At 36.8% G+C, this 72,089-nt stretch overlaps 1 long non-coding RNA gene across 1 annotated transcript; it reads right to left on the bottom strand.

The window, feature by feature from the left end:
- Window positions 1-32,441: 32,441 nt before the first annotated feature.
- Window positions 32,442-52,096, bottom strand: LOC128651982 (uncharacterized). The gene is made up of 3 exons (XR_008401239.1): window positions 52,067-52,096; window positions 37,641-37,737; window positions 32,442-32,483 (listed from the first exon to the last, which is right to left on the bottom strand). It is a non-coding gene; the product is annotated as an uncharacterized LOC128651982 (long non-coding RNA).
- Window positions 52,097-72,089: the final 19,993 nt, after the last annotated feature.

The raw sequence follows: 72,089 nt of genomic DNA, 5'->3' as shown, positions 1-72,089 counted from the left end.
TAGTGTTAGGTTTTTTTAAGGGTGTATTGGGTGGGTTTATTTTTTAGATTAGGGTTTTGGGTTGCAAAAGAGCTAACTGCCCTTTTAAGGGCAATGCCCATCCAAATGCCCTTTTCAGGGCAATGGGGAGCTAAGTTTTTTTTAAATATTATTTTATTTGGGGGGTTGGTTGTGTGGGTGGGGGGTTTTACTGTTGGTGGGGTTGTTTGTATTTTTTTTACAGGTAAAAGAGCTGATTACTTTGTGGCAATGCCCCGCTAAAGGCCCTTTTAAGGGCTATTAGTAATTTAGTTTAGGCTAGGTTTTTTTTTATTTTGGGGTGACTTTTTTATTTTAATAGGGCTATTAGATTAGCTGTAATTAGTTTAAATTTCTGTAATTTGTTTATTATTTTCTGTAATTTAGTGGGGGGTTTTTGTACTTTAGCTAATTTAATTCAATTTAATTTAGGTAATTTTATTTAATTTAGTTAATTTATTTAATTGTAGTGTTAGGTGTTAGTGTAATTTAGGTTAGGTTTTATTTTACAGGTAAATTTGTCTTTATTTTAGCTAGGTAGTTATTAAATAGTTAATAACTATTTAATAACTATTCTACCTAGTTAAAATAAATACAAACTTGCCTGTAAAATAAAAATAAATCCAAAGATAGCTACAATGTAACTATTAGTTATATTGTAGCTAGCTTAGGGTTTATTTTACAGGTAAGTATTTAGTTTTAAATAGGAATAATTTAGTTAATGATAGTAATATTTATTTAGATTTATTTAAATTATATTTAAGTTAGGGGGTGTTAGGTTTAGGGTTAGACTTAGGTTTAGGGGTTAATAACTTTAATATAGTAGCTGCGACGTTAGGGTGGCAGATTAGGGTTTAATAAATGTAGGTAGGTGGTGGCGATGTTAGGGCCGGTAGTGTTGCGAGGCCGGAGAGCAGCAGTTTAGGGGTTAATATGTTTATTATAGTGGCGTCGACATTGGGGGAGGCAGATTAGGGGTTAATAAGTGTAGGTAGGTTGCGGCGACATTGGGGGTGGAACATTAGGGCTTAATAAATACAATGTAGGTGTTGGCGATGTTTGGGGCAGCAGATTAGGGGTTAATAATTATAATGTAGGTGTTGGCGATGTCGGGGGCAGAAGATTAGGGGTTAATAAGTGTAAGATTAGGTGTGTTTAAACTCGGGGTTCATGTTATGGTGTTAGGTGTAGACATAACTTTTTTTCCCCATAGAAATCAAAGGGGCTGCGTTACTGAGTTTTACGCTGCTTTTTTGCAGGTGCTAGACTTTTTTCTGCCGGCTCTCCCCATTGATTCCTATGGGGAAATCGTGCATGAGCACGTTACGCCAGCTCACTGCTGACTTAAGCAGCGCTGGTATTGGAGTGCACTAATGAGCAAAATTTTGCTCAATGCTCACTTCTTGGCTTTTAACGTCGGGTTTGTAAAAACTCTTAATACCAGCGCTGTAGCTCAGTGAGCTGTGAGGGAAAACTGCTCATTAGCACCGCACAGCCTCTAATGCAAAACTTGTAATCTAGGTTAAAGTCTCTTAGTAAATGGAGTTCATTCAGCAGAGGGGGCTGTTACTAATGGTGTTCCTCAGGGGTCAGTTCTGGGGCCTGTTTTGTTTAACATATTTATCTGTGATATCAGCAAAGGGCTACAGGTGAAAGTATGTCTGTTTGCAGATGATACAAAAATTTGTAACAGAGTGGATGTTCCAGGGTGGGTAAACAAAATGAGAAGTGATATACAACAATTGGAGGATTGGCAAACGACTTGGATCTAAAGTTTAACACAGCAAAGTGTAAAATAATGCATTTAGGGAAGAAAAATCCAAATGTTAATTACAGACTTAATGATACTTTACTGACTGTTACAGATGAGGAACAGGACTTTGGAATTATTATTTCAAATGATTTAAAACTTAGTAAACAATGTAGTAATGCAGCGAGTTAGGGTAGCAGAATGCTTGGATGTATTGGTAGAGGTATTTTCAGCAGAAATAGTAAGGTTCTTATGCCACTTTATAGATCATTAGTTAGGCCTCACCTTGAGTATTGTGTGCAGTTCTGGAGACCATATCTTCAGAAAAATATTAACAAACTTGAAACTGTACAACGGAGGGCTACCAAAATGGTACATGGTCTAAAAAATAAAACTTACCAGGATAGGCTCAATGACCTAAATATGTATAACTTAGAGGAGAGAAGGGACATAGGTGATATGATAGCAACTTTCAAGTATGTTAAAGGACTTAGTAAAACTGAGGCTGTTGGTATTTTACATAAAATAGAAAATTCAAGAACAAGGGGTCATGATCTCAAGCTAAATGGTAGTAGATTCAGGAGTAATTTGAGGAAGCACTTCTTTACAGAAAGAGTGATTGGTTTATGGAATAAACTTCCTCAAGAGGTAGTAATGACAAACACTGTGGGGGACTTTAAAAATACCTGGGACAAGCATAAGGCTATCCTACAAACTAGATAAGTTTATACTGTTAGGTAATAGCGGGCAGACTTGCTGGGCCTATGGCTTTTATCTGCCGTCAATACCTATGTTTCTATGTGATATGAGGGTGTGAGGGGTTAGGGGTTAATAGTGTAGTAGGGACTTTGCGGTGGGCTATGTGGTTAGTTAGGGGTTAATAGTGTAGAGTGGTCTTTTTTGGTGTGTTTCTTGGAGGGTTAGGGGTTAATTAAATAGGGTTCTTTTGTGATTCAGGTTAGCGTGCGAGTACGGTTGTTAGTTTTTTTTTCTCTCTCCTTTGAAATCTACTGTGAGTACGTTAATGTGGTCGCGATATTCTAATTTCTGCTCTTTGCATGTGTTTGGTTAGTGAGCGAGAGATAAACATTTACTTTCAACTTGTAATAGGTGTGCTACCTGACGTCCGCAAAGAACAGAAGTCGAGCGGAGTTAACCTGCTAGCGGGAGCAGTAATTACTACTCCACTCGTAATCTATGACAAAAATGACATCAGCACAGTAAATGGTTTAGCAGTTAAGGGGTTACTTACAAAAAAAAAAATGTAATGAGTTTTCTTTCTGAGATTTACATATGAGCTCTGAGAATTAGTTTTTACTATGCCTCCTAATCTATTCCATTAGAGTTTACTATATTAAAACTTGGTATTTCATTTGGATGGATCTTGGCTCAAATTACAAATAGTTCATGACAGTAGTTTTATTTTTATTTGAGGGGTTCACAGAGATTTTGCTCAATAATATGGAAACAAAATATGTATGCTTTAGGTAATATAATTAATTCAATTTTCATGGTGACCAAATAGCATGCACACATGTCATCTATTAACATTACTACATACTATTAAAGGGTATCAATCAACAAAAAGGCCTTTGACCTGGAATGTAGCCAATGAACCCCAAAATCATTATTTTGTTTGTACTTAATACTGCACATTAAGTTTTTGGTTTTAGAAGCTAATCATTTTGTGTCATTTTTGGGAGGTTACCATTCTGAGCTTATTAATGTCAAAATGATTTTAGGATTTTGAAAAACACACTGATAATAACAGGTGTTCAGAAATAATTATCCTACCAGAAACAACTGCATAATTGTGATCAGCTTAATAATGTTTTGATTAGGGCAGCATTAACTTCCAAGGTATAACTGCTTGTACAATTCTAACGGTATAGTAAGCATACAGCAAGTTTCCTAACCAACAGCCACCTGAAAAGGATACAGCTGGCAAGCCTCCCCTTCTCCTTATATCTAACATCCCACCTCCAGAATGACTCCACGCCTATCACATGCCTTGTGAGTTTATTAGGAGGCCAACCTCCACTTTAGTTGAATTCCTCTCTAGAGGCCTCTTAACCAACCAGCCGCTGCCAATTTCACCCTTCTCTTACAAACCTGCAAGGAGTTCCAAAAATGTTGCCCTTCATCCTGACTTATGCACCATGTTAACCATTCACACAAATAAAAACCCCACTTAGAGCCTCCTACAAATGGGGGAATCAAGAAAAAGAATGCACAAACCAACATACAAAAAAGGAACACCCTAAGGTGCATAATAGGGGTGCTAGCTATCACAGTGAATGTATATATGTATATATATATATATATATATATATATATATATATATATATATATATATATATATATATATATATATATATATATATATGAAAAAGGTATTAATAACCAACCTCAGTTTAGGTACTTAGATCCACTATCACAGTCAATACTGCAACAGTGTACACAAATTATATATGTACTACACCACATATAGAGTCCAATCAAATATGTGTGTATATTGTACAGGTAGGCTGCTCTCCTCGAGGTATAAGGCCATCCACTTCAAGGTTATTCTATAAAAGAGTAGAGAAGGTGCCACAAAGCATTTTTGTGTATGATATATCAGAGATAATAAAATAAATGTGATACACTCACATTTGGTGAAGCACTTAGATGTAGTGCAGGCTGGGCAGATTGGATCCTCAGAATTGTCCAGTAAAACTATCCTCTTGGCTCACAAAGCACATATAGCTGTGGTCTAACTCCCCTAGCAATGGGTTGATGCTTAGTCACCCTTGGGGATCTACATCTATTTGGTGAATGTCAGGGTGCCAAGAATCAGACTGAGACGAGAAGTGCAAAAATAATCACACCTTTATTAATAGCAAAAAATAATAAAAAGTCCACAAAACAAATAACAAGCCAGGAATCAAAACCAGATCTGGTAGTTAGACGAGCTGAGTCAGGAGCCAAAGCGAATAATCGGACAAGCCGAGTCAGGAGACAAAGCGAGTAGTCAGACAAGCCGGAATCAGGAACAAGGAGAACAAGCCAGGGATCAGGAACCAGGAGGGACATCAGACAGCCAGGTAATACACAGGATCTCTCACAAACAGGTCTGAGACAACGCAAGAGCAAAGCATACTGAACAGAGGAACAAAAGGATTTGAAAGCGCACATCATGATTCCACTAAGAAAGCTATACCTTATGGAGAATTTTTGAGCTTACAATGTAATTGTTCGGAAATATCTAAATTCAAAGAACAAGCAAAGGATCTGAAGTCAAGATTAAAAGAGCGAGGCTACCCAAACTCAATACTCAAGAGGGCTTATCACAGAGCACTACATATTGCAAGAACTGACCTTTTGGTGCCAAGAATGAAGGCTAAGAGGGACCAAAAGGTGAGATTTGTGAACACATTTAATGAGGTTCACAGAGAAATTTCCCAAATCCTTAACCAGCACATACACATACTACATACGGATGAGGATCTAACCAAGAGAATTGGGGAAAGAGTACAGGTCTCCTGGAGGAGAGCCCCAACTATCAGGGACAAAATTGTCAAAAGCCATTTTGTCAGAAGTCAGAGTAAAAGGAAAGACAATCTCAAAGGCACTTATCCATGTGGAAGTTCTGTCCATACATACGTACAGTGAGACAAATGGAAATTTTCCCAAGAGGGATTATATATATGAATGATTTCTACAATTGTAGAACTAAAAATATCATTTACTGTATTGATTGTATATGTGGAAAAACGTATGTAGGAATGTCCACTCGAGAACTGAGAACGAGACTCTGTGAGCTCCTGGGTAACATTCGCAATGCTAAAAATGATCTAGAAAGAGGAAATAAAATTACGTTGGTGGCAAGACACTTTTTGGAGAAACATGAAGGGAAACCTGTCCTTAAATGCTGGATCCTACAGAGGATAAGACCAGGCATTAGGGGAGGATATACTGAAACAGCCTTGCTTAAAGAAGAAACCAAATGGATCTTCAGGCTCCAAACTATGGCCCCAAAAGGTTTTAATGAACAATTGACTTTTAGTCCATTCTTATAATGACTCAACTTTCAACAAATGAGTGTCTTCTTTTATCTTCTTACTGAATTGTTCTTTTAACCCCTTAATGACCACAATGCACCCTGTATGTCACTGGTCGTTAAGGGTTTTTTCAGGACATAATAGCACAAGTCTAGCAAGAACACGCTATTAATTCCCTCCCTCCAGCAGGCTTTGTGGAATAGAGCAGTCTTAACGCTGGTGGCAAGACCGCGCTATAAAACAATCAAGTCCCAAAAAAAGGCCAGCGACATACAGGGTACGTCGCTGGTCCTTAAGGGGTTAATTAATCCCAAGTACATAATATCCAATATGTGTCTAACATTTGAGAACCCAAATCAAGTGTCAAATTATAAGAGAAACACTCATGCTGGAAACATTTTCTAAATCATATTTGTTATATCTTCATATATATGTACATATGGAAGAGCCCCCTGTTTTAATGGGTATTATTTTATGTATGTTTAAAATCTGGAATTTTTTGTTTCTTAAAGCATGGATGATTTATTCATAACATTAATATCTTAACTCTCCTCATAATTATTGAATATAAGGCATTAATAGATATTTACCTACTAACTGTAGGTCACTATTGTTTATAATATGCCTATGGTACAATCACTTGTTCTTTCCTTCCTTTAGAGAATGATCTTATACACTACTATTTATGATCATATAACCATGCCAATCTGTCTAATATATTATGTACAGAGGGATCTCCTTTTTTATCTAAAACTCATAGTGTATCTTTATGATAGCACTCAGCTACGAACGAATACATGAACAGGAAGCACCCTTTCATTAATAGTCTGTTTAAATCTATGCTTACATTTATGTTATGATTCCTTCCTTAGACACACATCTCTGTGTCCCTCTGTGTGTATGGTGATTGTATTCTGACCGAAGATCTGGCACGATCTCTCAGAATTTGATCTGACATTCACACCATATGAGATGTGTTTAATGTCCCCCCCCCCCCCCTTTTCATCTTAAACCTTACTAATTGTGACAGATTATATTTCCATTCACACAGATTATCTGATTATGAACTTTTTCACTAGTTACGGTATTACGATCAGATACAAGACACACCTCCCTTATTTCTTTGTGTCTATAGAAACCAAACAAACACACATAAGACTTGTGACGTCACTGATGCCTTGCGATTGGATGCATGCATCATGTCATCCTACACACCCCTCCCTTGGCTTCAATACAAATAGGCAGCACGGAGGATCACCAGCGCCTTTTACAAAGCAGTTGGCGAAACGCACGTCAGGTGTTCGCACTGCTTCTTTTGTCACACTTATATAATAGAAAACTTATGGGTAAAATTTAAAATCTGTTGGCCTTTAAAGGCTTTTTGCTTCATTGTTAAAATTGATAGAATAACCAGGGGTACTTAACTTTCGATGGCTAACATCTTTGTGGTTTGGCCGAAATTAGCAGCGTTACATGCTCTTGCACTGCTGCACTTGTAATTTGTTAGCTACAACTTTTGTGGTTTGGCTTAAGAATAGAATGTTATGTGCTTTACGCACCGCTATATTTAGCATATAATAGAAAGCAACTTTAGTGGTTTGGCAATAATAGCAGTATTACGTGCTCTATGCACTACTGTATATTACTTAAGGTATGGCTAAAAACCACATTATCTGAACCAATATATATCCTGTTCCACAAGTATATAAACCCGGTGGCACTATCATAGCATTACATACTAGTGTCTTGATAATAGAGTTGCCATTTTTCTGGCCAAAGCACTGTTAAAACAACAATTAGTGCTCAACATCACATTGACACTAGTATTCATATTATTCTGATACAATCCTGTTGCACACCAGGGATACCTTATATATAATTTTGACCAATACAATTTCTAATTGTGGGAAACACTACTACCATCCCCCAATTTTTTTTCTACACAAAAGAAGTCAGTCTAAAATCATTTCCACTACAGGGTAGTTCCCTCTGAAACTAACCCTCGTTTTTAACTGGATATACCACTCTGTATACATCGTATTTATTCTGTATTAAATGTTAAAGGCTCAATGGTGTCTTCTTAACAAGGTGTCAAAGTGCAATTACCCTAATAAAGATTTGTTATAAATGTACTAAGACACAAGGTGTTTCTACACTTTAATACTATGTTATGATTGTATAGGGAAAATACACTTATTATCAATGGTCATCCTTATATTTTTCTAGCTACATTTATGCTCTAATTTTAAGGATAATTCCCTTGTTTTTATTTTTTAGTTCTGTTAATAATAAAAGTTATATTTGAATCACTTATTACCCTTCGTGCTAACCTATGATATAGCAATTTACGCTCTCAAAATAAGTGTGCCATATGATACCTCTTTTTCCTAATTTAATATTATCGAACAAAAGGAAGTGCAGGAAATGAGTAGCATCACACAGTATGCACCAGAGTCAGCAAGAGAGATGAGTAAAATGGCTGCCAGCAGCACATGGCAAACAAAGCAGGAAAAAAAACCTTGACAGTGAAGCACTAAGATGTAGTGCAGGCTGGGTAGACCAGATCCTCAGAGTTGTCCTGTAAAACTCTCCTCTTGACTCACAAAGCACAGATAGCTGTGGTCTCACTCACTCACCCTCGCAATGGGTTGGTGCTTAGTTACCCTTGGGTATCCACCTCTCTGTTCAAAACCGTCAGGTGTTTGGGGTTTAATCACCAAAGGATTCAAAGTAGCAAGTTGTTCATTGTTGTAAATTGTTTGTGTTTCAATAAACTCTTGATTTTAAGCCACTTGCTACTTATGAATCCTTTGGCGATTAAACCCCAAACAGCTGATGGTTTGGAACAGAGATGTGGATCCCCAAGTGTAACTAAGCACCAACCCATTGCGAGGGGAGTGAGACCACAGCTATCTGTGCTTTGTGAGCCAAGATGTGAGTTAGCCAACTCTGAGAATCCGGTCTGCCCAGCCTGCATTACATTTTAGTGCTTCCCCAAATAGAGGTGGATCCCCAAGGGTTACTAAGCACCAACCAATTGCGAGGGGAGTGAGACCACAGCTATCTGTGCTTTGTAAACCAAGAGGAGAGTTTTATCAGACAACTCTGAGGATCTGGTCTGTCCAGCCTGCATTACATCTTAGTGCTTCACCAAATATGAGTGTATCGCATTTATTTTATTATCCCTGATATCTCACACCGAATTATGCTATTTGGCACCTTCTCAACTCTTTTATACAACAAACCAACATGTAAACCAATTGATTCATCAGCTCCTCACCATGGGGCTCCTAGTGCAATATGTCTTAACTCCTTATCGCATATAGGTGAAGGATGAAAACACATGTAATTTAACCTCAACCGTTATGAGGTATGTGTATAGACCAGGTAACAATATGGTCTCTACCGGCTCTTCTCCTACAAACTCTGGTGGGACAAGCGGTTCCTAGAGAAATATGTCTCTCTCCAGATGATCCCAAGAGGGCTAAAGTTGAGAAAATGTCCTTCCTTCATGGTCACAGATGAGAAATTTCACCTTGAATGGAATGATATCTTATTTGAGTGCACTTTGAGGTTAATGGCACGCATTATTAGACATAAGGAGGATTAATTAATTGAAGCAAGAACACACATTGAGAATATAATGAAGGATCTTAATGTGTTCATTAAACATCCTGATTACTCTAAGATGGATAAAATACTACAACAAACAGCGGATAAAGCTAAGAAAGAGCTTGATGTGATTAAATTCAGAAAATATTCTGAGACTCTGATGACTAATTATCTAATAAAGTGTATAACTGGCAACCAAGAAGGGGCTATAGACAAAGGAACCAGGGCAATTGATGCACCAATTTAATAATAACAGCAAAAATTAGGGGAAAAAGAGAGGGCGGAGCCATCGCTTCACGATGGCGGCTGCACTTTAAGTGAGCTCTCACTCCTGAGCCATGTAGTTTAACTTAAACTATTACTTTCACCTGACTCCAGCTCTTATCACTACAGCCTTTCACCCAGCAGGTCTGCATGCCACATCTAGCCTAGGTGAAAAGAACATACGGCAGCTGACTTCCTTCATCTTAGAGGGCTGTGAGCAGGCGGGAATCCAGTCTCGAAAAGACAAAGACACAACATCTATTCCTGCCTGAGAGCTCCTGACTTGTCTGGCTGGACCTGCAGCACTGTGAATCTGTACTTCTTCGCTGGAGTTAATGGATGTTTTGCCACCCGATAACAGAGGTACGCAATGCACCAAATGCAGGCAACACATTATAATTTCCAACAGGCTGGTAACAAACTATGGCCTCACTCAGAGTTGGAATGTTGCTAAATCTACTATAGGAGGAACTCCATTCCCACGCTATCCCCATATAAGCAGCAGATTCAATTACAATATCCCATAATACTGGAAGCTATAATATATAATTGAATAAGAGATAAAAAGAAACAAGGGCAAAATGTCACCTAAAAATGGAAATAAAAAGGACTCGCAGGGGAAAGCTACTCCCTCAAAAACACCCTTGTCAATAACTTTTTTAAAGCACTAGAACATGCAATCCCTTCCAATAAGCAGCAATTGGCAGCTACCCTGGAAGAAACAGCACCCTCCTCAGAGTCAGAGGAAGACATTGCTACAGAGGCAGTCACCATCCCAAAAGCCCTTCTTGACTCCCTACCATCTAAAAAGGATTTCTCATCCCTAGTTTAACAGGTGAAGCAATGTATAAGGGATGAGTTCATGGAAGTGAAAAAAGACATCACTGACATGGGGCACAGGATTTAAAAAAAATTGAAACTGACCAGGATGTGCACGCAACAAATATCTCCGAAGTACACTCACAAATGCTAAAACAAGATGAATACATACAGGATTTTGAAAACCGAATTGATGACATTGAAAACCGTAGTAGGAGACAAAATATTAGAGTAAGGTGGATCCTTGAAAGAATAGTGGCATCTGATCTCGAAAGATACCTTCAGGGCCTATTTAACTTCCTCAGGGAAGATGACTCTGTGGACATAGTTGAAATTGATAGGGTTCATAGAGCAGATTACAAAATATGTAGTCAAAGAAGAAATCATGAGACTGGCCAGGTTAAAACAACCGATCAGATATGACAATTCACATTTACAAATGTTTCCAGATCTCTCTGTGAGGATACTACAAAAAAAAGGAGCTATCCCCCTCACTACCATGCTCAATAAACAGAATATTGCATACAGGTGGGGATTTCCTATTCACATGTTAATTAACTGGAAAGGAAATGGGCTAATCTGCAAATCCATAGAGGACATCCCAGAAATCTGTAAGAAACTGGATCTGCCAACACCACAGCTCACCGACAACCAGCAACCAGTGGGCCGCAATCCACCACAGCGGTTCATAGAACCTCTCCCACAGAGACCAGAGTGGCACCAATCTCAAGCCTAACCCAGCTCCAGGAGTGGGAACATAAGTTTTATTTTAGTTTTAAATTTGTATATATTTTACTTTATTTTCCTTTCTAGGATTAGCTAAAGGTCACTTAAGATATGGTCCAGGTAACAACAACTCAAGTGGGCTTGACACCCATCTATACCACATAGGCATGAATGTTGTTACTCCTAGGTAGAAGTATAGAGGAATATATATGCTATCTTTAGGCACCTTACTGCTACTCCTATTGTCTTAGGTGTTTCTACATGGTAAGGAGGATGTTTATCCTTAACTACTTAATTTTTCTTTCTAATTATATTTCATACCAATTTGTTTTTTGGTAGTTCAATTCTGTTTAGTTATGATTTTTTGTTATATTGTTTAGGTTGCAGTCTCAATTTTCTCCTAATTATGCAGGTCACACACTTCCAATTCTGTATGTTCTCAAGTTCATGACACGCAATGAAAAACAATAACCATAATATCACAAAACGTGAAGGGCTTTAACTGTCCGAATAAAAGAAGAGTGGCTTTAAGAGTTCTACAAAAGAGAGGGGGTAACATAGTAATGTTACAAGAGACCCATTTTAAATTAGGAAAACTCCCTAAATACTTCACACTACACCCAACATTTCCACAGCCCCAACACATTTAAAAAGACCAACGGAGTTAGTGTGTTGATTAGTAAGTCCCTCCCTTTTCTCTATTGCATTCAGACAAAGGAAAAGAAGGCAGATACCTTTGCCTTGTGGGCCTTCTTTTCGGTAAGCCAGTCACTCTGGTGAATCTATATGTGCCTAATAAAAATCAAGACTCTTTTATACAAAGAATTACCTTCAAACTAATTCCACTAATAAAAGGCCGTCTAATGATGGCAGGGGACCTCAATGTCACACTAAACCCGCACATAGATTGCTCCACTTCTGTTTCCAGGGTTCCCCAGAACACACTAACTTCCATTTGGCACAACCGTAAATTTCTAACATTACATGATACGTAGCGATATCTACACCCGCAAAGGAGAGATTTCACATTTTTCTCTCACCCCCAGAAAACCTACTCTAGGCTGGATTGCATACTAGTTGATCACCTAGCTCTCTCGTTAGTGACTGATGCAAGCATCAAGCACACTACTTGGTCTGACATTCCATGTTCACTTGTGGCATACATTGGCCATCCATGCCCCTAAAAGCCTTCAACTGGAGACTGGATGAATCCATCCTGCTTGACACCGATTCTAAAGACCTGCTATCTCAGCACCTTGACATTTTTATCACAATTAATGATAACCAGCAGATGGATTTTGGAACTGTTTGGGAGGCCCACAAGAGTTACATGAGGGTGGAATTTATTAAACTGAAAGCACAAAAAAATGGGACAGGCTTGAATATACCTCTATAGCCCGAAAAGTAGTAGATTTAGATTATCTTCATAAAACACAACCATATTCTAGCACAACTCAAAGAACATAGAACCAGGTACCACCATCTATATAATTTATTCCCTGATAGGGATTAAACAGCCCATGAGAAGGTGTGTGTAGAATATTTGCGAGATGTCCCTGTTTCCCAGATACCGACTGATCTGATAAACTCCCTTTCCCACCCAATTTTGGAATTAGAGGTTAGAGAGGCCATTAAAAACTTGAAAATTAATAATTCCCCAGGCCCGGATGGATTCTTGGGTCTATATTATAAGGTTTTCACTGATCTCCTCTACCCATAACCGTTCATGTTTGTTTAATCAAATCCTGGAACAATTACCTTTCCCAGATTCGATGTTGCAGGCTCATGTCTCAGTATTGCCCAAGCCGGGCAAAGTCCCCAACACCCCTGCAAACTTTAGGCCGATATCTTTACTAAATGTCAACCTAAAGCTATATGCTAAGATACTGGCGACAAGGATGAACAGTAGTCTCCCCCTTATTATCCATCAGGACCAGGTAGGTTTTGTACCGCAGAGAGAGGCAAAGGACAACACCATAAAAGTGCTAGACCTACTAGAGCATATAAAGTCCAATAATATCCCAGCTATATATTTATCTACTGATGCCGAAAAGGCATTCGACCACTTAGACTGGACATTCCTACACTCTAACCTCCTTAATTTTGGTTTAATAGACAAATTCATAAGACTGGCCCTATACCAGTTCCCTTCGGCACAGATCAAGGTCAACGGATGCCTTTCGGACACATACAAAATACGAAATGGATCGAGGCAGGGTTGCCCTCTGTCCCCTCTATTGTTTATTTTAACCTTAGAACCCCTAGCCATTAAAACATGACTTAATACTAGTATAAGCGGTTTGTGCGTAAACAAAAGATCTTATAAATTAGCAATGTACACTGATGATGTCCTAATGACACTTACTAACCAACAGCCTCCCTCTCTGCGATACTAGAGGAACTAACCAGATTTGGCCGGGTGTCCAATTTTTTGATAAACCTCAAGAAATCAGAACTGCTCACTTTGAACTTATCCCCTAAAACAATAAAGGATATCTTACAAATTTGCCCATTCAAATACTTAGGGCTTCATCTATCTCCGGACCCTAACTCTTTACGTAAGCTAAACTATGGTAGGCTAGTAGAAGAATTCAAACAACTTACCTCTGAATGGATGCCTAAGCATCTGTCTTGGCAGGGGAGAATTCATGCAGTAAAAATGATGCTTCTACTAAAGGCACTATACCTATTGCAAACTCTACCTCTACCAGGTGCACTGCATGATATTCACACCCTACAAGCCATTATCAATAATTATATTTGGAGGCGTAGAAAACCCAGAATATCCAAACACTATACAAACTGACAACTGAAGGGAGCCATGGGGTGCCAGATTTGGTGACATATAAGCAAGCCATATCCCTACAAAAAGTGGTTGAATGGACCACTTCTAACACTGATGTCTGTAAAAGTTGGACACAACTTGGGACTGATATGACAAACACAAACAATTTAGGTACTCTTTTTTGGAATCCAGACATAGCACATAAATCCATAATTTCCCTATCCTCAACAGTAAACATGATTTGGCTAGACTGGACCCGCATGCGCAACCAATACCCTACATTATTAACCAAGTACTCCCCTTTGGCCACCCTGCTCAATCTCTGAGATTTCCCAGCAGGCAAAGAGTATCCGAGAGCAAGAAAGCCTGATTTCATTAATGCACTCCTTATTTAGCTCCTAACCCAAAATGGGAAACCCCTACCCAAAAGCCAGATAGACCATTTAGGAGACAGCTTTCTGAAACCCTGGATAAGATAAAATCAAATGTCTCATTTCATAATTATGCACAAACAAAAGTACAATATGACACACGACCTTACTGCGTTTGAAAAAATATGCTCTTGTAGCACAGCTTCCAAAAACTCATATATATATCTTATATAAATTACAGGTGGCCCTCGGTTTACGCCGGTTCAATTTGCACCGTTTCAGAATAACAACCTTTTTTCAGTCATTTGGAAAGCAATGCACTAATTAAAATGGCCAGTAGATGGAGCTGCACGCTTGTTTTGCAGCAAAGTTATGCAACTTAACAGCCTTAAATTGATCTGTGTACACAGAGCAGACATTAGCTATAGAGCAACAAGATTTAGCAGCCACTTTCCTATTATCTTCCTGTCCAGCAGCTTCATGTGAGGGTGCCTAACTGCTTATTAATCACTGCAGATTGAAATGCATAGAATAGGTGCAGACCCAATATTATCTAACATACTATAAATATAACAATGCAGAGAACTGTTTGCAGAAAAATGCAAGAAAAAAACGTTTTTGTTCATTAAACTTAGTTTGATGATGGTGCAGTGTTGTGTAATTATTTTATAAGGTGATGTTTAGCAAATGTTTTTGTTCATTAAACTTAGTTTGATGATGATACAATCTATATTATTAGGTTTATAATGCTGTTTAGCATTTAAAGTCTTCATTTCAAAGCTTTAAAAATAATGTATTAGGTGTTACTTATGACAATTTTGAGAGGGGCCTGGAACCTAACTCCCTCACTTCCCATTGACTTACATTATATACTGGGTTTCAATTTACAACAGTTTCAATTTACAACCATTCCTCCTGGAACCTAACCACGGCGTAAACTGAGGGCTACCTGTACATCTAAACTGTAAAATCTCCACACTGCCTAGCTATATTAGAGGGTGGGAAAGGGAGTTGGACACACAAACAACCAGCAAGAATCCAATATATGTTCACAAAAGCCAGTGATAAATGCTGGAGAGGGTGTGGACACAGAGGGACATTCTTACATATTTGGTGGCAGTATGGGGAGATAGAATCCTATTGGGAATGATATCAAACATCATTAACTCAATCCTCCACTTATAAATATTTCTCACTTACTCCAGATATAGCACTGCTTAATAAAAGACCAAAAGTTACCTGTAGAATCAGGAAACACCTTTTTCAAATCTTACTTAATTCAGCAAAACAATTGATTCCAATAAATTGAAAATCCCCCAATATTCCTTCTGAGCAAGAGTGGAGAGTGCTAGTAGACCACTCCCTGATGATGGAATGCTTTAATTATCTTAGGACAGGGAATATAAGTCTATACCATGATATGATGTTTTTGTGGGAATCCAGTACACAGAAGGCGAAACACCCTTGAAGACTCCACTCATACACAAGGTCTCCTTCACTCTCCTTCACTCTCACTAGAACACAGGTGGAATTTGTTGGGCCTTCATGATACCCAGGTGTGATTTGCATGAAACTCAGCCCAATTGACATGCACGCTTTAACCTGTATGTGACAACTGTACTTAGTTATGGAGAAATCATTATAACAACCTGTAATCTGAAACATTCAGATTGTGGTTCATTGACAAATACTAATGAAGACATGGACAAATTATAGGGACTCACAGCTAGAGGAATAATAAGACTGTAAGCTCTTGGACTGTCCCAAATAGCGTTAAGAATGTATACACAAAAGGGGGGGAAATGCATTGCTGTATGTTTATTTGATACCTGTTATACGTCTCTTTTCCAATATTGTCTCAACAAAAAAAAAAAAATACTGTGACCCAATCACAGTAAACTTACTCATGTGAAAATATAGTAGTAATACAGTTATTTGCTTATTGTAATTATATGCCCAGTCTTACATGATCTGATGAAACACATTGTGGCTTTAACTCTACTTTTCTATTCTCTGTAATTTATTTGCATTAAGAAATATACAAAAAGTATAAATATAAAAAGACTGTGCACATTTTGACGTACATTGGAAAGTTGTTTAAAATTGCTGCTTTATCTAAATCATTAAAGTTTAGTTTTGACTTGAACAAAAAAGGGGAAAAAAGCCAGATATTCGAAAAAGGACCCTGAGTCCAATGATGAAGACAAACTACCAGATTGTGTCTTGTTCATGTCAAGTGAACAATCATCAGAAGTGATTGATTCTGCTGCTTTAAATCTTACTACTCAGTCTGCTGCTTTACCTACTACTAGTGATACTAATATAGAAAGGGGGTCAGGAGTAGAGTCTTTTGAGTAAGGTCCAAGGATCTATAATCTCCCAGATGGGCAATAGATATAAGCAGACCCAGGGTATATCAGAAAACACTGTTAGTGTACAGGGTAATCAGGATTTTCACGAACCAAGGGGTCCAGAGGGATCAATATCCCCTGAGGAGGGACAAGGCACACAAACAAGTACAGGCAACAAATATTATACATTTGACTAAAGCATTACTAACAGAGATGGAATTGTCAGTTCTTGGTTTAGGACTCAATTTTGTGCCAGCGGCTAAATTTAACATCTTTGACACCATAATGGATGTCAATAGATTCATTAGAGGCTTAACCCTTAATAAGTATAATAAACTTAACCCTACATAAATTCAGGAATTTAATGCAGTTAAGGACACTAGCCCTCAACATAATTATTTTAGTATTACAGAAGCTAAGGATTTTTTGGCATTACACTCATAAGAGTTGGAAAGAACTGATAAAGATGTGTTACAGCATACACATAAGGGATTTTATCCCAAATCAATAGTTTGCCCTACACAGGTTAGGGGCCAAGTACTAGAATCCTTTCTAGGAGGATAGAAGATCTGATAAAACTTAATACTAAGATTACTAGACAGGAAGATAACCTCTCATATAAACAAAGGCAAGCTTTGAGATGCCTACAAAAGAGGGATGACATAATCATCAAGCAATCATATAAGTGGGGCTCTATTGTGGTGTTAGATAAAGCATATTATGTCTCATAGGCTGAGAGACAATTGCATGACAATGAGGTCTATAAGAAACTATCTGGTGACCCTACAAGTATATATGGAGCCCAACTTTATGATTTGCTTGATGACGGAAAAGCCCTTGGCACCTTTGATGACAATACATTTGAATACCTTTATGTAGATAAGCCAGTAGTCCCAATCTTTCACCACCTCCTGAAGGTCCACAAATCGCTTATAGAAGTAAAGGGTCCCCCAATAGTTTTGGGAATGTGTTCATTATTCAAGAATTTGTCAAACTGTCTGAAATACCTGCTTTAACCAATAGTATACAAGTTACCATCTTTCTTAAAGGGACAGTCTACACCAGAATTTGTATTGTTTTAAAAGAAAGATATTCCCTTTATTACACATTCCCTAGTTTTGCATAACCAACACAGTTATATTTATATACTTTTTACCTCTGTAATTATCTTGTATCTAAGCCTCTGCAAACTGCCCCTTTATTTCAGTTATTTTGACAGACTTGCAGTTTAGCCAATCAGTGCTGGCTCCGAGATAACTTCACGTGCAGGAGAACAGTGTTATCTATATGAAACACATGAACTAACACCCTCTAGTGGTGAAAAACTGTTAAAATGCATTCTGAAAAGAGGCGGCCTTCAAGGTCTAAGAAATTAGCATATGAACCTCCTAGGTTAAGCTTTCAACTAAGAATACCAAGAGAACAAAGCAAAATTGGTGATAAAAGTAAATTGAAAAACTGTTTAAAATGACATGCCCTATCTGAATCATGAAAGTTTATTTTGGGCTAGACTGTCCCTTTAAGGGATGCTAAGCATTTATTAAAATTATTAGCAGATATTACAATGGAACATAACATGGGGTGGTTGAGCGTGGATGTAGTTGGTCTTTATTCAGCCATCCTTCATGACAAAGGCTTAGAAGCAGTTAATTATATGTTAAACAAACTGACCAACTATTCTCCAAAGTTGATTGGATATATGCTGAATATACCAGAATTTCTGCTTACCCATTATTATTTTGCCTGCAACTGCGAGGAACAGCCATATATAAATATATCTTCATGGGCTGGTGGGAGCTTACCCATGTTTATGCAGACTGAAACCCATTTTCAAACTCAATTATTGGATATAAAAGATATATAGATGATTTATTATGTATCCGGGTAGGCTCTGAGTCAAGTAGTAAAGAATTTGTAGATTACTTTAATAATAACACGGTAGGTTTAGAGTTCACCACCACCTTTGAAAAAGAAAGGATACCATATTTGAATGTGACATTAATAGGAAGACCAAATGAAAAAAGAGTTGACACAACTATTTATAGGAAACCAATATCCTCTAACACATTTTTACATGCAGGGAGTTGTCATCCCAGACATATGAGCTATAGAATAGCCAAAGGCCAGTTTTTGCACCTAAGAAGGAATTGCTCTGATGATGAAAACTTTCTGCAAGAAAGCAACTCTCTGACGTCTAGATTTATTGAAAGAGGTTATGATCCAAATACGGTATCAAGAGCATTGAATTATTTTACGTTTAAGGATAGGGCTGCTCTACTTCAAGACTCACATAAAAGGAGTGACTCAAGGGATAAACCTACCTTTCACCTAGATTACGAGTCTTGCATTAGGCTTAAAAAGCAGCGTTGAGAGGTCCCAACGTTGCTTTTTCAACGCCCGCTGGTATTACGAGTCTTGAAATGACAGGCTCACCGCTCCGCTCACTTTTTTGGCCAGACTCGGAAATACCGCAAATCCACTTACTTTAATTGCGTATCCTATATTTTCAATGGGACTTGCATAGCGCCGGTATTACGAGTCTAACCAAAAGTGAGCGGTAGACCCTCTCCTGTCAAGCCTGGTACCGCATTTTAAAGTCAGTAGTTAAGAGTTTTACACTACAACGCCGTAGCATAAAACTCTTAACTAAAGTGCTAAAAAGTACACTAACACCCATAAACTACCTATTAACCCCTAAACCGAGGCCCCCCACATCGCAAACACTAAAAAAAATATTTTAATCCCTAATCTGCCCAACCGGACATCGCAGCCACTATAATAAATATATTAACCCCTAAACTGCCGCACTCCCGCATCTCAAACACTAGTTAAATATTATTAACCCCTAATCCGCCGCCCCCAACGTCGCCACCACTATATTAAATGTATTAACCCCTAAACTTAAGTCTAACCCTAACCCCCCTAACTTAAATATAATTACAATAAATCTAAATAAAACTACTACAATTAACTAAATAATTACTATTTAAAACTAAATACTTAACTATAAAATAAACCCAAAGCTAGCTACAATATAACTAATAGTTACATTGTATCCAGCTTAGGGTTTTCAATTTTATTTTACAGGCAACATTGTATTTATTTTAACTAGGTAGAATAGTTATCAAATAGTTATTAACTATTTAATAACTACCTAGTTAAAAAAATACACATTTACATGTAAAATAAAACCTAACCTAAGTTATACTAACACCTAACACTAACACTATAATTAAATAAATTAACTAAACTAAATACAATTAATTACAATTAAATAAAATTATCTAAAGTACGGAACCCCCCCCCACACACTAAATTACAGAAAATAACAAAATAATTACAAGATTTTTAAGCCTGTGCACCCTTCCCTTGTTCCCAGTTTGTTTGGATTTGAGAGCTTGCATTGTGTGGCTGTTTTAGGGTCCCAGGTATTGGAAAGGACCTTGACATGGTACCTGGGCTTGTCCCATTTGGCCAGATGTTGTAACTAACCTTTCCATTTTTGCTTTTAAATCTTAGCTGGGAGCTTGTTAGTGAGTGTAGGGTTTTCTCTGTGTGTTGTATTAATTTGTTTTGTAATTTCCCCTATGGTTCTTGCACCCAGACCTATCTGAGGTTAACTGCCTGTGACTCTGGTGACAGCACAGCTTCTTGTCAGTGCCACTGAGCACCTAGGGCTGAGCATGTTGCAGGGTCATGGGATGCATACCCGGTCCGGTCTAGGAGTGCAGTCCCCTTCCATGTTTTGTATATTACTGGGGTGATTACATAAGCCTGTGCACCCTTCCCTTGCTCCCAGTTTGTTTGGATTTGAGAGCTTGCATTGTGTGGCTGTTTTAGGGTCCCAGGTATTGGAAAGGACCTTGACGTGGTACCTGGGCTTGTCCCATTTGGTCAGATGCGGTAACTAACCTTTCCATTTTTGCTTTTAAATCTTAGCTGTAAGCTTGCTAGTGAGTGCAGGGTTCTCTATGTGTGTTGTATTATTTTTTTTGTAATTTCCCCTATGATTCTTGCACCCAGACCTGTCTGGGGTTAACTGCCTGTGACTCTAGTGACAGCACAGCTTCTTGTTAGTGCCACTGAGCACCCAGGGCTGAGCATGTTGCAGGGTCATGGGATGTGTACCCGGTCCGGCCTAGGAGTGCAGTCCCCTTCTGTGTTTATATATATATATATATATATATATGTGTGTGTGTGTGTGTGTGTGTGTGTGAGTGTTTGACTAAAGCAGAATTACTCAGCTTTTTAGAAAAACACTGCCACTTTCTCAAGACAAGGAAAAAAAAAACCCCAGCAGATTCAGCACATCAATGTATCACAACATTAGGGTGGGTAAGGAGGCATGCAAGAAATGGAAGTCAACTAGGTACGTTTCCCCTACTCTTCCTTTAAATACCCCATGCAAGCACCTTATGAACAACACACCATAAGCACAAATCCCTCCCCAGACTCTAGAAAAAATGTGCCCAATAGGATGTAACTTTTCTAGGAAGGCATTACACTAGAACACTAGTTTTCAAACCTGTCCTCAGGCCTCCCCAACAGGCCAGATTTTCATGATTACCTTGGGTAAAAGCAAGTTTATATCTATCAGCTAGATTACGAGTTTGGCATTATGAGTGAAAAAGCAGCGTTATGGCCAATAACGCTTCATTTTCCCTAATGCTGCTATTACCCTGGGAGGCCAAAAAGTTAGCGGTACACCCTATGCCGACAAGATCCGTACCGCCATCTAAAGTCAGTAGTTATGAGTTTTACGTTACAAAGCTGTGCCATAAAACTCATAACTAAAGTGTTAAATTGTACACTAACTCCCATAAACTACCTATTAAACTCTAAGCTGAGGCCCTCCCACATTGCAAACGCTATAATAAATTTATTAACCCTAATCAGCCGCTCCGGACATCAACGCCACTATTAAAATGTATTAACCCTTATTCCACCGCTACCCGACATCGTCGCCACTGTAATAAACCTATTAATCCCTAAACTGCCGCCCTCCCGCATTGCAAACAATATTTAAATATAATTAACCCCTAATCTGCTGTCCACCCACACCGTTGCTATAATAAACATATTAAGCCCCCCACAACGAAATATACTTAAATCAACTATTAACCCCTAAACCGAAAGCCCCCCACAACGAAATATTCTAAAATAAACTATTAACCCCTAAACCTAACGCCCCCTAACTTTATATTAAAATTACAATTTCCCTATCTTAACCCCTTAATGACAACTGACGTACCAGGTACATCCTGCAAGAGCTGTCAGTTAGTGACAAGGGACGAACCTGGCACATCATTTGTCTGATTGAGTGCTGGAAGCGATTGTGATCGTCTCCAGCAGCTTTCAGGTTATTGCAGTGATGCCTCGATATTGAGGCATCCTGCAATACCCTTTGGTCCTCCCTGCACCGGTAGCAATGGTGCCATTCGTTGGTGGTTGGGAGCTTAGCAGGGAGGAGGGTGGTCGGCCCATCGCTACCCGTCATCCAGTTCCTGTAAGTGCAATGTGGCCTGTGGGGGCACGCGCGGGCGAGCGCAGCAACTACTGCTGCCAATGATCCCTGAATTGAGAGGGAGGGGGAGGGAAACTAAAAAATGTATTAAATATAAAAGGATCTGGTAGGGGGAGGAGGATGGGGATATCATCATTAAAAACTGAACAAAACTTTGTTTTGGGGGGCAAACTGGGTACTGTCAGATGGCGGCAAATAGGTAGCGATCGGAGGGTTAGAGAGATGTTTGGGGGGGATCAGGGAGTTTGGGTGTTAAGGCAGGGGTCTATCACAGCTGAATAAATATTTAAAATAAATAAATAAATAAAATAAAAATAAAACACCTTTTATAATAGTACTGGCAGACTTTCTGCCAGTACTTAAGATGACAGGGACAGTTGCGGAGTGGGGGAGGGAAGAGAGCTGTTTGGGATGGATCAGGGGGTGGGATGTGTCAGGTGGGAGGCTGATCTCTACACTAAAGCTAAAATTAACCCTGCAAGCTCCCTACAAGCTACCTAATTAACACCTTCACTGCTGGGCATAATACAAGTTTGGTGCGCAGAGGCATTTAGCGGCCTTCTAATTGCCAAAAAGCAATGCCAAAGCCATATATTCTTGCTATTTCTGAACAAAGGGGATCCCAGAGAAGCATTTACAACCATATGTGCCATAATTGCACAAGCTGTTTGTAAATAATTTCCGTGAGAAACCTAAAATTTGTGAAAAAATTTGTAAAAAAGTAAACAATTTTTTTTATTTGATCCTTTTGGCGATGAAATGGTGGCATGAAATATACCAAAATGGGCCTAGATCAATACTTGGGTTGTCTACTACACTACACTAAAGCTAAAATTAACCTACAAGCTCCCTAATTAACACCTTCACTGCTGGGCATAATACATGTGTGGTGCGCAGTGGCATTTAGCTGTCTTCTACTTACCAAAAAGCAACACCAAAGCCATATATGTCTGCTATTTCTGAACAAAGGGGATCCCAGAGAAGCATTTACAACAATTTGTGCCATAATTGCACAAGCTGTTTGTAAATAATTTCAGTGAGAAACCAAAAGTTTGTGACAAAATTTGTGAAAAAGTGAACATTTTTTTTTATTTGATCGCATTTGGCGGTTAAATGGTGGCATGAAATATACCAAAATTGGCCTAGATCAATACTTTGGGTTGTATTCTAAAAAAAATATATACATTTCAAGGGATATTCAGGGATTCCTGACAGATATCAGTTTTCCAATGTAACTAGCGCTAATTTTGAAAAAAAGTCGTTTGGAAATAGCAAAGTGCTACTTGTATTTATTGCCCTATAACTTGCAAAAAACAAAGAACATGTAAACATTAGGTATTTCTAAACTCAGGACAAAATTTAGAAACTATTTAGCATGGGTGTTTTTTGGTGGTTGTAGATGTGTAACAGAAGTTAGAATAAGTGTGTGTTTTATTTTCAAATTTTTCGTCATATTTTATAATTTTTTTTATAGTAAATTATAAGATATGATGAAAATAATGGTATCTTTAGAAAGTACATTTAATGGTGAGAAAAACAGTATATAATATGTGTGAGTACAGTAAATGAGTATGAGGAAATGTACAGCTAAACACAAACACCGCAAAAATTTAAAAATAGCCCTTGTCCTTTAGAGCAAGAACATTGAAAAATGGTCTGGTCGTTAAGGGGTTAAATTAAATCTTACCTGTCAAATTAAATAAATTAATTTTAAACTAACAATTAAACTAAGATAATTATTAAACTACAATTAAACTAACTACCAATTAAATTAAACTAAACTACACATTAAAAAAATCCTAACACTACACTAAAATTACAAAAAGTATCTAATTACAATTTTTTTTTAAAATAACTAAATTACAAAAACAAACAAACACTAAATTACAAAAAATAAGAAACAATTATCAAAAATAAAAAAGAATTATACATATTCTAATAGTCCTATCAAAATAAAAAAGCCCCCCCCCCCCAAAATAAAAAAAACCTAGGATTGAGCTCTCATCCTATTGGCTGATTGGAAAAGCCAATATGATTTTAGCAGCTCTAATCCTATAAGCTGATTGGAACAGCCAATAGGATTTTAGCAGCTCTAATCCTATTGGCTGATTGAAATCTTTCAGCCAATAGGAATGCAAGGGACACCATCTTGGATGACGTCACTTGCATTGAAGTTCCAGTGTACAGCGGAGACCGTATGAAGAGGATGCTCCACACTGGATGTCTTCAGGATGGACCTGCTCCATGCCGGATGGATGAAGATAGAAGATGCAGTCTGGATGAAGAATTCTTGCCGCCTGGATGAGGACTTTGCCGGCTGGATGAAGATGGAAGAGGCCGCCCGGATGAAGACTACTTGCCGCCTGGATGAGGATTTCTCCGGCTGGATGGATCCTTCAAGCAGGACTTCAAGAACTGTAAGTGGATCGTCAGGGGTTAGTGTTAGGATTTTTTAAGGGCTTTTTGGGTGAGTTTTCTTTTTAGTTTAGGGTCTGGGCATGTAAAAGAGCTAAATGCCCTTTCAAGGGAAATGCCAATACAAATGCCCTTTTCAGGGCAATGGCGAGCTTAGGTTTTTTTAGATAGTTATTTTATTTGGGGGGGTTGGTTGTGGGGGTGGTGGGTTTTACTGTTGGGGGGGTTGTATTTTTTACAGGTAAAAGAACTGTTATCTTTGGGGCAATGCCCCACAAAAGGCCCTTTTAAGGGCCATTGGTAGTTTATTGTAGGCTAGGGATTTTTTATTTTGGGGGGCTTTTTATTTTAAAAGGGCTATTAGATTAGGTGTAATTCTTTTTTATTTTTGATCATTTGTTTCTTGTTTTTTGTAATTTAGTGTTTGTTTATTTATGTAATTTAGTTATTTATATTTTTAGTAATTTTAGTGTTTATTTTTTTTTGTAATGTTAGGTTTTAGTGTAAGGCATTTTAGGTTTTATTTCACAGGTAAGTTTGTATTTATTTTAACAAGGTAGTTAGTAAATAGTTAATAACAATTTACTAACTAGTCTACCTAGTTAAAATAAATACAAATTTACCTGTGAAATAAAAATAAAACCTAAGTTAGCTACACTATAACTATTAGTTATATTGTAGCTAGCTTAGGTTTTATTTCACAGGTAAGTTTGTATTTAGTTTAAAATAGTTATAATTTAGTTAATAATTCTAACTTTAATTTAGCTGTATTTTAATTATGTTAAAGTTAAGGGGTGTTAGGCTTAGGGTTACGTTAGGGTTAGGTTTAGAGGTTACTGGATTTATATAGTTGTAGTGATGTGGGAGGCCAGATGTTTAGGGGTTAATAACTTTAGTATAGTGGCGGCGACATAGGGAGCGGCAGCTTAGGGGTTAATAGTTTTATGTAGGTGGCGGCGATGTTGGGGGTGGCAGATTAAGGGTTAATAACTGTATATAGGTGGTGGCGATATCGGGGGCGGCAGATTAGGGGTTAATAACTGTATGCAGGTGGCGGCGATGTCCATGGGCAGCAGATTAGGGGTGTTTAGACTCTGGGTTTATGTTAGGGTGTTAGGTTTTAAATGTAACTTTTAATTTCCACATAGACATCAATGGGGCTGCGTTACGGAGCTTTTCATTCTGCAATCGCAGGTGTTGGGCTTTTTTTTTGGCAGGCTCTCCCCATTGATGTCTATGGGGAAATTGTGCACAAGCACGTCAATGTAGCGCTTTTTTCAGTGCGGTATGGAGCTTAACGCAACCATTTATCCCGCACAAGCCTCGTAATACCAGCGCTATAGGGAGTTGAAATAACGCCGCTTTTATGGAGGTCGTTAAAATCCCTATAGAACTCAAAACTCATAATCTAGCTGTGTTCTAGTTCAGATATCCTCGAAATCTGAACTGTTAGTAAGGCCTGAGGACAGGTTTGAAAACCAGTGCACTAGACAAAGTTTAAATGCTATACAAAAACCTACTTTAGATGTTTTGTTTTTTTAATAGACTTAAAGGGATACTAAACCCATTTTTTTTTTTTTTCATGCTTCGGATAGAGCATGAGATTTTAAGCAACTTTCTAATTTACTCCTATTATCAATTTTTCTTTGTTCTCATGCTATCTTGGTTTGAAAAAGCAGTACTGTAAGCTTTAGAGCCAGACCATTTTTTGTTCAGAACCTGGGTAGCACTTGCTGATTTGTGGCTATATGTGGCAAACCAATTAGCAAGCGCTACCCAGGTGCTGAACTAAAAATGGGCCGGCTCCTAACCTTTCATTACTGCTTTTTCATATCAAGATAACATGAGAACAAAGAAAAATTGATAATAGGAGTAAATTAGAAAGTTGCTTAAAATTGCATGCTCTATCTGAATCATAAAAGAAAGTTTTTTTGGGTTAGTATCCCTTTAATATGTCACTATCACTTTTTTAATGCATTCGTAAAGTTTAAATCTCAAAGCAACTGGAAAACTGCATGATAAATGTTTTGTTTGATATTGAATTAGAAACCCACAAAACATGTACAAAAATGCCATGTTTCAATGGCATAGACTCTGTGTAGAGGAATGTTGTAAAATCAATGAGTTTTTTTTACTAACACAACAACTAGAAAGGGAGAAATAATTCTCAAACGTCTGTTACATTCAGGCACCCTTATGAAAAATGTTTCATAAAATAATAAAATGATGGATCTGCAACAAAATATGATTATAATAGCAAACCATCAAATTCACAGAACAAGGTGGTTTTGCATTTGTTTCCAATGCTTTACTGATCTCTTCTTCAAATGCAATTATGGTATCTGTTAAACTTTGACATTTTAAGTTATGTAACATCAATGTTTACAATTATATTGGTCCACAAAAACATGTCATGATCTTAAAGAGACAGAACGATCAAAAATAAATATACATGGGTACAAAATAAATATACCTTATCTGAATCACAAAGAAGATTGGGACTCAAAGAATTGCACGTTTTTAGCACTTCAGTTACCCCTAGGAGTATTGGACATCAAACTGAGCAAAAAAGAACCAATAGGTTGGGTTCTAAAATTAAAACATAACTTTTATTAGCTCAAAGGATTGTATAAAATCATAATGTAAGTGTGTGTAATTAAAAACACATAGAAACTTGAGTATTGCATCAATATTATTTGTAAGTAGCGTTGCGGTAGCTTAAAGGAGTGTAGTTCAATTTACAGCTTTATCTAGAGGAATATTGGATTTAACGTAAATATTGTAAACTTCTTCTTAGGACACAGGATCTGCCAGTATAGGGATAATCTTAATTTCTAAGTGGTTATATTGTTTATTCCCAATAGGGCATTATGTACCCCTATGAGAGACAATGCTGAAAATGCTGTCCTTTTGACATCTAATAGTATACTGTTGTACAGCTATGTCGGATAATAGGGCAGTTTATTCAGCTTTAATTAAGTACATTATTATCATAGTACTTGTACATAGTGTATGCTGCTACTATAGAGAGCAGTTCTGGATTCTTACTTATAGTTATTATCCTGGGTTTTTACTCGAGTACTGCACAACTTGTGTCAAGCTAGTATATAAATGGCAGACTGAATTGTAACTCGTGGGTTACAATATAACTATAAAATAACTGAGTTGTTTAAAACTTAGTTGCTATTATTCACTGATAGAGTCTATGATGATTCAAAATAGGCATTTATATTGTTATGCTGAATTTTGCAACTAGTACTATATTTATTAGGAGCTCAAAGGAGCCCTGTTTATCGTAAATACATGCAGTCCGAGCAATTGTGGATTCTTACTTGTAGCTTTTATCCTAAGTTTTTACTCGAGTACTGCACAACTTATATCGAACTGGTGTATAAATGACTGACTGAAATGTAACTCGTGAGTTGCAATATACACAGAGAGTACCTGTGTTTTAGCACTTAGTTGCTTTTTTATCTAATAGAATCTATGATAATGCAAGATAAGCATGTATATTGTTATGCTGGATTTTGCAATTAGTACTATATTTATTCAAAGCTCAAAAGAGCCCTATTTAGCGTGAATACATATAGTGATTTTTTTTATAGTTGGGTCATTGCATACACACGTATTCATATTGGTTTTACTGTATATAACCTTTTACCAGTATAATGATTATTCTTTTGTTACGTATCAAGACACTGCGATTATTGCCACAATCTATGTAAATTACTGGACCACTATGCAGTCCCACTTGGATATAGTAAATGCTAGTTTACCGGTCACTTGATTATTTATTAAATAAACCGTTTTTTTGGAGCACTAAGTACTATTTCCTATGAAGTGTTCTAATACCTGTCACGGCCAAGTTTGTGCTACTCGATAGTTTGTAACACTTTGGTATCTGTGTGCTGAATAGTGGTTGGAATATTAGGTAATTGTGATATACATTGCGGTTTGCAAAGAAAGAGCCTTATTTTGGCAAAAATATGATTGTTAATATTGCACAACGTGCTAGAGTTAATGCAGTACTACAGAGCCTTATTTTGGCATAAGTATACCCCTTACTCGAATCTGCTGCAGTACTGTATCCCACACATATATAAACTGCAAAGTTTACAAATGTAGCATTAGATCGTATATTTTAAATAATCCCCATATTAGTAACGCTCTCTCATAATGCTTGTATTTAGAGTGCATAGTGAGTTACTATGCAATATAAAACGACAAACTGGGTATTTAGACGATACCCTGCCCTCAGGGCAGGGTATCGTCTAAATACCCAGTTTGTCATTTTAAATTGCATAGTAACTCGCTAAGCACTCAAAATAGGGCAGGGTAGAAGAAGCACACTGCAGTTTACAATATTTACGTTAAATCCAATATTCCTCTAGATAAAGCTGTAAATTGAACTACACTCCTTTCAGCTACCGCAACGCTACCTACAAATAATATTGATGCAATACTCGAGTTTCTATTCATAAGATTTAGAGTTTTGTAGGTAAAAACCCGCGTAGCTAACACTGCTTTTTTTCCCAGCGCACCCTTCAAACAACACTGGTATTTAGAGTTGTCTGAGGGGCTGCGATAGGCTCAAAAAAGGGTGCGTTGAGCCTGATTTAGCTCCACTTTAACCCTCAATACCAGCGTTGGTTAAGGTAGCGGTAAGCTGGAAAAACGTGCTCGTGCACGATATCCCCATAGGAACAATGGGGCAGTTTGGGCTGAAAAAAAACCTAACACCTGCAAAAAAGCAGCGCTCAGCTCCTAACGCAGCCCCATTGTTTCCTATGGGGAAACACTTTCTAAGTCTACACCTAACACCCTAACATGAACCCCGAGCCTAAACACCCCTAACCTTACACTTATTAACCCCTAATCTGCCGCCCCCACTATCGCTGACACCTGCATTATATTATTAACCCCTAATCTGCCGCTCCGGACACCGCCGCAACCTACATTATCCCTATGAACCCCTAATCTGCTGCCCCTAACACCGCCGACCCCTATATTATATATATTAACCCCTAATCTGCCCCCCCAACGTCGCCGCTACCCGACTACACTTATTAACCCCTAATCTGCCAACTGGACCTCGCCGCCACTATAATAAATGTATTAACCCCTAAACCGCCGCACTCCCACCTCGCAAACACTAGAATAAATAGTATTAACCCCTAATCTGCCCTCCCTAACATCACCGCCACCTACCTACAATTATTAACCACTAATCTCCCGCCTGCAACGTCGCCGCTGCTATAATAAAGTTATTAACTCCTAAACCTAACTCTAACCCTAACACGCCCCTAACATAAATATAATTTAAATGAAATGAAATAATATTCGTAAAATTAACTAAATTAATCCTATTTAAAACTAAATAGTTACCTATAAAATAAACCCTAATATAGCTACAATATAACTAATAATTTCATTGTAGCTATTTTAGGATTTATATTTATTTTACAGGCAACTTTGTATTTATTTAACTAGGTACAATAGCTATTAAATAGTTAATAACTATTTAATAGCTACCTAGTTAAAATAAGTACACAATTACCTGTAAAATAAATCCTAACCTAAGTTACAACACTACAATATCATTAAACTAATTAAATAAATTACCTACAATTAGCTAAACTAAAATACAATAAAATAAACTATTCTATAATACAAAAAAACAAACACTAAATTACAAAAAATAAAAAAGAATTACAAGAAGTTTAAACTAATTACACCTAATCTAAGCCCCCTAATAAAATAAAAAAGCCCCCCCCCAAAAAAAAATTCCCTACCCTATTCTAAACTACCAAAGTAATCAGCTCTTTTACCAGCCCTTAAAAGGGCTTTTTGTGGGGCATTGCCCCAAAGTAATCAGCTCTTTTACCTGAAAATAAAAATACAATACCCCCCAACATTACAACCCAGATAGCAAGGATAACTTGCCACAAACTTGTAGCTAACTTTTGCTGTAAGTCGGTATAACTTGCTGCAAGTTTTCACTGGCAAGTGTGTTTACTTGCATCATAATTGCAGCAAAAGTTCTAGTTGACACTTTTTCAACTTGCAGCAAGTTTACCTGGCAAGTCTCTAGCAAGAGCATTTCTGGCAAGTCAAATGCAAGAGCTCTGCAAGTTTGTTGCCAATTTTTGGCAAGTCAACTGCAAGAGCTCTGCAAGTCTATTGTCAATTTCTGGCAAGTCAACTGCAAGAGCTCTGCAAGTTTGTTGTCAATTTCTGGCAAGTCAACTGCAAGAGCTCTGCAAGTGTCTAGTCAATTTCTGGCAAGTTAACAGCAAGAGCTCTGCAAGATAATTGCAAATTTCTGACAAGTCAATAGCAAGAGCTCTGCAAGTCTGCTGCAAATTTCTGACAACTCAAAAGCAATAGCCCTTCAAATCTGCAGCAAATTTCTCACAATTTAACAGCAAGAGCCCTTCAAGTCTACTGCAAAAGCTCTGCAAGTCTGTTACAAATCTCTAGCAAGTCAACTGCAAATCTTTAGCATATCTCTGGCACATATATCACAATTAAGAGCAGTGTCTGCCACAAGAGCACTACAAATGTACTATTATTTACGTCAATCATATTTACAAATTAATAATAAAATGTTTTTTTCCTGCAAAAGTTTATCTATGTAAGTTGTTTGTATGAATTTAATTGATCTTAAAGTTGTATCCATGCATTATCTGAGGTAATATATATTCATATATAAAACTAATATTATGACAGGTAATATATTAAAGGGACACTAAACCCACATTTTTTCTTTCATGATTCAGGCAAAGCATGCAATTTTAAGCAATTTTCTAGCTTACTCCTATTATCAATTTTTTTCCGTTTTCTTCCTATTTTTATTCGAAAAAGCAGGAAAGTAAGTTCAAGAGACCATTTTTTGTCCAGCACAAGGGTATCGCTTGCTGATTGGTGGCTAAATGTAGCTACCAATATGTAAGAGCTACCCAGGTGCTAAAACAAAAATGGGCCAGCTCCTAATCTTACATTTCTGCTTTTTCAAATAAAGATAGCAAGAGAACGAAGAAAAAATGATAATAGGAGTACATTAGAAAATAGCATGCTCTATCTGAATCCTAAAAGCAAATCAATGGGTTTAGAATCCCTTTAAGTTGAATACTTGATGTATTCTTATATTAGAGTTATATTATAACACTAATATCATTATCTCAGGTACAGTATGGCCCCTTTTTACAGCACACCCCTTTAAGGCATTCCACCTATAAATCAGTCTTCAGTTCTGCCCATCGTTATTATGTTTCATGTTCTTACCTCCCTTTCAGTCTTTTTGGCCGTCATTTTAATTGATTATTTTCTTTATGAATATTTGTTTTACAGATATCTCCATTTCTGTGCAGTTATAAAAAATAATTATTGTATATAACTAACTGCAATTGTTACCAGAAGTTAAACTAGGAAAATCATATTTATTTTTTATTGATTTCATACTTTTACTGATTTTAATAAAATTAGCCTTTGCCTGTCTGGTAAATATGATCTGTTAACCTCAATACTGTATGAAGCTAAAAATATTCACCAAAAAATCCTTTAGAAATGACTCCATAAAAACAACAACATTGACTCTTACAAAAGTAATTAAAACGTTTATTAGGCTTCAAATTTTCCAGGTATTAAAACATTTTAAATATGACATTGTAATAAACCAGAGAATAACATAGTATAGGCCTAGGGTACAAGTATAATGCAGATGAACAATAATGTTGACAGAACAACAAAAATATAATATGATGTCCATCTGTATCTGTTCTATGATCTTGAATTTGGCACCGGCCTGTAAAAATAAAAACAAATATTACATAAACATGGGCATTCTGTGCTAATTGCTTAGTCTACAGCAGAACTTTAATTTGTAGAACTAAACAAGTAAATCTGACAAAAAAAAATAACACGCCTTTATTTCAACTTCAAGGTTGTGATGAATACTAAAAAAGAATTGTATTTTTAACTTCCATAAATTCTCATGTCAATGCAATTTCCATCTAGATATTAACATATTTGGCCACGTTCCTTCCTAATCAAACAGATCACTACATGCCAATGGGATGCTTAGAACCTATACTTTAACCCCTTAAAGACTAGCAACGTACCCTGTACATCACTCTTCTTTGAATAGGGAAGTGTTATTAAATGCACGGTCTCGCCGCCAGTGTTGAGGCCACGCTATTTATGATGACAAGAAGGGAGGCTATAATAGCGCAGTACCGCCACTTGTGGCGGGACACATGCTATTTAAAAAAATATAACCCTTAATGAGCGGCAACATACATGGTACATCTCAGTCGTTAAAGGGTTACTATATTGAGACTTTTTTTTCCTTAAGATATTTATATTTTACTTCTCTAGAAATCAATGTGCCCTATTTGATACCCTATGTTGTAATTAAAATTTTTGGTTGTGTTCCTAGACTTTTGGAGATAAAAGAGGGAAAGTCACAATGTGCAGTTTATTTCCTTTTCAATTGTGTTTTTTTTCCTTTTACAAAATATAAAGTAATGTGCTATCTAGATGTGTCATATTCTAAATCTTCATATCCCCACTTCCCTTCCCAAATGAAAATGATATAACAGAGTAGCATTTAGTAAGACAGTATTCTATTTACTTCTGTGATACTCCCATGCTGTGTGAGGTGCTTGCTTATTTAAAGGGACATTAAACACTATGAGCCAGATTACAAGTGAAGTGCTAAATATTGCTTGCGTGCAAGCAATATTAGTGCTCCATTGAGTAATACCAGTGCCCGCTAATATTAGCTGGTATTACAACTCAAGTGTAAAATTACGCAAGCTCAGAATCTAAGTGCAGCGAAGGGGGTAAGTAGCTCAGCGTTGCAGCAAATATAACACCCAACTCCGACCAACTTTACCCCCAAAATACTACCTAGTGCAATTATTTTATTAAAACATAAAAATAATACAATTTGTATTTTTTTATATAAAATACACTACACTGTATTTTGGGGGCATTTGGGGCATATTTATAAAATTGACCAGAGATCTGATCTCTGGTTAATTTTATAAGCGATAGTTGCTACCACAAGCATATAGTAGCAATAACCAGACACTTATAATGGCTGGTTATTTATTGCGTGCCTGCAAAAGGGCACATTTGCCCACTTGCGGGCGCGCAATAAATTAGTGCTCCACTAAATAAATGCTAGATAGAATGAAGCATTGAAAGAAAAGGTTAGTCTGTGAATAACATGTAGTCTGCAAATAACTAATTTGCCTAATAATTCTGCACTCCCTGTATATATACAGGGAGTGCAGAATTATTAGGCAAATGAGTATTTTGACCACATCATCCTCTTTATGCATGTTGTCTTACTCCAAGCTGTATAGGCTTGAAAGCCTACTACCAATAAAGCATATTAGGTGATGTGCATCTCTGTAATGAGAAGGGGTGTGGTCTAATGACATCAACACCCTATATCAGGTGTGCATAATTATTAGGCAACTTCCTTTCCTTTGGCAAAATGGGTCAAAGAAAGGACTTGACAGGCTCAAAAAAGTCAAAAATAGTGAGATATCTTGCAGAGGGATGCAGCACTCTTAAAATTGCAAAGCTTCTGAAGCGTGATCATCGAACAATCAAGCGTTTCATTCAAAATAGTCAACAGGGTCGCAAGAAGCGTGTGGAAAAACCAAGGCGCAAAATAACTGCCCATGAACTGAGAAAAGTCAAGCGTGCAGCTGCCAAGATGCCACTTGCCACCAGTTTGGCCATATTTCAGAGCTGCAACATCACTGGAGTGCCCAAAAGCACAAGGTGTGCAATACTCAGAGACATGGCCAAGGTAAGAAAGGCTGAAAGACGACCACCACTGAACAAGACACACAAGCTGAAACGTCAAGACTGGGCCAAGAAATATCTCAAGACTGATTTTTCTAAGGTTTTATGGACTGATGAAATGAGAGTGAGTCTTGATGGGCCAGATGGATGGGCCCGTGGCTGGATTGGTAAAGGGCAGAGAGCTCCAGTCCGACTCAGACGCCAGCAAGGTGGAGGTGGAGTACTGGTTTGGGCTGGTATCATCAAAGATGAGCTTGTGGGGCCTTTTCGGGTTGAGGATGGAGTCAAGCTCAACTCCCAGTCCTACTGCCAGTTTCTGGAAGACACCTTCTTCAAGCAGTGGTACAGGAAGAAGTCTGCATCCTTCAAGAAAAACATGATTTTCATGCAGGACAATGCTCCATCACACGCGTCCAAGTACTCCACAGCGTGGCTGGCAAGAAAGGGTATAAAAGAAGAAATTCTAATTACATGGCCTCCTTGTTCACCTGATCTGAACCCCATTGAGAACCTGTGGTCCATCATCAAATGTGAGATTTACAAGGAGGGAAAACAGTACACCTCTCTGAACAGTTTCTGGGAGGCTGTGGTTGCTGCTGCACGCAATGTTGATGGTGAACAGATCAAAACACTGACAGAATCCATGGATGGCAGGCTTTTGAGTGTTCTTGCAAAGAAAGGTGGCTATATTGGTCACTGATTTGTTTTTTTTTTATTTTGAATGTCAGAAATGTATATTTGTGAATGTTGAGATGTTATATTGGTTTCACTGGTAAAAATAAATAATTGAAATGGGTATATATTTGTTTTTTGTTAAGTTGCCTATTAATTATGCACAGTAATAGTCACCTGCACACACAGATATCCCCCTAAAATAGCTATAACTAAAAACAAACTAAAAACTACTTCCAAAACTATTCAGCTTTGATATTAATGAGTTTTTTGGGTTCATTGAGAACATGGTTGTTGTTCAATAATAAAATTAATCCTCAAAAATACAACTTGCCTAATAATTCTGCACTCCCTGTATATATATATATATATATATATATATATATATATATATATATATATATATATATATATACACACACACACACACAGTTTATCATTTTATATTACCATCTCAAGGTGTTTATTGTCCCTTTAAAAGTGCCTTAATAGTAAAAAAAAAATGACATCCTTTAATGTAAATTTAAGACTATTGACCCTGCACTACTGTGATATTAACCCACACAAAGGCTTTAAACACACAATGGAAGTACTGATTGGTACATGCAGAGCACTGCTGGTCCAGAGCAAAACTGCCAACTGCTGCTTATCTAATCAGAAATACTAGTTAAATGACTAGCGCTCATGATTGGATCAGCAGCACTTCTGCTCAGGATCAGCAGTGCTCTGTGGTTCCAAGCGGTACTTCCACTGTGTGTTTAACCCCTTTGTGGGTTAGTGCAGGGTTGATGGTCTTAAAATGAATTAAAACAAATTAGAGCATGTATTTTTTTTACTAATATGCTCTTTTAAAGAAATATATATTGTTTTATCTTAAGTTGCATGTTGCTGAAGCACTGAAATTTGTAAAGGGAGTTTCATTTATTGTTCCTGTGACAGGAGCATTCCTTTGTTTGAAGAATGTTTCTTTTTAGACAAGATTTATAATTCATTAACATTTTAATTGATATTAGTTGATAGTGCAATAAAAATCCTGTCACAAAGAAGCACCACTATCAAAATGGAACATTCCTTTTAAAGGGTCAGCTCAATCCAAGCACAGAGAAAACTCCAACATGGCTACTCTATTTATGATCATGGGAGGATCAGGGAAGTGTGTAAAACACTCCCCTGCTGTATCACATCCATATAAGCATGTTGTATAAACAGAAACAAACACTCCCCTGCTGTATCACATCCATATAAGCATGTTGTATAAACAGAAATAAAACACTCCCCTGCTGTATCACATCCATATAAGCATGTTGTATAAACAGAAATAAAACACTCCCCTGCTGTATCACATCCATATAAGCATGTTGTATAAACAGAAACAAACACTCCCCTGCTGTATCACATACATATAAGCATGTTGTATAAACAGAAACAAACACTCCCCTGCTGTATCACATCCATATAAGCATGTTGTATAAACAGAAACAAACACTCCCCTGCTGTATCACATCCATATAAGCATGTTGTATAAACAGAAACAAACACTCCCCTGCTGTATCACATCCATATAAGCATGTTGTATAAACAGAAACAAACACTCCCTTGCTGTATCACATCCATATAAGCATGTTGTATAAACAAAAAACAAAAAACAATTTAAAAAGAAATGACTCAGTGTGTTGATTTTTATAAAAATCCTGTCACAAAGAAGCACCACTATCAAAATGGAACATTCCTTTCAAAGGGTCAACTCAATCCAAGCACAGAGAAAACTCCAACATGGCTGCTCTATTTATGATCATGGGAGGATCAGGGAAGTGAGTAAAACACTCCCCTGCTGTATCACATCCATATAAGCATGTTGTGTAAACAGAAACAAACACTCCCCTGCTGTATCACATCCATATAAGCATGTTATATAAACAGAAACAAACACTCCCCTGCTATATCACATCCATATAAGCATGTTGTATAAACAGAAACAAACACTCCCCTGCTGTATCACATTCATATAAGCATGTTGTATAAACAGAAATAAAACACTCCCCTGCTGTATCACATCCATATAAACATGTTGTATAAACAGAAATAAAACACTCCCCTGCTGTATCACATCCATATAAGCATGTTGTATAAACAGAAACAAACACTCCCCTGCTGTATCACATCCATATAAGCATGTTGTATAAACAGAAACAAACACTCCCTGCTGTATCACATCCATATAAGCATGTTGTATAAACAGAAACAAACACTCCCCTGCTGTATCACATCCATATAAGCATGTTGTATAAACAGAAACAAACACTCCCCTGCTGTATCACATCCATATAAGCATGTTGTATAAACAGAGACAAACACTCCCTTGCTGTATCACATCCATATAAGCATGTTGTATAAACAAAACAAAAAAAATAATAAAAAGAAATGACTCAGTGGGGTGATTTAAACAAGAAAAAACATAACTGCTTACCTGTGACCACAAACAATTATTGTGTGGGATTGGCAATCCTCTATGCATCTTCTCATTTCATGGTCAGTAATGTCTTTATAGACCCTTTGACATGTTTCTGTAATAGAAAACAACATCAAATAAATGAGTATAAAGTTAGATATGCAAAATAATTAGATAAAGTCTGTTCAGCAATAGTCTGTCCCCTATTACATGGGCATTATACACTTTGTGATTATAACGTGAATTATTTAATTATAAATAATAAAACAAGTTTGCATTATACTTTCATTATTTTGCCCGCTTTGCCTGTAATGTAATGGTCTATGCAAAAGTTTTCCAGTGGCCAAATTTCACTACCATTTTCCTTATTTGGAGGAGCTAATCCTGATGTACTTCATGTGACAGTCACTCTAGTCACATCATACTGTCAGTAGGCTTTTCCTCGTTTTATGTATGTTATCACAAAGTCACATCATACTGTCAGTATGCCTTTCCTTGATTTATGTTAGCACAAAGTCCATGATAAAGCCAATTAGAAAGATATACAGGCTATTGTTAATCATTTGAGGTCTGAAGCCTGCATTACCAATTTTCAGCATAGTAAAAACCCATATTATTCAGAGTTAAAGGGAGATGAAACCCAATTTTTTTTCTTTCGTTATTTAGAAAGAGCATGTCATTTTAAACCACTTTCGAATTTACTTCTTTTACCTAATTTGCTTTATTTTCTTGATATCACTTGCTGAAAAGTATATCTAGATATACTCAGTAGCTGCTGATTTGTTGCTGCACATAGAGGCCTTGTGTGATTAGCTCACACATGTGCATTGTTATTTCTTCAACAAAGGATATCGAAAGAATTGAGAAAATTAGATAATAGAAGTAAATTGGAAAGTTGTTTAAAATTGCATGCCCAATCTGAATCATGAAAGTTTAATTTCAAATAGATTGTCCCTTTAAAGGGACATGAAACCCATCATTTTTCTTTCATAATTAAAATAGAGCAGGATTCTTCAAACCATGGGTTGGGACCCATTACTGGGTCACAACACCACGTGTACTGGGTCCCGACTTGTGTGTGTGTTGTAGGAGTGTGTGTGGTGTATTGTATGAGATTGTGTGTGTGCTGTGCATGTGTATGAGTGTGTGTGTTGTATTAGTGTGTGTGTTATATGAGAGAGTGTGTGGTATGTCTGTTGTATGAGTGTGTGTGGTATGTGTGTGTGTTATGAAAGTGTGTGTGTATGTGTGTTATATGCAAATAGTGAAAGACAGCACCTCTATTTTCCTTTCTGGGGCACAGGAAAGGGTTAGCCAAACCCCAGTATGTATTCAAAAGAAGTAGTTTTCCAGCCTCCAGTAAATTTAAAAGACCTTTATTAGTTTCTTACAGGGTCCATCATATCAACCAACAACGTTTCAAACCTATTCCAGGTTCTTAATCATGTCTATTGAATAGTGTACAGGTGTGTCTTTTATACCTGTCCAATCTTCTATCAATTTGCACAATAGTTCCATCTTGTGGTTAAAATTTAAAATTACATGTGATAAATAAGTTTTAAGATTTATTGGTATTTATTCTTTTCTTTGTGATTAGAATATAATTTTCTAAGTCCTTATATTTATCACGTGAAATGTTAAAACCAAATTACTATGTATACAATTAAAACCTATACACATAATAATATCAGAATCAATATGCTACAACAGATATGTGCTACCATTTTTAGAAAAATAATGACCATTCAAAATCTTTGTTCAGACCAGGTATCATTGTATTTAATTTATTTATCCAATACATCTCCCTTCTTTTAAGCATTTGGTCCCTGTCACCTCCCCTCCTGGGTCTGTCAACTTGTTTAAGTTGACTGATGTTATGACCCATGGAGAGGAAGTGACAGGAAACAGAAGCTTCCAAATTTTTGTTCCTAATGTTGGATTTATGTTCATTAATTCTAGTTCTTACTTCCCTGCTTGTTTCTCCTATATAAATTCTGGCACACGGACATTTGATGAGATATATAGCGTATGTGCTTCTGCATGTTAAATATTTCTTTATTGGATATTTAGTTCCCTTAATGGGATGTAAAAATTCCTTCCCTTTTATTATTGAACTGCAGTGGCTACAATGTAAGCAAGGGTAACAACCTCTATTATCTGATCCTATTATTGTTTGTAAATTTTTCTTTTTGCTACCTATATCTGCCCTTACCAATATGTCTCTCAAGTTCTTCGTTTTTTTGTAGGCTACCATAGGTATGCTTATAAATTCTTCAACCTGGGGGTTACAGTCTTTCAATATGTGCCAGTGTTTATTTATAATGTGTGATATCTTTGTTCCTAAAGAATTGTATTGAGTAACAAATATCATTCTGTTTTCTTGTGTTTTCTTTTTTATAGTATCTTTTTGGTTTTTGCAGTATTCTAATTGTTTTGTGATTAATTCTTCTGGATACCCTCTTCTTTTAAATTTTTCTGCCATTTCTGCTAGTCTGATGTTACATTTCTTTTCGTCAGTTACTATTCTTTTTACTCTTTTAAATTGGCCTTGGGGTATTGCTTCTATTGTTTTTTTTTAATGAAAACTGTCATATTGTAATACTTTATTTTGTCTGTTGGTTTTACATATAAATCGGTTTTCAAAAAACCTTGTTCTTTGTACACAAAGGTGTCTAAAAAGGCTACTCCTGTTTCCTCCATGTTGAGTGTGAATTTGAGACCAGCGACAGATGTCTTGAGATGTTGTACAAATTGCAATAGGCTACCAGTGTCACTGAACCATATGCCAAATATGTCATCCACAAATCTCCACCATGCTGCACCATTTTTTAAGAATAATGGATGTGAATATACGAATTTCTCTTCTATGTGGGACATAAAAATGTTGGCATATGTTGGGGCAACACTGGAGCCCATTGCAGTACCTTGCTTCTGCAGGTAAAAGGTGTCTTGAAATAAAAAGAAGTTTTGATATAATATAATAGATAACAAATCTGTTAGAAATTGTATTTCTTGCTCATTATATTTGTTATTAGTTTTCAATGTGTTGGTTACTGCTTCAATTCCACTTGTATGCTTGATTGATGTATATAAGCTAGTGACATCTAATGAGTATAGAATGCATTTATCTCCAATCTGTCCAATATCTTTTAATTTAGCAAGAAAATCATTAGTGTCTTTTAGATATGATGATGTATCTAATAAGTAGGGTTGTAATACTTTATCTTAAAAAAACTGCAATTTTTAAAAAAATGGAATTCACCCCTGCCACTATTGGGCGTCCTGGTGGTTGAAATTTGTCTTTATGTATTTTAGGTGAGATGTATATTACAGGTCTTACTGGTTTTTTTTCAATTAGACATTCTTTGAATTCATTTGTAATGATACCATTCTTAATCGCTATATTTGTGATGTGTTCTATTTCTTTCCCTATTTGGATTGTAGGATCTCTAGTCAAGGCTTCATATACTGTTGTGTCATTTAGTTGTCTTTGTATCTCTTTCACATAATCAATTTTATTTAGTAAAACTACTGCTCCGCCCTTATCTGCTTCCTTTATTGTGATTTCGTTGTTATTTTTTAACTTGTTAATGGCTTCTTGTTGTTTCCTATCCATTTGTACTAATCCTCTCTTTTTATTTCTTTTAAATAAATTTTTTACTTCTTTTTGAACTAATTTTGCAAATGTAGCTACGCTGTGTTGTAAGGGTGGATTAAATTTACTTTTTCCTTTAATACCAAATGTTTTAGGATCATTGAATTTTATGTCCTTTTTCTTGTCATCAATCTTAATTGTTATAGGTGTTTCTGTCATATTTTTAAGTGTAGAAAAATGTACTTTAAGTTTCAATTTCCTGAAAAACCTCTCTAAATCTTGTTCTATGAGCTCATCATGTGTGTTTGGTAAACAGTATGATAAACCTTTATTTAAGATTGCATATTCTGTTTCTGACAAGGTGTAATTCGAAATATTGTGAACCAAATCATCCTCTGTATTTTCTATATTGCAGTGCAACTCAGTATTGCTATTAACTATAGTATTGGCTTTAGAATTGGTTTGTGTCTCATTCAATTTATAAGTATTCTGGTTATGAATGGTGTTATCCCTTATTGAGTTCACATTAATAGTGTTTTCTTTATTTAAAGTGCTAGTGTCATTTCCAATGTGACTACCTAAAGTGCTATCAATTTCTAAAGTGCTTGTGTTTTCTGCTGCATTATTTATTAAAGTGTCGTGATTTATTAAAGTGATATCCAGTTGTAAAGTGCATAGATTTTCTGCATCTCTGCTTTCTAAAGTGCTCTCATTTTCAACAATACTTGTTACATTATTAGCCAAAGTGTTATTCAATCCTAAAGTGCATATATTTTTTACAACATTGCTTTTTAAAGTGCTTTGATTTGCAATACTTGTTTCATTATCAACATTCAACAAGGGATTTTTCATATTAATGTTTGAACTTTTGCAATACTGTGAGTCTTTAAATACATAGTTTGTTTCTTACTTACTTTTACAGGGAAAGAACAAGACACAGCGGGAGTGCAACAAGTGAAAACACAGCAAACATGGGTAAAGTAAATGCACCTAAATACACTGTGTACAGACATTTAAAAGACATAAGTCACCAAGGAAATGATGGACAAAGTAAAGAAACGAACTATGTATTTAAAGACTCACAGTTTTACTATATAAAATTGATTATGTGAAAGAGATACAAAGACAACTAAATGACACAACAGTATATGAAGCCTTTACTAGAGATCCTACAATCCAAATAGGGAAAGAAATAGAACACATCACAAATATAGCGATTAAGAATGGTATCATTACAAATGAATTCAAAGAATGTCTAATTGAAAAAAACCCAGTAAGACCTGTAATATACATCTCACCTAAAATACATAAAGACAAATTTCATCATCATATCTAAAAGACACTAATGATTTTCTTGCTAGATTAAAAGATATTGGACAGATTGGAGATAAATGCATTCTATACTCATTAGATGTCACTAGCTTATATACATCAATCAAACATACAAGTGGAATTGAAGCAGTAACCAACACATTGAAAACTAATAACAAATATAATGAGCAAGAAATACAATTTCTAACAGATTTGTTAACTATTATATTATATCAAAACTACTTTTTATTTCAAGACACCTTTTACCTGCAGAAGCAAGGTACTGCAATGGGCTCCAGTGTTGCCCCAACATATGCCAACATTTTTATGTCCCACATAGAAGAGAAATTCGTATATTCACATCCATTATTCTTAAAAAATGGTGCAGCAGCATGGTGGAGATTTGTGGATGACATATTTGGCATATGGTGGGGTGACACTGGTAGCCTATTGCAATTTGTACAACATCTCAAGACATCTGTCGCTGGTCTCAAATTCACACTCAACATGGAGGAAACAGGAGTAGCCTTTTTAGACACCTTTGTGTACAAAGAACAAGGTTTTTTGAAAACCGATTTATATGTAAAACCAACAGACAAAAATAAAGTATTACAATATGACAGTTTTCATTCAAAAAAAACAATAGAAGCAATACCCCAAGGCCAATTTAAAAGAGTAAAAAGAATAGTAACTGACGAAAAGAAATGTAACATCAGACTAACAGAAATGGCAGAAAAATTTAAAAGAAGAGGGTATCCAGAAGAATTAATCACAAAACAATTAGAATACTGCAAAAACCAAAAAGATACTATAAAAAAGAAGACACAAGAAAACAGAATGATATTTGTTACTCAATACAATTCTTTAGGAACAAAGATATCACACATTATAAATAAACACTGGCACATATTGAAAGACTGTAACCCCCAGGTTGAAGAATTTAAAAGCATACCTATGGTAGCCTACAAAAAAACGAAGAACTTGAGAGACCTATTGGTAAGGGCAGATATAGGTAGCAAAAAGAAAAATTCACAAACAATAATAGGATCAGATAATAGAGGTTGTTACCCTTGCTTACATTGTAGCCACTGCAGTTCAATAATAAAAGGGAAGGAATTTTTACATCCCATTAAGGGAACTAAATATCCAATAAAGAAATATTTAACATGCAGAAGCACATACGCTATATATCTCATCAAATGTCCGTGTGCCAGAATTTATATAGGAGAAACAAGCAGGGAAGTAAGAACTAGAATTAATGAACATAAATCCAACATTAGGAACAAAAATTTGGAAGCTCCTGTTTCCTGTCACTTCCTCTCCATGGGTCATAACATCAGTCAACTTAGATTTCAAGTAATTGAACAAGTTGACAGACCCAGGAGGGGAGGTGACAGGGACCAAATGCTTAAAAGAAGGGAGATGTATTGGATAAATAAATTAAATACAATGATACCTGATGGTCTGAACAAAGATTTTGAATGGTCATTATTTTTCTAAAAATTGTAGCACATATCTGTTGTAGCATATTGATTCTGATATTATTATGTGTATGTGTGTTGTAAGAGTGTATGGGGTGAGTGTGTATTATATGAAAGTGTGTGTGTTGTATGATAGTGTATGTGGTATGTGTGTTATATGAAAGTGTATGTTGTATGAGAGTGTGTGTGGTATGTGTGTTACATGAAAATGTGTGTTGTATGAGAGTGTGTGGTGTTTGTGTTGTATGAGAGTGTGTGTGTGGTATGCGTGTGTTATGAAAGTGTGTGTGTATGTGTGTGTTGTAAGTGTATGGGGTGAGTGTGTGTTATATGAAAGTGTGTGTTGTTTGAGAGTGTGTGTGGTATGTGTGTTGTATGAGAGTGTGTGTGGTATGTGTGTTATATGAAAGTGTGTGTGTTATATGAGAGAGTGTGTGGTATGTGTGTTGTATGAGTGTGTGTGTGTGTGTGTGGTATGTGTGTTAGATGAAAGTGTGTGTTGTATGAGAGTGTGTGTGGTATGTGTGTTACATGAAAATGTGTGTTGTATGAGAGTGTGTGGTGTGTGTGTGTGTGTGGTATGTGTGTGTTATGAAAGTGTGTATGTATGTGTGTGTTGTAAGAGTGTATGGGGTGAGTGTGTGTTATATGAAAGTGTGTGTTGTATGAGAGTGTGTGTGGTATGTGTGTGATATGAAAGTGTGTGTGTTGTATGAATGTGTGGTATGTGTGTTACGTGAAAATGTATGTTGTATGAGAGTGTGTGGTGTGTGTGTGTTGTATGTGAGTGTGTGTGTTATTACGTTTTACAACACTTTCATATTTGACTATAATCAGGAATAAAGCATGAACATATTTTAGTTTCTTTGCCAAAAATTGCAGCTATCATGTTATTTATTTTTTACAAAATTATTTCAAGACCTAGTATAAAAATTGGGTCCTAAAGGTATGTGGTATCATGGTATCATGGCACTGGGTCTTGGGGGGAAAAGTTTGAAGAACCCTGAAACAGAGCATACAATTTTAAACAACTTTCCACTTTACATCTATTATTTAATTTGCTCAATTCTCTTTATATCCTTTTTTGAAGAAGCAGCAATGCACTACTGGGAGCTATTAAATTCATTGGGTGAGCCAATAACGTGAAGTATACATGTACAGCCACCAATCAGCAGCTACTGAACATACTTAGGTATCCTTTTCTATAAAGAATACCAAGAGAACAAAATAAATTAGATAATAGAAGTAAATTGGAAAGAAAATGTATGCTTACCTGATAAATGTATTTCTTTTTTGACACAATGAATCCACGGATCATCTTAATTACTAATGGGATATTCACCTCCTGGTCAGCAGGAGGCGGCAAAGAGCACCACAGCAGAGCTGTTAAATAGCTCCTCCCTTCCCTCCCACTCCAGTTATTCGACAGAAGTTAAGGATAGAAAGGAAAAAACAACCATGAGTAGCCCTTGGATTCACACAAATAGAGATATTTACGCCAAATCTTATGGTAAATCTTTCTAGTTACAGGCTTACGAGTCTGAATCATGGTCTCTATGACCGAGTCAGAAAACCCCCGCTTGGATAAAATTTAGTGTTCAATCTCCAAGCAGTCAGCTTCAGAGAAACTAGATTTGGGTGAAGAAAGGGCCCCTGAATTAGAAGGTCCTTCCTCAACAGAAGTCTCCAAGGTGGCAGAGATGCCTACTCCACCAGATCTGCATACCAAATCCTGTGAGGCCAAGCTGGAGCTATGAGGATCACCGATGCCCTCTCCTGTTTGATTAGAGCACTGACCCGAGGAAGAAGAGCAAACGGAGGAAATAGGTTTGCTAGACTGAAGGTCCAAGGGACCACCAGAGCATCTATCAGCTCCGCCTGGGGGTCCCTGGACCTTGACCCGTATCTTGGGAGCTTGGCCTTGAAGAGCCTTTATTCTATCCTGGATCTCATCCAAAGAAGTTTCTGTCCTGAGAGCCTCAGACAGTGCATCAAACCAATACACTGCCGCACTAGTGACGGTAGCAATACACACAGCTGGTTGTCATTGCAGGCCCTGGTGTACAGTGTGAGTAAACCCTCTAACTTTTTGTCCATAGGATTTTTGAAGGTACATCTATCCTCTATGGGAATAGTATTTCTCTTAGCTAAGGTAGAAATGGCCCCTTCCACCTTAGGCACTGTTTGCCAAGCCTCTTTGTTAGAGTCGGCTATGGGAAACATCTTCTTAAAAATAGGAGAGGGAGAAAAAGGTATGCCCGGTCTCTCCCATTCCTTAGCAATTATTTCATAAGCTCGGTCAGGGACCGGAAACACATCTTTCGAGGAAGCAACCTCGAAATATTTGTTCAGCTTACTAGACTTCTTAGGAACAACCACTACCGTGGAGTCACTGTCGTCTAAAGTAAATAAAACCTCCCTAAGTAACAGACGGAGGTGTTCTAGCTTAAACCTAAAAGATACAACCTCAGAATCAGCCAGAGGAATTACACTTTCTGAATCTGAAATTTCTCCTTCAGATGCTACAGCGGTATCCTCCTCTTCGGTATTCTGGGAGGGCACCTCCGAAATTGCAACAATTGCATCAGAAACCTTGCTTACTAAATGTCTGATTTTCCTTTTTACGCTTTCCCTGCAACATTGGAAAAGCAGACAACGCATCATGAGAGAAGCTATGTCTTTTAAGGTAACTCCAGTGGGAGCTAGAGGAGAAGTGCAGGGCACTGCTTGTGAGGGAGGTAAAATTTGGGATGCTTGGGGAGAAAGCTGTGGCATATTTTGAACCTCGTCATAAGACTCTTGGACAGTATCGGCTTTAGAAAAATTTTGCTCATAAAAAATATTTTCCCTATAATTTAAAGTCCTCTCAATACATGAGGGACAGAAAGGGATAGGTGGTTCCACATTTGCATCAAAACACAAGGAGCAAGTGACATCTTGCAAGTCTCCTTGGTCCATACTGTTCACAATGAGTAAATTAATAAATAAAAAACCTCAAAAATGAATTAAAATTTTTGTAATGAAAAAACGTTACTTTGTCTTTAAATTTAAACAGGTAACTTTTTTACCCAACTATGTCAATTATGAAAATATCAAAATTTGAACACAACAGACACCTTTACACCTCAGTAACCCTGCTGAGGTGCCTACCTAACTGCTAAACAGGAGTCAATGTCCCTTTCCTTGTGGTGCAGGAACGATCCGGACCTCAGCAATAAGAATAGTGCCAACGGATAATGCTAGAAATGCCTGCTTTACTGGAAACCATGCATTTCTAGTGACACGCTACTGAACTGAAGCCCATCGTGGGCGTTACTATATGCACCTCTCCCGATCGGCCTGTTTGCTAAGTAAAGCCGTTGGGAGACACAAACCACCAGAGCAAATGAAAAAGCTTTACTCCCAGCCCCAGTGCCTGCAGATATGGCTGTCTAAAATCCTCTCCAGTCTAGGAGAGTCTGTAGTCCCCAAACATAAAACGCCCCTTCCTGTATGAGCCTTATATGTTCATTTTTCCAATAAATGTTCACACCTTTATCTCTGAGATGCTTTGTTTCCTTGGCCCCAGAATAAAAAAGCAGCACTTACCTCGTATCTGCCTGACAGCAAGGCAGCTCACAGGCTTGAGAGGTCCTATCCCTCACATCGACCTGTGGAGAAATAAAAGTCTGAGTAAATTACATGGGAGGCGCAGTGAGAATTATGTCCCACAAGTTCCCATTGCTCTAAAGCCACCACTGCTCTACTGAAGAGACTGATATGGACTATGGCTACACTCTAGGACAAAACAGCACAATCTTGCACTACCTTAAAAATAATAAACTCTTGATTGAAGAATTTTATCTAACAACTCACTTTACCACTTCCTAGCACTAACATAGGCAAAGAGAATGACTGGAGTGGGAGGGAAGGGAGGAGCTATTTAACAGCTTTGCTGTGGTGCTCTTTGCCGCCTCCTGCTGACCAGGAGGTGAATATCCCATTAGTAATTAAGATGATCTGTGGACTCATCGTGTCATGAAAAAGAGAAATTGTTTAACCCCTTAAGTGCTAACAACGGCTCTGAGCTGTCACAGGGTTTCCCACTCTGGTGCTAACGACGGCTCAGAGCCGTTGCTAGCACTCTCCCACCTTGAGGGAGATCTGGGGGCTCCCACCCACTCCTACCCCGGCAATTGGGCCTGCATAGTGACAGGCATCACCGGGGCTTCACATTATGCACAGTGATGTCACGCGCAATGACTTGATGACGTCACCACGCAACTTTATTTAACATTAACAATGTTAAATATCGAAGCAGGGGGCATGCTGCTTAGAAGCCTGTATCTCAGGCATCTAAGCAGCTACAGACCCCCAAGGGTCTAACCTTTTCAACAGGGTAAGTCTTGGGGATCTGAAAAAAAAAGGTAAAAAAATAAATATATATTTTAAAAAATATAAAACAAAAAAAAAAAACAACTAAAAAAGCTTAGCACCAAGGTGGGTTAAAATCTCATGCTCTATACTGAATCATGAAAGACAAAAAAACCTTGGGTTTCATGCCCCTTTAAATTACAGTAAATGGTGCAAAATAAAAAGTATATTGCAAAGTTGCATAACTAAACATTTTATATTGTGATCTCAATGTGTGTTATGCCCCTTTAAAGCATATATGTCTATATGTGTGTACATATATATTAAAGTGATGGTAAATCCTAGCATTTGTGAAACGCTAGGATTTACCATTGGAACAAATAAAGGGGACTTTCATTCATGACTTATAAAATACTTCATGTTGAAAGCTCCTTTTTTTTGTTTGCAGCATTTGCCGCACTGAGCTGCTAAGGCAACCTTCGGCAGAACTGAGGTGACGTTTCCACCTCTTAGCCAATAGCCTTGCAGGAAATTCGAGGGCTGTCACTTTAATGTTTTTATATGTGTATATATGACTGTAAATACATTTATACACATATAAATACAATAATATATATGTATACATATTTATATATATATATATATATATATATATATATATATATATATACACAACAACATCTTTTGCAATGTATGTGTCTCAATGTCAAAGCCATTTGCCTGCCTTTTTTTTCTAGCACCCGAGATCTCATATCTTTTGAACCCTTAGAAGGTTTTTTGTGCAATATTTTTTTTAAATAATTTTTTATTAGACTTTCGGCTAGATTACGAGTTTTGCATTATGAGTATAACGCTGCTTTTTCACTACCGCTGCTATTACGAGTCTTGTAAGTACAGCTGTACCGCACACTTTTTTGGCCGTCATGCAACGTAACTACAATACCTTTCAAAAAGTCATTTTTCAATGGGACTTCCATAGAAGTTGTTTGTATTTTATTTTTTATTACAGTCAAAAAAGATCAGATTTATTTGGGGCCATGTCCCGCAAAAGGCCCTTTTAAGGGCTATTGGAAGTTTAGTTTAGGCTAGGGTTTTTTTTATTTGGGAGGGGGGCTTTTTTATTTTGATAGGGCTATTAAATTAGTTGTAATTAGTTTAAATATTTTTGATCATTTATTTTTTTATTTTGTGTAATTTAGTGTTTATTTTTTTGTAATTTAGTTAATTGTATTTAATTAATGTAATTTATTTAATTTTAGTGTAATATTAGGTGTTAATGTGAGGCAGGTTAAGTTTTATTTTACAGGTAAATTATTTTTTTATTTATTTTAACTAGATAGTTAGTAAATAGTTAATAACTATTTACTAACTAGTCTACCTAGTTAAAATAAATACAAACTTAGCTGTTAAATAAAAATAAAACCTAAGCTAGCTACAATCTAACTATTAGTTATATTGTAGCAAGCTTAGGGTTTATTTTATAGGTAAGTATTTAGTTTTAAATAGGTATTATTTAGTTAATGATAGTAATTTTTATTTAGATTTATTTTAATTATATTAAAGTTAGGGGTGTTAGGGTTAGACTTAGGTTTAGGGGTTATTATATTTATTTAGTATTAGTGATGTGAGAGGCCAGAGGTTTAGGGGTTAATAACTTTAGTATAGTGGCGGTGACGTTGGGGGTGGCAGATTAGGGGTTAATACATTTATGTAGGTGGCGGCGACGTTGGGTGTGGCAGATTAGGGTTTATTAAATTTATGTAGATGGCGGTGACATTGGGGGCAGCAGATTAGGGGTTAATAAGTGTAGGTAGGTGGCAGCAACATTGGGGGCAGCAGATTAGGGGTTAAAAATTGTAATGTAGGTGTCGGCGATGTCAGGGGCAAAAGATTAGGGGTGTTAAGACTCAGGGTTTATGTTAGGGTTTTAGGTGTAAACATAAATTTTCTTTCCCCATAGGAATCAATGGGGCTGCGTTACGGAGCTTTTCGCTCCTTTATTGCAGGTGTTAGGCTTTTTTTTAAGCCGGCTCTCCCCATTGATGTCTCTGGGGAAATCGTGCATGAGCATGTAAAACCAGCTCAAAGCAGCGCTGGTATTTGTGTGCGGTATGGAGCTCAACGCTGCCATATTGCCTGCTAACGGCCGGGTTTTTGCAAACCTGTAATAGCAGCGCTATTAAAGGTGAGCGGTGGAAATAACTTGCAAGTTAGTAGCGAGCCGCTCATAACGCAAAACTCGTAATCTGGCTGATGGTTATTTACCTGCTCTCATCCAAGGTAATCCAGAAAATCTGGCCTGTTGGGGAGGCCTGGGGACAGGTTTGAAAACCACTGCCATAGATCAAAATAATTGGCAACTGATATTAAAGGGACTGTTAACAAGGATTATTTTTTAGGGAATAGGGATTTAATCTCAGTTTCTTGCTGCAAGTCTTTTAATTTACGTTAAAGATTTTGATCACAGTAGAATCATTTCAAAAAGTAAATTAAAACATTTGCAGCAAGAAAATTAGATTAAAATCACTAATTACCTTAAAATATTTACTGTATTTTGTAATGCATGTTAAATAAAACACCCTAACAGCTCACTTGGATATGAATAATACTTTTTCAATGTAGGGCCAAATTAAACAAGCAAGGGTTACATTATTAACCCTTCAGCATCTACATAGCAGGACATAGTTATTTTAAACTGCACAAATACTGTAACCCACACCAAAAACAACACAAAATATTAACCCCTGCCAGGCTTCTGAACAGCATCAAAGCAATTCAAAAATACAGCTCCCACCATTCTAGTACTGCTGCAGCTACACCATTATATCAGAAAGTCACAAGCAGATGCAGTTTGTTTGCTAATGTCTGTATATTTCATACACTTAACAGTAACATCTCTCATATAAAACATAGATTCTAAAAGAGTTTTCTAATGTCTGTATATTACAAAAATGCTTGTTTTCAAACAGAAAACTAAAGATGCACATTTCAATTGCATTTGGATTATCCCTTTAACATTTAAATCTAGTTGTGTTTGTATGTTCTGTGTAATGCAGTAGCAGGTTGCTTACTAATGCTGCTAAGCAAACCATTAGTGTATAATTATATGTTACACATGTGTGCAGTGCTAGTGAGATAGTTGTGTTTGTATGTTCTGTGTAATGCAGTAGCAGGTGGCTTACTAATGCTGCTAAACAAATCATTAGTGTATAATTATTATGTTACACATATGTGCAGTGCTAGTGAGATAGTTGTGTTTGTATGTTCTGTGTAATGCAGTAGCAGGTGGCTTACTAATGCTGCTAAACAAATCATTAGAGTATAATTATATGTTACACATGTGTGCAGTGCTAGTGAGATAGTTGTGTTTGTATGTACTGTGTAATGCAGTAGCAGGTGGCTTACTAATGCTGCTAAACAAATCATTGGTGTATAATTATTATATGTTACATGTGTGTGTGTTTGTATGTTCTGTGTAATGCAGTAGCAGGTGGCTTACTAATGCTGCTAAACAAATCATTGGTATATAATTATTATATGTTACATGTGTGTGTGTTTGTATGTTCTGTGTAATGCAGTAGCAGGTGGCTTACTAATGCTGCTAAACAAATCATTAGTGTATAATTATTATATGCTACATGTGTGTGTGTGTGTGTGTGCAGCTAGTGAGGTTTATATATATCTAATCTAATGGCTGATCTTACCTGATTGCAATGCACATGGCTTGTCTGCAGCACACACAGAAACAAGTTCATGGTAGTGAGACAGTGAGTGCAGTCAAATGCCGCAGCGCCCTCTGTGGTGGTAAGACCACACTGCACACAATATTATATACTAAACACAGTCTAATGTAAACTGTAGCTAAAAGCTAGTAGTATGGGTGACACATGAACTTTAATTTAATTTATTCCAGAACACAACAAATATGCAATGCCTTGCTATAAAACTATGTATTATTTAGCTTTAGAGTCAGAATTTAAAATACAAGTTAGCATCTTAAAGGGACATTCCAGCAAAATGTGCATCATTGCATTTCTATTTTGAATAGAATCATTTTTCCAATACACATGCATTAGCAAAAATGCTCTAGAAAAAATATATCACTGTTTAAATTTACCTTTCCTAATAGGAGCATAAAAACTAATTTTAAAAAGTGTATCTGCGAAGAGAGCCAGAGGTTGTGTACATGACATATACTGAGTCATTTCCCATGCAATACCAGCTCTGAGCACATGCAGTGTACTTAAGTATGCTTCACATGTACACTGTTTTTTGTGTACTTAAAGGGACAAACTACTCCAGAATTTGTATTGTTTTAAAAGATAAATAATCCCTTTATTACCCATTCCTCAGTTTTGCACAACCAACACAGTTATATTAAAGGGACATTAAACCCAAATTTTTTCTTTCATGATTCAGATAGAGAATACCATTTTAAACAACTTTCTACGTTACTTATATAATCTAATTTGCTTCATTCTCTTGATATTCTTTCCTGAAAAGCATATCTAGATATGCTCAGTAGCTTCTGATTGGTGGCTGCACGTATTTGCCTCATGTTATTGGCTCACCAATGTGCATTGCTATTTCTTTAACAAAAGATATCTAAAGAATGAAGCAAATTAGATAATATAAGTAAATTGGGATGTTGTTTAAAATTGTATTTTCTGTCTGACTCATGAAAGAAAAATGTTGGGTTTAATGTCCCTTTAATATACTTTTTACCTCTGTGATTACCTTGTATCTAAGCCTCTGCAGACTGCCCCTTATCTCAGTTATATTAATATACTTTTTAGCTCTGTGATTACCTTGTATCTAAGCCTCTGTAGACTGCCCCCTTATTTCAGTTCTTTTGACAGACTTGTATTTTAGCCAATCAGCACTGACTCATAAATAACTCCACAGGAGTTAGCACAATGCTATCTATATGACACACATGAACTAGCAGTGTCTAACTGTAAAATACTGTCAAAATGCACTGAGATAAGAGGCGGTTCAATGGTTTAGAAATAAGCATACGAGCCTACCTAGGTTTAGCTTTCAACAGAGAATACCAATTGAACAAAGCAAATTTGATGATAAAAGTAAATGGGAAAGTTGTTTAAAAGTGCATTTTTTATTATCTAGTTTTGACTAGACTGTACCTTTAAGTATGCTTTGCATGCATGCTCACAGTAAAAGTTATCACAAAAGGCACAGTAAATGAAAATAATTTTTAGTAATAGGTTTACCTACCTTTGTTTAGTAGATGTCATTGTTTGTTTATTAATCTCATTTTCTTGCTGCATGTGTTTTCATTTATTTTTTTCACTTCTTGAAAGCTTCTCCTGTGATGCCGAATAAAATTTTTAACCCTCCCATTTCAGCTGTCTCTTCAGATGTGTGCACATAGAAACTTTTGGCTGAAAATAGAAGCCTTAGTCCAAATTATATGGGGTGGTGACGAGGAGAAGCATTGAACATTAGGTAGAAGCGACTTGCAGATACTAAAGTTGATTACCAGTGTAGTATTTTATTTGGACTTTGCAGTATTGATTTTTCCCCACAAAAAAGTGTTTTTTTATTTAATTTTTTAAATATACCCACTTTAACTCAGTATTTATTATAATGTATTACTGTGTAAACGCAGACAAGGTCTCCTGTCTTTTCTACAAACACTTATATTGTGTGCCCCATTGTTTTTCCTTTTTCTCTTGTGTCGATATGTACAAAAATGTGCCTAGCAGTGCTGATTGTGGCTCATCATCCCATCTTAAAAGTACATGGGGAACTTAAAAATACAAAATACATTTGAAGTGCACAATTTTAACTCTCAGAATAATAATAATAATAATAATAATAATAATAATAATAGTTTGTGAAATGGGTACACAGGGTTACAGCCCAGGTCATTCCATCAACACCACTAGGGGAACAGCAAATTTTATGATGTCCATTTGTTTTATATAATGTTTATTAAAGATCAATGATTCCTGGTTGTCTAATTTCTAATGGGTGGGGATGGATGATGGATGACCTGATGTGTTTCCAGTTTAAAGGGACATGAAACCCAATTTTTTTCTTTCATGATTCAGATATAGCATGCAATTTAAAAATAACTTTTCAATTTACTTATTTTATCTAATTTGTTTTGTTCTTTTGGTATCCCTTGTTGAAAAGCACACCTAGGTAGGCTCAGAAGCTGCTGATTGGTGGGTGCACAAATATGCCTCATGTAATTGGCTCACCCAATGTGTTAACTAGCTCCCAGTAATGATTGATTTTCTTCAACAAAGGATACCAAGATAATAAAGCAAAACAGATCATAGAAGAAAATTTGGAATTTATTTTAAATTGTATTCTCTTTCTCAATCATGAAAACATTTTTTTAGGTTTCATGTTTTACTGCTTTTATGCTTGTGTAAGATATAGACAAACAGAATAAATGGGTGTAGGTGAAATGATAAAGGTATATATTGTACAACTGATGGATGGTGGGCTAAGACAGCAAGATTACTACTTTTTCTATTTATTATTGTAAGGATGGTGATTACAGACAATTTACCTTGCTACCACATATTGGGCCAGATTACAAGTGGTGCGTTAAATATTTATTTTGTTCGCTCGTAAACACAGCTGAAAGTAAACTTTTAACATGGGCAGGTTAGCGCTTGTATTACAAGTTGAAAGTAAATCATTTGAACATGAGTAAAACCTGGTGCATGCTAACTTCAGGACTTTGAATATTATGATCCCGTTAACTTCTTCTCCATATAGTTTTCAATAGAGCGCGCTTTAAAAAAAAATACTTATTGTTTGCGCACTAACCCAACACTGTGTAAGACCTATAGCGCTATAGCTGAAGTAAGTTAAAGCACCTTTTCATATACCATACCTTTTAACCCTTATAAAAAAAATTGTAGTAATATTTCAATTAATCATTTTATCAGGTAGTGTATATATGGGTGTAACACTTTATTTTAATGTACTTATGTTGTATTTGGTGCACATTTTTTTAAAAACCCTAACAGTTTGCTCTAGGGGGGCGATTGACTAATGTGCGGGCGGACATGATCCACTGTAGCAGATCATGCCCGCCGCACATCAATACGCTGTCAGCATTTATCATTGCACAAGCATTTATAGTGAAATGCTTGTGCAATGCCACCCCCTGCACATTCGCGGCCGCTAGCAGGGGGTGTCAATCATCCCGATCGTATCCGATTGGGCTGATTGCTGTCCGCCACCTCAGAGGTGGCAGATGAGTTAAGGAACAGCGGTCATAAGATCACTGCTTCTTAACTCCTGTTTCCAGCGAGCCCAAAGGCTCGCGCGGAAACAGATGCATACGGGTGTTGATGATAAATCGACCCCTAGAGCTTCACTCGCACAAACTTGACAAATTCAGTGCATTTGCATGCATAGGTGTCTGCTCCCCACCCTGAGCCCTGACTATAATAGTCCAGACTGGACTGGAGTCCAGATGAGTCAAAAAGAGAAGTGACCTTTTATTATGATGTGTTTTATTAAAGTGAAAGCAATATTGTTAAACAGAGTTGTCTTATCGGATGATAAAAAAATCTGCCAGCATAGAGAGAGAAGAAATTCAGAAAAAAATATTGACAATGATTCCCTTGAATATATTTTAGTTTCTAATTCAGAATGAGGAGGATTATGGCCCTTTGTTACATAATAAATATTTAGTTTGCAGCTTTTCAAAAGGTAAATAGTAAAATTCAGTTTCATTATATATTATCTTATATAATATATTTTAATATATGTTGAAATAATTCCTAAAGGTGCTAAAAGTGACATAGCTAGTATTAAAAGATGAGTCAAAGAAATTATTACTTCCACGGTATGACTTCAATGTAAGTATAATCAATGCAAAGTATCTTCAAATCAATAAATATGTAAAATCAAGGAATAGTGAATTTTTAGATACCAAAATTAAAATTATTTAGGGGAAACATAAAGGGCAAGATTAAGGGACATATTTATCAATGTGTGAGCGGACATAATAATAAGTAGTGTATCATGTCCGCCACACATCAATAAATGCCGACAGCATACGCTGTCGGCATTTATCATTGCAAATTGGCCGCTAGCAGGGGGTGTCAATCAACCCGATAATATTCGATCGGGTTGATTTCTGTCCACCGCCTCAGACCAGGCGGACAGTTTATGGAGCAGACGGACAAGTTATGGAGCAAGGAGCTTGATATATATGCCCCTAAGAGTGGAGCACAATTTTGCACTCCTGCGAGCGTGTTATCTGCACTCAATTTTTTACTATTGTGCACTTATTACAGGTTGGAAGTAACAATTTTGCTCTCTCGTTGTCGCATCCTTCTGCAGAAAAAAATGCTATGCGAATTTGAGAGCATAGGATCGTATTCCCCCTAGGCTTTAATGGAGCCTTATTTTGAACAAGAACAAAAAATAACAGCTGTCATGTGTGTTTTCATATTTTTGCACTCTTTTAACTTTGCAATGCAATATTTTTATGCAATAATTTCTATCAGACAGTGTCAATATGAATGTAACTGTACTGTTACATATGTTTTTGATGTGCATCAGGCAACTATTTAGTCGAGTGTAACAGTTAACCAGAGCTCTGAAGTCACATTAACCCAAAAAAACCTAAATCGTGATTGCACTCTTGCGTTCGCATTTACTTTCAACTTGCAAAATTAAAGGTCTTATCTGTGTGCCCAAAAGGGCTGTGCCACTTGTAATCTGGCAGAAAATTTCCATCTAATTTGTAAAGCAAATCTATTCTAAAGACGTTTTATGCAGACTTGCAACAAATGTGCTGCAAACTTTTGAAGCTTGGCAAGTCTAGCAAGAGTTTAGCAATTCCTTTGCAATTTTAACAGAAAAAAAAACACAAGCTATACACAATTGTGGCAAACTTGCAGCAAATTTACAAAGCAAGTCTATTCTGAAGACTTTCTACGCAGACTTGCAACAAATGTGCTGCTAACTTTTGAAGCTTGGCAGGTCTAGCAAGAGTTTAGCAATTCCTTTGCAATTTTAACAGAAAAAAACCTACATGCTATACACAATTGTGGCAAACTTTCAGCAAATTTACAACGCAAGTCTATTCTTAAGACTTTCTACACAGACTTGTAACAAATGTGCAGCAAACTTTTGAAGCTTGGCAAGTCTAGCAAGAGTTTAACAATATATTTGCAATTTTTACAGAAAAAAAAACAAATGCTATACACAATTGTGTTATACTTGCTGCAAATTTACAAAGCAAGTCTATTCCAGAGACTTTCAATAAAGACTTGCAACAATTGTACAGCAAACTTTTGAAGCTTGGCAAGTCTAGCAAGAGTTTAACAATTCATTTTCAAACTTGCAGCAAAAATACATGCTATCTGGGAACCCACCACCCACATACCCCTACTCTAACCCACCTAAATCCCCCTTAAAAAAACCTATCGCTAACCCCCTGAAGATCATCCTACCTTGAGTCATCTTCATTCAGATGAGCCGAATTCTTCATCCAAGGTGCGCATAGGAGGTCCTTCATCCGGTAGAAGTCTTCATCCAAGCGGGGCAAGAAGAGGTCCTCCATCAGGTAGAAGTCTTCATCCAGGCGGCGTCTTCAATCTTCATCCATCTGGAGCGGAGACATCTTCAAATGAGCCAACGCAGAGCCATCCTCTTCAACCGACGACTTCCCGATGAATGAAGGTTCCTTTAAGGGACGTCATCCAAGATGGCGTCCCTTCAATTCCGATTGGCTGATAGAATCCTATCAGGTAAGGTAGAAAAAATCTGATTGGCTGATGCAATCAGCCAATCAGATTGAAGTTTAATCCGATTGGCTGATCCAATCAGCCAATCGTATTAAGCTTGTATTCTATTGGCTGATCGGAACAGTGAGCTCTTGTGAGCTGCTGGTGCAATGCTGAATACGGAGAGCGTATTGCTCTCCGTATTCAGCGAGGTCTGGCGGACCTGATCTGCACTGTCGGATCAGGTCTGCCAGACTTTGATAAATAGAGGTCATAGTGATTAAAAATTGGTGCACAGACTCTCACAGGATATGTGTGTATGCCACAGAAAAACAGCAATAACTTTTACGGGAAGCATTTTTGCTGATGTAAGTATATTGCAAAAATGCTAATAAATGTTTATAGGTCAAATTGAAATGCATCCATGTACATTTCATTATTTACCTTTCTATCCCTTTAACAAAAAAAGTATTCTCTTTGACTAAAATATGATTCCTTTTCTATCAAAAAATAAGAATTATATCTCAGAACCTAACATCAATTTTATTTTTTATTCAGATTAATGAAAAGTATTCAGCTTAATGCTCAGTTTAAAATATATTTATTTATTATGTTTTGACCTCATAAACTGTTCTTAGACACATATAAGAAAATATTTTAATCCATCAGTATATGTCCTTTAATCCATCAGTATATGTCCTTTAATCCATCAGTATATGTCCTTTAATCCATCAGTATATGTCCTTTAATCCATCAGTATATGTCCCTTTAAGCATGCATAAGAGCACCAGTATTTCTAAAATAATCCTGAAGCATTACTTGTGGTTAAGAAGTTTCAGTTCTGTATAATGTATCCACACAGGAATTATACAAGCGTTGAGCTGCCACATTAGAAATATTAACATTCATGACAACTGTGACCTGGAGACAAAAGAAAAATTGCTGCTCTGCTAACTGAGAAACATCATACAACTCTTGTCAGTGTTTCCATTGAAAACCTCAGTAATTCTGTGCCAGAAACTATTCCCAACTTCATTGTTATTAATAGCATTATAGAAGAGAGCAGAATTCTGTATAACAGAAACATTTAATTTTTTTTCTAGTTTAGCAAGCAGCAAAGTGAATACTAACAGGAATTATCAGTATTTCAAAGCACATATTGATACAGTTACGATTCATAGCAACATAATGGATGTCTGCTTTTCATATATGCTTGAAGGTATATGTAAATATACATGTAGGAATAATATAAAGTAGGCATGTGCATTCATTTACATGAAATACATACCCGAACAAGGGCCAGATTATGAGTGGAGCGCAAAATGGAGCTTAAGCGAATGCGATATTTGCTCCTCACTCAGTGATACCAGTTCACGCAAGCTAAAGTGCACTTCCATAGGCTCCAATGGGAGCCTCGTTCTCGTGCCGAAAGGGGGGTAAGTCATGCACCGATGGGCAGAAAAGTGTCAATTTATATGTATATGACTATAGAACAAGCCACTGAGCTGTTGTTCGTTCCTGGTAGAGCGCTTCTCTCTTTGTATGAATATATACATATATATTTATGTATTTATATGTGTATATACACGTATTTACAGATAAACATATATGTATATAAGCATATACATATATTTTTTAAGGGAACACATAGGTGTCTATTTATGATAGTGCGGATGGACATGATACGATGTAGCGTATCATGTCTGCTGCACATTGATATATGCCGACAGCATACGCTGTCAGCATTTATCATTACACCAGCAGTTCTTGTGAACTGCTGGTGCAATACCGCCCCCTGCAGATTTGCAGCCAATTGGCCGCTAACAGGGGGTGTCAATCAACCCGATCCTATTCGATCGGGTTGATTTCTGTCCGCCACCTCAGAGCAGACGGACAGGTTATGGAGTAGCGGTCTTTAGACCGCTGCTCCATAACTTATGTTTCTGGCGAGTCTGAAGGCTCGCCAGAAACACATGCCTTCAAGCTTCATACGGAACTTGATAAATAGGCCCCTTAGTCTCCTAGACTTTGACTAAGAGCTTGCATTGTATAGCTGTTTTAGGGACCAAGGTTTTGGACAGATGCGGTAACTGTGCACCCTTGACATGTTCCTAGTTTGTTTGATTGACAGCTTGCATTGTTTGGCTGTTTTAATAAATTAATATATTATTTTTTATTAAAGGGACAGTGTGCTCCAGAATTTTTATTGTTTAAAAATATTGATAATCCCTTTATTACTCATTCCCCAGTTTTGTATAATCAACAGTTATATTAAAGGGACTTGATTTGTAGATGATCCATTTATATAGCCCATCTGGGAGTGTTTTAATAAAAATGTATAGTTTTGCTTATTTTTTAAGAAAATGTTGCTGATTTTCAGACTCCTAACCTAGCCCCACAGTGTCAGATGTATACACGCATTTACAGACTCCTGCTGGCTCCACTTTATGTTATCTGTCTTTTCATATGCAAAGAGGGGGGGCGGGAGTGTCTGCGCTTTTTGTTTTTCCCAGCCCCTTTCATTGGGTGTCCCAGACTAACTCATCCACAGTGCTAAACTGGGAGCTTCTAAGTAAGTTTTTAAAAGGTTTTATACTGGATTTTTAGATCAGTATCTGTGCATATTCTTCTTTATAGTAGTATCTATTACTTGTAGTTATATAAAAATTGGTGTATACTGTTCATTTAATATCCTTTTTACCTTCCTAATTACCTTGTATCTAAGCCTCTGCAGACTGCCCTTTTATTTCAGTTCTTTTAACAGACTTGCATTTTGGCGAATCAGTGCTTAATCATAAATAACTCCATGGTTATCTACATGGTTCTACACATGAACTATCGCTGTCTAGCAGTGAAAAACTGTCAAAATGCAGATGATAAGAGATGGCCTTCAAGAGCTTAGAAATTAGCATACTGTATAAGCCTGCCTATGTTTAGCTTTAAACAAAGAGATACCAAGAGAACAAAGCAAAAGTACATTGTGAAGTTGTTTAAAATTGCATGCCCTATCTGAATCAGGAAAGTTTAATTTTAAATAGACTGTGAGGCCTACTTATCAAGCCGTCAACTTTCTTGCATTCAACGGCACCAATATGCTCGCCTGATATTGCCTAACATTGCGGCCGTGGACCTGAATACGCTCTCCATATTTATATATAAAAAGCTGTCAAAAAGCCGCGCACCAAGTACGGGGCGATGAGCAGCGGACTGTTGTTAACTAACAGTCATCAATCTCGCTGCTATTCTGCTTTTTCCCAGCTTTATTTATAAACTGTCACTAAACACCGCCACTATAGTAAACTGTTTAACCCCTATCCCGCTGCTCCCTGACCCCGCCGCAATTAAATAAAGTTATTAACCCCATATCCCGCCGCTCCCAGAGCCCACTGCAACTCTAATAAATGTAATAATCCCTATTCCGCCGCTCCCTGACACCGCCGCAACTAACTAAAAGTATTAACCCCTATCCCTCCGCTCCCGGTGTTCACTGCAACTAAATAAATGTATTAACCCATAAACCCCTGGCCTCCCACATTACTACCACTTACTAAACCTATTAACCCCTAAACCACCAGCCTCCCACATCGCCATAAACTAAATTAACCTATTAACCCCTAAACTTAACAACCCGCTAACTTTATATTCAATATTAACTCATCCCTATCTTATAATAAATTAAAACTTACCTTTAGATTTAAATTAAACTATATTAAACTAATAATTAATCTACTCTAACTATTATACTAAAATTACAATAAACTACATTAAACTATTAATTAACCTACCCTAACTGTTATACTAAAATTACATTAAACTACAAATTAAATTAAATATATTATATAGTTAAAAACCTAACCCTACTCAAATAATTTAAATCTACTATTAAAAATTTCAAAGTTACAAAAAACTAACAACTAAGTTACGCAAAATAACAAATAAATGATCAAATATTTAAACTAATTACACGTAATCTAAGAGCCCAAATAAAAAAGCCCCCCCAAAATAAAAAAAAAACCTTAGCCTACAATAAACTACCAATGGCCCTGATCGTATTGGATCGGGTTGATTTTCGGCGATGTCTATTCACCGCCTCAGAGCAGACGGACAGGTTATGGAGCAGCGGTCTTTAGATCACTGCTTCATAACTTGTGTTTCTGGCGAACATCAAGCTCACGTGGGCATCAAGTTACACTTTGCCATCTATTGTCTATACAATAAAATAAAATGTATCACAATGGTGAAAAAACACAAGTACAAATAGTGTGATTTCATTTCATCTCTTGTCTATACAACAAACTATTTTTTTTTCATTTATTCCTCCCTCCTTACCGCCTGCATTATTCAATGGCCCATTTCTTTTATTTTAAATCTGTATCTCATCTTAAGTCACTCTATCTCTTGCACATACTAGCTGCTGGTGATAACCTGATAAATGATGGGAAATAACAATAAAACCAATCCCATAGGGGGCGCTTCCTAAAAACCAAATCTAAAAATCACCAAAATACAGAGAGAGTCTAATATAAGATCCAAAAATGGGAGCTGTAGCAAAGACTCTAAAAGATAATCATAAAAACATAAAAATAATAAATGAAAACAACATATAAAAAAAGTGAGAAATATCTAATAAATAATCTAAAATGAAAATAAAATGTCCTTTTATATCCAATGGAAGGCAGAACTCTGTCAAAAGGATGGTCAATCCCTGGTGATGAGTCTAGGAGAAAAGGAGACACAGAGGCGCCAATATGGCCTAGTAACGTCTGCACAATAATAGAGCAATAATGTGATATATACTAACAAATGTAGAGCACCCAAAAGTGCAAGCGGCGCAAGCTGGATCAATTAGCAGTGGTCCAGTGGTTCACTTATATATCTATCTATCTGGGTATACCTTTCTAGAATAATAATCTGGGTCTCTGCGGTAACGTGTTTTTCATTTTTCACTTCAAATTTCATTGTTTTTACAACTGCTCAATATGGAGTGTCATGTCATTTGCGTGTTATGTTTGCAACTTTTAGCATGGAAATGTTATTATTATCTATATATTTTTCTGAAGTTTATCAAAGATCATTGTCTCATTACAGCAAAGAGATTCTTTTAAACTATGTATCATCATTATTTTAGAATTGTCTAATGCAGAGTGTTGATTTAATTTATTTATTCATTGTTTTATCATGTATTATTTTGTTATGTTTGCATCCTTAAACATAAGAATGCTATGATAATCAATGGTATTAGCTCACTAAACATTATTGTTTTATTATAGTGAAGTGATTCTTTTGTATTATGTATATGTGTAATTGTTATCATATACCCATATGGTCTATAGACAAATATTATTTATATATTTTTTGTGTTAAATTGTTTGGCTGTGAGGTCATTATGTGGGAAGGTCTGTTTACACTGGTTACCATCCCAACCAATTGCCTACTGATTACATATACAGGTGTTTGTAATTAATTGCTCCACTTACCAGTTTTTTACCCTTTTATATAGCAAGTGTATTTCATTTTATATATGTATAGCCTGAGGAAACAGCCCTTTTGGAGGCTGAGAAATGCATTGCTTTGTTTTACAAATAAATATATGCTTTTTGATACACTTGGTTCTTTTTCTTGGAGTATCATTTTCAAACTTCTTTTGGATTTATACTGTGTGGGCGGTGGATGGTCACTCTCTACACCTGGTTACGATCTGTTGGGTGACTGAAGGGTCCCAGCCTGCTTTTACTGCACCTGGAGGTGCGCTACTGTGTGTAAGTTTGACCAGTAATTACTTATATCGTATTTCAAAACTGTACTGAGCTATGGATATCATTTTATGCCGCTAACAGGAATTTGGTTGCTGTCTGCTGGCCATTGTTCCAGTGTCTCCATCGTGGGCACACAGTGAGCTGGACCACTGCTAATTGATCCAGCTTGTGCCGCTTGCACTTTTGGGTGCTCTACCTTGGTGAGTATATATCACATTATTGCTCTATTATTGTGCAGACATTACTAGGCCATATTGGTGCCTCTGTGTCTCCTTTTCTCCTAGCTGCTAGTGATATCTCTCCCAATCCTGGTCCCCCACAGCTTCCTTATCTTGCCCACCAATGTATGTCTTTCTATAGACATAGATACCAGAACTCTGGAAATTATACTCAAGTTCCTTTTGTGTCTAAAGCCAACACCCCCTTTACTTGTGCACTCTGAAACTTTTGCTCCATTTGCAACAAGCTCACTATCTAAGACCTCTTCATCACCCATTCCCTTGACCTTCTAGCTCTCACAGAAACATTGCTCTCTACTTCAGACACAGGGGTAGATTTATTATTCAGCAGATGCTGCATTCTACACCAATAGTTTCAGGTCCGCCTGAAACTGAAGTTCAGAAGCAGTAATCGTAAGACTCCTTAACTTCTCTGCCACCTTTAAGGTGGCACACTGAAATCATCCCGATCCAATACGATCAGGATGATTGACACCCCCTGCTAGTGGTCGATTGGTTGAGAGTGTGCAGGGGGCAGCATTGCACAAGCATTTCACAAGAAATGCTACAGCGAATCATGTCAGCTTGACCTGTGATAAATCTACCCCATAGCCTCCACTGCTGCATTGTCACATGGGTCTCTCCCCTTCTGTCATACTATATATTTGGAAACAGACAAGGAAGTGGTGTAGGTATTTTACTTTCCTCTCTTTGTACCTTAAAAACAAATACAACCTATCTCTTCCCTAAAAATATTCTTCTACCGAAACCCACATAATTCCCTTATTCTTTCCCCGCTTTCATGTGTTGCAGTTATATATTGCCCCCAACCCCCATCCAGGCTTCTCAACTCTACACTCTGTTCCAAATGATTATGCCAATGATATCTTTCTCATTTACCTAAATAATTGATGTAAACAACAGTCAGCATAATTCTTATGTTATCAACTATTAAGAGTACAATTCAAATTTTATTGAACAAACCTCCTAATGATAACAGTATTTTTTTTTAAAAAATAAAAAACTTACAATGCACTGTTCCAAATTATTATGCACAGTAAGTTTCAAAACACTTTATAGGTTGTAAAGAACTGAAAATTGTCATTTGTTGTGTTTGCAGCATATTTACTGAAATCAAAAGCTATTTCAATCAAACTTTGAACAACATTTTAACTTTTTAAACATTTTAACAGGTCACGTTACATTTTAACATAGGACCCCTTATTTGATAGCAGCTTCACAAGTCTTGCATCCATTGAACTTGTGAGTTTTTGGACAGTTTCTGCTTGAATTTGTTTGCATGATGTCAGAATAGCCTCCCAGAGCTGCTGTTTGGATGTAAACTGCCTCCCACCCTCATAGATCTTTTGCTTGAGGATGCTTCAAAGGTTCTCAATAGGATTGAGGTCAAGGGAGGATGGAGGCCACACCATGACTTTCTCTCCTTTTATCTCCATAGCAGCCATTGATGCAGAGATTTTCTTTGCAGCATGAGATGGTTCATTGTCATGCATGAAGATGATTTTATTATGGAAAGCATAGTTCTTCCTTCTGTACCAGGGAAGGAAGTGGTCAGTCAGGAACTCCAAATACTTTGCAGAGGTCATCTTTACACCTTTAGGGACCCTAAAGGGGCTGACCAGCTCTCTTCCCATGATTCCGGCCCAAAACATGACTCCACCACCACCTTGCTGACGTCACAGCCTTGTTGGAACAGGGTAGCCGTCCACCAACCATCCACTACTCCATCCATCTGGACCATTCAGGGTTGCACGGCACTGATCAGTGAACAGGACTGTTTGAAAATTAGTCTTCATGTATTTATCTGCCCAATGCAGCCGTCTCTGCTTGTGAGCATTGGTTAGTGGTGGCCGAATGGAAGGTTTATGAACAGTTGCAAGACTCTGGAGGACTCTACACCTTGATGTCCATGGGACTCCAGAGGCACCAGCAGCTTCAAATATCTGTTTGCTGCTATGTAATGGTATTTTAGCAGCTGCTCTCTTGATCCGATGCGCCACATGTGTAGATCAATCAAAACAGACAATATCCAAGTTAGATGAGATACAGGATACTCACAAACGTGAAGGCACTCTCTTGTGCCTGTAGGAGCGGGCTGGTATTTAAACAGCAAACCAGCTAGCTGTACCAAGGGATCCCCGTCAGGATATCCTCGCAACAGTAATCCTTCAGTATCAATAGGTGAAATGGGAAAGATCCCAACTGAAGTCCAAATAAGTCCAAATAAATGGAAGTAGAAATAGAAGGCAGCTCTCGGTCTTCACCCAAACGATGGTGTATCTTCAAAAAGAGGTTTCACTTAGGTTGTCTTCTTTTTAAAAGTATATAAATGTGAAGGCTTATTCAGTGATTCCTGGCAGATATCAGTGTTCCAATGTAACGATCGCCAGCAGCAGCTGCACACTCGTTTGGGTGAAGACCGAGAGCTGCCTTCTATTTCTACTTCCATTTATTTGGACTTATTTGGACTTCAGTTGGGATCTTTCCCATTTCACCTATTGATACTGAAGGATTACTGTTGCGAGGATATCCTGACGGGGATCCCTTGGTACAGCTAGCTGGTTTGCTGTTTAAATACCAGCCCGCTCCTACAGGCACAAGAGAGTGCCTTCACGTTTGTGAGTATCCTGTATCTCATCTAACTTGGATATTGTCTGTTTTGATTGATCTACACATGTGGCGCCTCTGTTTCTGTTTTCCTTGCAGTGAAACCTCTTTTTGAAGATACACCATCGTTTGGGTGAAGACCGAGAGCTGCCTTCTATTTCTACTTCCATTTATTTGGACTTATTTGGACTTCAGTTGGGATCTTTCCCATTTCACCTATTGATACGTCTGTATTCTCATATACATATTTTTTATTCTATCATTATATTTTATGTTTTATATTTTACATTTTACAGATTTTACCATTTATTTTCTATATATTGTTTTATAGGTTTTTTTACATTTTTGGTATCACTAAAGGGGTTTTTTGATTGTATTTCAGTACTATTTTCTGCCCTGAGTCATTAGCGCCTCCTATAGGGGATTTGTGGTATTACTCTAATATCACAATATCCCTCTTAATATCTCTTGATCCGATGCATGGATCTGGCAGAAATCTTCCTCAATGTGCCTTTATCTGCACAAACCCGTCTGTGTTCTGAATCAGCCACAAATCTCTTAATAGTGCGATGATCACGCTTAAGTTTACGTGAACTATCTAATGTTTTCATAATTCTTACAAGGCATTGAACTTTTTCACTCTTTTCGGCAGCAGAGAGATCCTTTTTCTTCCCCATATTGCTTGAAAATGGTGCTCTGCTTAATAATGTGGAACACCCTCCTTTAGTAGTTTTTCCTTTAATTGGGCTCACCTGGCAATCTAATTATCACAGGTGTCCAAGATTGTTTTCAGTGATCAAAAGAGCCCTGAGACACAATGCCATCCATGAGTTAAACTGAAAAAAAAAAAAAAATAATCTTTGTGACACTGAAATAGAATTTGCATAATAATTTGGAACAGGGTGTATTTCTTGAACATTTTGCATCCTGGCTACCTTCTTTCCTCTCCTTAGACATTCCTGCCTTCCACTCCAGCTGAGCTCACGTCCTCTTCTGGTCTGTCACAATGGACTGACTCTTCTTCACAAAGATGGACACTCCCTTGATCAGATTTTCAGCTATTGATGTATTCTTTCAAACTTTACAAATTCATACTTTGCTCTGACCACCATCTCCTCTCTTGCAACATCACAGCAATTCCTACTACTCTCCTTCTTCTAACCCTCAAACCAAATTCCTCAGAAACATTCAGTCACTAAATCAGCAACATCTTTCAAATGTTCTAAAACCCCTTCTCTCTTCTATCTCATCCTTTTCCTGCCCTGACCCACTCTTACATCGATTCTTGACACCTTTTATCATAGGTTGAAAATCACACAGTCATCCTTAGCCCTGGCATACTACTCTGACATGATACCTACACAGATGTTCCCGCACTGCTTAATAACATTGAAGAAAATGTCAGGTGTTCAGCTGACTTTCTTTACTTCCTGTTCATCTTGAACTCTTACTATTCTGTCATTAAAGGGATTTTTAACTGAAATATTTGCTTTCATTAGTTAGATAGAGAATACGATTTTACAAAGTTTCCAAATTACTTCTATTATCAAATTTGCTTAATTCTTATATTATTCTTTGTCAAAGAGATTCATAGGTAGGTAGCATGCACATGCCTGAAGCACTACATGACAGGAAATAAGGCTACAATCTAGTGCTCTTGCTAATGTATAACATTTTTGCAAAACTGGTCCTATATAGCGCTGCAGACACGTGCACACTCCTGAGCTTACATCCCTACTTTTCAACAAAGGATAACAAGACATCTATTTGGGTAATTACAGGAGAGGTTTGGGAATGATTGGCAACTAGGAGGGCTAGAAAAAGTTATTAGAATCTTCCAACAAAGAAAATATGCAATTAATATGATTTATAATATCCAGATGGCACACAAAGCAGAAGTACAGCTACAGGTAGCTCAAAGTAAATGGCTGGGAGTATATACCACCCTTACACCTGCGGAAATAACAGACAGCTTACTCAGTAGCCAAGGTAATGAGCATAACTACCTGGAGACAATCTCATTTTAAAATAATCAGCCAACTCTATATTACACCTTGCAAATGAGCAAGATAGTACAGAAATGATGATATAGTTTGTTATAAATGCGGAGCAAAAGATGCAGACTTAGAACATTGCTTCTGGGCATGCCCAAAAATTAAGCAGTTCTGGTTCAAAATTAAATATTGGTTAAATAGGATGTTAGCTCAAAACTTTCAAGTTAATAGTAGAAGGGTCTTTTTCTTGTACCAGAGCACTGAATGGCAAGATAATCCTAACTTAATTAATACGGTGATCCTTCAAGGTCATGAGATAATATTATCCAAATGGAAGTCGGTGCAGGCACCTAGTATATAACAATTTGTATCGGAGATGATGGCCTCTATTTATCAAAGTCTGGCAGACCTGATCCGACAGTGCGGATCAGGTCCATCAGACCTCGCTGAATACGGAGAGCAATACGCTCTCCATATTCAGCATTGCACCAGCAGCTCACAAGAGCTGCTGGTGCAACGCCGCCCCCTGCAGACTCGTGGCCAATGGGACGCCAGCAGGGAGGTGTCAATCAACCTGATCGTACTCGATCGTGTAGAATTCCGGCGATGTCTGTCCGCTTGCTCAGAGCAGGCGGACAGGGTTATGGAGCAGCGGTCTTTGTGAAACACGGGGCATCAAGCTCCATTTGGAGCTTGATAGATAGGCCCAGATGAATCAAATGATTATGGAACAATATAATATACTTCCAGGCTCAGAGAAACTATTAAAAAGATTCTTCTACAAATGGTTAAAGGTAATAGAGGCAAAGGCAATAAAGATTCAATTGCAAATTATCAAACCCTTAGTTAAATCCAACTTGGTTAAATATTGGATAGTTACCAATGAATTACCGAACTCTTGGAAGGTTCATACTATAAAATGGGTCCCTCGGAGCATACCACGCTCCCCCCAACACCATCCCGGTGCAACAAAAGTGAATATGCACCTCTTTTCTTTTTAAATTATATTATGAAATGGGGTAACTCTGAGAAATATGTTTAATTGTTCTGTAGCAGAGTTCATGTATAAATTGATTCTCAGGTTTATATACAACAAGAGGGATATGATCAATGTTAATCGCCAGGGAGAAGTTAGGTTAAGCTTCTTAGGCCTATGCTCCCTGGCTTTGGTTTATTTTTGTTTATTGTTGTTTATTTTTTGTGTGTATTTTTATGTCACAATTTGAGTTATATGAAGTAAGAGATGGGATCTAGAATGTCACATCATATTTAAGTTGTACGGTATACAGAATAATGATGTATAGGTACGCAAATATGTAACATTGTATAAAATAATAAAAATAAATAAAATGTAAAAATTGATAATGGAAGTAAATTTTTAAATTGTTAAAAATGGTATGTTCTATCTGAATCATGAAATCATTTGTGGGGGGTTTTATGTCCCTTTAACCCCTCTAAACAAAATTACTTATCTACTCTTATCTCTACACTTTCTTCAAGCCCAAAACATCTGTTCTCAACATTTAAAGGGACAGAAAACACCCACATTTTCTTTCTTAATTCAGATAGAACATATAATTATAAACAACTTCCCTATTTACTTTTATGATCAAATTTGTTTCATTTTCTTGTTATCATTTGCTGAAGGAACATTGGCAGATAGCTGAACAGATTTAGTTAGCCAATCACAAGAGACAAATCAGTGCAGGCACCAGTCACATTAGTATATATATGTAGTATATATAAACGTATATCCAATGTACCAAGTGGGCATAAATGTATACATTGCATTCTTCATGTCATTGCTGTTCTACAAAATATATTATATTTTTCAAAGTATGTATATGTATAATTATTCTCTGTTGTGCTGTAGACAAGATCGTCAAATAAAGAGACCACTTTTCCATAAATATCTCAAGTCTATTATTTATATCCATCAACACATCCATTTTTTTAAATGTTTATCTGCTGCGATATATCCCTTTTTAGTAAGTTTATTGATGGCTTTCTCTTCTGTATCCAGAATTTAAAGATGATCTGTTGAGCTAATATTATAATTATTACAATCAGCCTTTTAATTTCTTTAGTTATTTTTTTCTGGTAGAGTAAACATCATAATGTTCAGTAAATCAAATTTTATTCTTATCTTTGTATTTTTGTGAGAAAAAAAGATACCTGGCAACAGAATTTGTTTATCTTTAGGCATCACCATATATAATGAATTCAATCTAAATAAAAATGTAATCTTAAATAAAGCGCATGCCTTCCGCACTTCAAACATAGTGGGTTTACATTGTTTTCCCACTTTGCCCTTCTTGTAGAAGTTATATAATCCAAATGTACAATTCTAATATTTGATTCCCATATACCCATCGGTAATTTAGATTTTTCACATTTTTAATGCTGAATAATATCATCTTCTCATTTTTTTGTTGATTTGTAAAATTTTCCAACCTTTCAGTTAACCCCTTAAAGTTATTGCTTATTTCTTCGTTTAATAGTTGTTTATATATAAGGGATAATCTATACTTCTCTTTTTGACACCTCTTAATTATGTTTTGAATTACTTGCTCCTTGCAAATATTTGGGAAGGAGTTAATCAGTGATAATGCATATTGTCCAATCTGCATATATGATATTACTTGATAATTCATATTTACCTCGAAATGATATTAATTATATTATTTTTCCATTTCTCATATCTATGATATCCTATATTTGTTTAATTGTAGGTGGATCAGATCATGAAACAAGTGGGTATTGAAAATTTATTTTATAAATCATGTTCAGTTTTATTTAAATTGTTATGCCCAGATACATTATATAATCCTCTGCTACATCAAATTGGGGAATGGGTAATAAAGGGATTATATATCTTTTTAAACAACAACAATTATGGTGTTGACTGTCCCTTTAAAATACAAAAATCCCAACATTAGAATAAAAAAACTAACATTACAGTTAAAAAAAATATACCAAAAAAACTATTATTACAAAAATAAAAAACACTAACCTTACAAAAAATAATAAACTAATTGCCAAAAATAAAAAGAGTTATGCCCATTCTAATGGCCCAAAATAAAACCCACCCCAAAATAAAAAACTAATCAAAAATAAACTACAAATAGCCCTTAAAAAGACTTTTATAGGGCATTGCCCTAAAATGTTCCAGCTCTTTAGTTGACATAAAAATAATTAAGCCCCCCCCCCCAAAAAAAAAATAATAATCTGAAAAGAGAACAAAAAGTTATCTTAATAAAATCACCCCCCCCCCAAACTACCACTAAACCCCAAGATGGTACTCAGCAAAGATGATGCCGGCGGTGCTCCATCTTCATCTTGGTGGTGGTCCACCTTCATTCTGGCGGCGGTCCACCTTCATCCTGGTGATGGTGGTGGAGGC

Source organism: Bombina bombina, chromosome 3 (assembly GCF_027579735.1).
Source record: "Bombina bombina isolate aBomBom1 chromosome 3, aBomBom1.pri, whole genome shotgun sequence".
Classification (NCBI taxonomy): domain Eukaryota; kingdom Metazoa; phylum Chordata; class Amphibia; order Anura; family Bombinatoridae; genus Bombina; species Bombina bombina.
This window is presented reverse-complemented; position numbering and strand designations above follow the sequence as displayed.